We start from the raw sequence: 72,089 nt of genomic DNA, 5'->3' as shown, positions 1-72,089 counted from the left end.
ACTATCCCCTAACCGGCCGACGCCTTGTGTATTTCTACACACTGTTCCGCGATCTCCATCAACTAGTACAGCCGCTTCGTATGCATAAGCGTGAGCGTCTATTGGCAAGTAATGCGGCTCATGAAGTAGTAAGTCGTTCAATATACTCCACAGATAGCATTTCACACGCTTAATTAAACTATCATCGACACAATTTTTTCTAGCGGTTACACAGAGCTTTTCGAAAGGCGCACAGTCAAATACTGCTTCAATGTCTATGAACACGAACACGAATCATCTTTCTCAGGCCTAGGTATGAAGACTACCTTGACCTTCCGCCAAAAGGAAGGCACGCAGCCCAAAGCAGTACTCTATATCCTCCATTAGATCCCATCCATTTCAGGTACTTTGAAATGTTTAAATAATAGTATAACAGCTCTTGCCTTTTCATTCGTAACAACCATTCTCACAGTATCCCGATTCCCCTTGCAACACAGGGCTCTACACTACTTTGAGGTCTCACTTTCTACTTCCAATTCTTCATAGTAGCATCTAAAGGAGCCTCACTTCGAACGTATTACGAGTCTCTTGTATCCATGCCGTGAGCTCCAGAAATTTAACCAGTCTTCGCTCTTATCCTTTTGCAAGCACGATTCAATAGCCGTCTGGTTGATATCCTGAGTTTTTGGAGTTCTCAATTCCACGTACTTTGACCATCCTCATTAAAACAAAAATAAAATCTTGAGATCAGAGAAAGAGATAAAAAAGCATAGTTAAAGTTACTTACTATGTTAGATTCTACTAGACCTCCCTTGGTGGTAGGCATCTTGACAGGCCGACCATGAAAACGCATTGGATTTCGTCAAAAACCGAAAATTATAGCGGAAAGGCCTCTCATGAATGCTACCCTTCACCTCAATGGACTCGACAGGGCGGGTACCGGTCCTGTCGAGAAATAAGCAAGGATTCTTGAGGCATGGACGGCGTCAGAACGTAAGTAAATTTATCTGAGCAAAGCAAGGTCGTTTCTGCAAGCTAAAGATTACCACCTTCGCTGGAACTACGAAGGAACTCGCAAAATGGCTTCGGAAAAGACGGACTGATATTTGCGCTCTACAAAAAAGTCGATGGTGTGGTGTCAAAAGCTGCTGTATAGAACATGAACGCGGTAAAAATTGCTGAAAACTTCTCTACTTTTGTAGACTCTATGCTCAATACGGAGTTGACATTGCCATTTTTGAGCGTTTCCGTGATGCTATTAAGAAAGTCGAACGATTTGATGACCGTCTGATGAAGCTAACTATTATATCACCTGATTATATAATACGATCAATTTCTACACCGAATACGCACCACTTTATGCGATGAAAGATGACTTCTGCCCTATCTTCTACACTTTATAGTGGGAACAGTAAAACGCAAATGAAAAGAAACGCCTCTACTATAACGATGATAACAGTAGCTAATTGGTAAATTGACCAGGATGCCAATCGGGAAGTAAAGAAAGTGGTCGGTCTGAACCGAGTGGTCCGTGATAAAGATTTTTATTAAACACTATACACTCGAGATGATGGCAGAGATCTGTAGCGACTTCTCAAAAGCCGACCGACCAACGGATGCAGGTTATCGAACACTTCTGCTGCGTTAATGACAAAAATGACAAAATGAAACGAAATGACAGGAACAAAAACTGCTTATCGAGGGACGAGCTGTGACGGATGGATAGAGAGTATATTATATTAGAATATTTCGAGCAGATTTCAACTGAAGATATGTTCATCGTCCACCTCACACTGAGGTCTAGGAACCTATGAAACAAATGAAATCGGGGAAAGCAGCAGGGCCTGATGACATTACATCTCAGCCTTGGAGAGCGAAAAGTGAGTTATTGGGAAAAGTAGAGCACCATCTGACTGTTATGAAAGTACCAAAGTTCTGATATGGAGAAAGGAAGATCCTAAATCCGTGATCCGTGAGTCAAGCGGGATTTGTCAAAAAGTGCAGAACTAGTGGCAATTTCATAATGGAATTCTTCATCAGCTGATACCATTAACCCGAGACATTTAAATCGCTCAGTTCTGGGCGGGTAATTATGACTGACAGTGATTGTACCAGTTTTATATGGATCGGCCATCAAAAATCCAGTTTTATTCTGACTCAATCTGAGACCATATTGCATGAGGAGACCATGGAATTTAGACGCAAGGGAAACATCATTTATGCAAATGTATTGGACGGTGGATATTCCGTGCGACAGTGCCAATAACAAGAATAACAAGAGGAGTGTTGAAAGGGCGCTTCCTTGATAAACACCGACAGAAAAGTGTTTTTGATATACCAGCGACCCTTTGAACTTCACTTTTCGGATTGTGGTGAAGTAATTTAAACCAGCGAACCATTTCTTTTGTTGCTAGGTGTTGTCGCAGAGCATACCAGATGAGTTCATATGGAGCACGGTCCAATGTTTGCTCCAGATCGAGAAACGCAATGTAAAGAGGGTGATGTTTCTTCACAAGTAACCGTGCATGGTGTATTGCGTCGGTAGTTCATTCTGCTGGCCAAACTTTCTTTTTCCATATTGGAACTGTCGTATTTTCTTGCCAGTCAGATGGTGTTCTACCTTCCAGAATAACCCGATTGAAGAATTCAATGAGCCACAGTGTTGAGTCCTAGCTCTTTGCTTCTCGGAGCTCAGATGCGTTGTCGTCAGGTACTGTTGCTTTCCCCGATTTCATTCAGTGACACTGACAGTTACGTTTCTATAGACTTTACATCAACACCTGTCCAGTGGAATTAATACAACGGTCTTCTAAGACAGGGATTGATTTTGTGACCCAGTCTATACGGGGTGCGGAGCTCATTTTCATCATACTCGTTGATGCAAGGCCTACTTAAATCTCTACCGAACTTTGAAGTACGGCAAAGTATGGTTTTTGTCAAACGCAGCAAAAGTATTCGATATACGATGTGCGTCCGTTTCGGCTTTCAACAAGTCGACACAGACCTTTCTCGCCATCCGGAGTGTCTAGTTTATCGTAATGATGTTTGCAATGGACCGCTTGGTTAACAGCTTGCCTTTCCTAACACCCGGTTGGCATTCTTGTAAATTTGCCAATTACTAAGGAGCTCGGAACACCAGCGATGGTGATTTTTCGGAGTAAGTAAGTGCGCTCTCCGCCGATATCGCTCGAACGCAATGCGTCGGTGGTAGATAACTTGGCCACCGTGGCATCTAATGCATCAAGTGATTTAGATTTGGAGAAAGCTGAAAGGGAGATTTCTATAATTAGATAGTGACAGCGATGGGAGTACTCAAACCAAATTCGTTTAGCACACAGTTTGACCCCTAACATCATGGAGTGGTTGGAGAGAAAAAAGGATGAGAACAATTATAATCTAACCCTGTTTCTCACCGGCAATGAAGGATATCGTTAATTCCTGCATAGTTTTAAATTCGAAACCTCGCGTGATTGTCCAAATTGCTATGGGGTCCCGGAGGAACCAACGCATGTATTCTTCCCATGACCAAGGTTCGTGGAGAAAAGGGACAACTTAAAGGAAACTCTAAGTGAAATGCTATCACCGAAAAATATTGTCCCGAGAATGGTAGCTTGCAAGGAGGATTGGGATGGGATCAACTCAATGATCGCAGCGATTCAAAGTGGATTGTGAAAAGCGGAGGAGATGAGTAAGTCGCGGTTTTGATCACAGCGGCTAGAAAGAAGGAAAGAAAAATCTCCGTGATTTAGTGTTTAGTGGGTAAGAATCGCACACGCTAGCGAACCCAAACCAGTGCCTTTTAAAGATTTTTACCTCCCTAAGAGCAAAACAAGTAGGGAAACTGGACGCTTCAGGTATGAAAAGTTTCGTGTGTTTCTTTTATAAAGACATTTGAGTGTGCGTTTGTCCCATTAGTACGTAGCATGTAATATATGCATATATGTATTACGTGAGGATTCAGTGTTGAATTATCAAGGAACCGTCAACTTTGACCTATTACAACTTTGCAAGTAATCGTGCTATTTCCCTTCTTTCTTGCAAAATTCCCGGTACTAGAATGAACTTAAGGGGGTTTTGCAGCCTATTACTGAATTCATAGTAATATACTATTATTAACTTTATTTGAAGGGATATCGGTATGGAAGGTATTTTCGAGCCTAGCCACCATACAGAGGCAGCCTCTTGATTTTGTTCAGATTTTTCGGTTGGTCTGTTTCTGAGCATGGCCCCGTTAAATAAATGATCACTTTCTACCCTCTGAACTCATCGTCTTTCCAAGAAATGTCAAAACTAAGACCAGCTTCGAAAAGTACCAACTGATATCCCACATTACTATATTTGGTGAAAAAAACATTTTACACCTCCTTTTTGCTTGTATGTATAGGGACCTCTCCTTAAATTCGACGTTACCTTTCCACCAAATTTGGTGCCAATCGCTATTACAGTCTCCGAGAAAAATGCGTGCGACGGACAGACAGACAGACAGTAAACCGATTTTAATAAGGTTTTATTTTACACAAAACCTTAAAAAGAGAGAGACAGACATTGAATCGCATCTAGTAAGGTTTGGTTTGACACAAAATCTTAAGAACCTAAAAAATCTAAGATCTTATATTTATCTATCGCAAATGATCACGGCTAAGTGTAACAATTTTCCTACACACAGGGACGGATTCTAATTTTCTTCTAATTTAACGATTCCATTGAAGAGTGGTGAAGATATGAAAATTACGAGTGCCATGAATTTATGTGCTTTACTAGGCCTTCTAGAACAAATTTTCACTATATGTCCTTGAAATGGAATGCCAATACGTATAGTCTCTCTAACAATAATTAGTTTTTACAAATAGAAAAAAATTATTTTGATATCTATGCGTGCGGAATTTCATTTGCGCATTTCGAACAATGCAAATTCTTTATTCAATGTATCGTTCAGGGTAGTCTGATGCATTTCAATGGGATTCAGCGAACGTAGACTGGCTGAGCATATGTACACACAAATGGCATACCATGTGTGTTAATTGAAAACAAGGCATTTGCATTAAATAGTATGATTAGACAATATTAACGGCGCGATAGCCTATAATTGTAACTTAGATTAGAATGTTAACTAATATTACTCACAGACTAATATTGTGTTCTTTCATTTGGTTCATAATGCATCGCGTTGGATACACACGATTGTTAAAATAGATATCGGAATATTTACTGAGATAACTGCCCCAGGTGTAGGTTACTGTTACGTCTAGATGGCTAACCGGCTCATGACTAGCAATTTGGATATCATCCCATTATTCTTCTGTTTCTGGCCCATTCCCATTATTCTTCTGTTTCTGGGGGTAGCATGATAGGTTCTCCACTGCTGGGCGTGAATATACTCATGTTGGGACATGAAAAGGCTCAGAAGCTTTTCCGACTCCATCCTTCTGGTTTTAACGAGGTACACTGTCACCATGTGTGCTCTCGGTACATTATCCACAATACATGTCGAAAGTTCAGCTTGCTGCCAGCCTGGCAATTTAGGGCCAGAATCCGTAACGCATTCCGCCGTCCTGGTCTAAAGTGAATGGTGTTGGACCCTGGCAAGTTTCGTGGCATACCATCTTTTACTAACGATAAGACCCTCGATCATTTCCAGCTCCTTATGAGTGAGTATTGAGTACTTTTACTTTTGTCGTCTGAGATATAAGCCACATACGTACTTTTGCTGGACAATGCCTTCTGATCATGGATCTTAGTTCGTTGTGCTCTTCGCAGGAAGCCAATGTTGGGTGCTGAAGCTGGGAAAAGAGTTGAAATTGTATCGATAGCAGAATACGATACTTCCAAAACAAACAATTAAACATGCAAAGGAGAGGAGCACGATGATCCATCAGACAGGGGAACCTTGGCTTCGTTGATGTTTATCTTCAATACGATTCGATTTGCCGTCTTTTCCAAATCGAGAGTCATTTGGTCGAGATCCATGACCCGGTTAAAGCGTAAGAAGATCTCATCAATGTAGACGAGTTGTTAAAAAAAAAGACAACGTGATCCATTGAATCCCTCCAGGAGCTCCAGCCAAGTTAACAAGAAAGGCTTCACCAACAGCGAGAACAAAAATTACCAGTCGCAAGATGCAATCCTGTTGGACTACAGTTACGACTTCACCCATTCCAGCTAAGAGTTTTTAAAAAACATCAGCGATAATCAGATGAAAAAGTACGGGAGCTACGTTGCAAGCCTCAAATCTTTCTGAACTGAAAAGCCAATGCAGCATGTTACAATTGTGACCATCATATGGCGCTATAAGTTTCTCCAAAATGCTCCTCGGATGTAAAATAAAAGACAGTGTACCCGGTCTCTCTTTTTTTTCTCTCTCTCTGTTCACGCTATTGAAAGTCTTTTCGAAATCTAAATTCCAAATACCGCTGCGTAATGATTCGAATAGTGTTAATGTGGTAGGTGAAGGAGAAACCAGTCTATTCTGAAGACCAAACGTTCATGGTACTTTTTGATGCACTCCAGGAGTATTTAAGCTTTAGCTTCGTTACAGGGGGAAATACAGAAACATCCTTCCCCTAGTCAAGGCGAGTGCTTTTTTCATAATTTCAATGAAGATCCCTTTTTCCCCATTCTTTTGGTTCTCTGAGGCTTCCTTTCTCCACTTTAAAGTCGCTTCTCTACTCGACGAAGTTCCTGATAAGTTTGTGCGCGAGTTTCGTAGCTATGCTCGAGCGGGAGCAAAAGTAAACTTTCCTTTATTTAATTAAACTCGAAGACGTATATTTCCAACAAAACTAATACTTTTATTCAGAAACTAAATCTTTAGAAAAACGTTCCACGACTCCACGACTTGTCTGAGACCGCTTCCTGTTGCAGGTATTTGGTTACTTTTGTCATAGACGAGTTATATTTTTGCGTTACTGAAGCCGTTGTTTGAGAATGCAACATTACTCGGTATGCAGCATTCTTCCTTTCCATTGCTAACTTACATTCATCGTCAAACAAGCCATACCGACTTTCTTGCGATTTCGTGCGCCATTGCTAATTGAATAATCCGCAGTTCATTATCGTTGGTATCCTCCTCACGAACGCAACGCGGGCCACATTGGCTCCTACAGTGTACTGTAGTGTACCATTACGGTCTTGAATGAAGTGCTCTAACACACTTCAAGGCCCTGATCCAATATGGATTGTTGAGCCAACGATTATTATTATTATTATCCTCTCCCTATCTAGGATCGGACAAAATCTATGAGCGATATCGTGAACGTCTGGTTGTGGATAAAATCCGGCTGAACAGATTGCGGTGGGCGGGTCACATAATGCGTATGGATGAGAATGGTCCAGCCCGAAAAGTTTATAAGGGCAATATCTATGGTAGAAAAAGAAAACGAGGCAGACCCTGCCCGAAATTGGGCGAGCTTTTAGGGACATCGAATTGGTTGACCTCGGCACAAAACCTGGGTGCCTAGAGTTCCTTATTAAGGCAGACTTAGACCGGATACCAGTTGTTGCCCCGTTGGTGAAGATGATGATTCTGATGTAACTCATGGAGTCAACATATTGCCTGAATCGAGGCTCCTTAGCTGTCAACATGTCCAAGCATGATTTTGATAGCATATCTGTACATTCCTTGAAGGTTTGTTCTATTGGTTCATAGAAGTTACCCTTCTGCGGTTCTGCAGTACCTGCGCTATTATTAACGAAGTTATAACAGATCAAAGTTATCACTTTGATGTAAATTAATTGCATTCTAAGACTATGAGGGCCAGTATTATACTTAAGTGAAATGGTCTTAAAAATTAAAACATAAACATTACGGTATAAATGGGAGAAATCCTCATTCACATATGCGTATAAAAGCAATACACAAAATCGTTTACGCCTGAAGCGTTCAGCTTCCAGTTTCCCAATTTGTTTTGTATTAAGTGCATTCAGAAGGCAATGTCTAACTCTACTGTCGTTTTGGTTGGATATTCGCTCCCCGTCATACAAAACTCAGCTAACAGATATACACACCCTAGACTAATTTTCGAAATGATCGCCAGAAAATGGTCAGATACATCCAGGTATACCAAAGCGAGTAAGTTCGTCAGTTCGACGGCATCTAACCAAGGTTTAACAGATTAACTGACATGGTATAGTTCAGCATTTTCAAAATATTTGGCAACGACAACAAGTGCCGGAACCTCAATATTAAATACATCATTATACAGGATCTTCGGTAGTAGTGGGTACTGGCTTTGTGGGACACCCACAAAGATAATGTACTCCTTGGAACCATTATCAGTTTCATACTAGAGCCTTAGTTCTTGCAAGAGATCAGGAAGCACACGAATCATGGCCAGTGACTTTCGCTTAAGGCTTCAACTGGCCGACGTCCAGAGTCACCACCACACATATTTACTGGTACTAACCTATCCGTGTATTGCATTCTCGCGGAATCTCGCAATTAAATTCATGACAACTAATGCGATTTTCGGTGTTTCTAATGAAGAAGGTTTATCCCGGGGACACATTATTCTTAGGAAGGAACAAGTTGTTCCCGAAACACTAACATATATATTAATAAGAACATCTTCACTAGTGGAGGAACCGACGGATGGAATAGAATTTCTTCGATTTATTAGCAACAATGGTCGATCTGGCTTTACGAAATCTATTTCATAAATGTGAAAAGTCGCCTTGTATCTCAAATTAAATTATTTGAGGTTTACAACCTCAGGCAGAAGAGCTAAATTTTGCCACTTCCGTAATCCGAAAAAAGTCGTCTGGGCCATGCCAACCATAAACCAATCACCTGCACGGGGAATAATAATAATCGTTGGTGCAACAATTCATATTGGATCAGAGCCTTGAAGTGTGTTAGGTGTTCATTGAAGACAGATGTGCGTGTATATAGTTAGACATTCAATTACCCTCTAGTTTTCAAACAGCCATTTACACAAATAATTAGATCTGGAAGGCACTGTATTGATAATATAATAGTTAACTTAATCGAGAATCGAGAGTTGAGACTCGAAAATCGAGAATCGAGAATCAAGGACCGAAAATCCAAAATCGGGAATCAAGAGTCGAGAATCTAGAATGGAGAATGGAGAATCGAGAGTCGGGAATTGAGAACAGAGAATCGAAAATTGAAACTCCGCGTTGCTAATAACATAGTATGCCGATCCCAAGCCCAGGGAAAGGATGGTTTGAAGCAAAGTACTCTATACTACCCTCTGTAAAACAAAAATAAAATGCTGAGTTCAGGGAAAAAGGTAAATAGAGTATAGTTTAAGTTACTCCCTATGTTAAATCCTACCTGACCTCTCTTGGTGACAGGTCCTGCAACAGGCCGATCAAGAAAATGCATACGATGTCGTTACAAATATGATGATCGGATTGAGTCACAAGCCTCGGAGAAATGCTACGGCGTCCACTTCAGTCGACGCGGCAGGATGGGCCCCGGTCCTGTCGAGAAATGAGCAAGGGTTCTCGACGCACGGACGGCGTCAGGACGTAGCAAGTTAGTCCGAACAAAACGAACAAAACAAATGTGTCTGCATGCTAAATATTGGTACCATAACTCGTAAGAGCCGTTCGGAAAATGCACATTGATATCTGCGTTCTGCAAGAAACCCGATGGTCTAGTGCCACGACATTGAATGCGAACGTGGTAAAAATGGCTATAAATTTCTCTATTTTGTAGCCCAGACACTCAATATGGTGTTGGCATTGCCATCTCAGGGGGTTACCGTGAATTAAAGAAGTCGAACGATTTGACGATCGGCTGATGAAGCTCACCATAATATCAGCTGATCGCTCTATTCACTTTTTCCCGGCATACGCACCACAGACAGGTCGACCTGATGTCTTTCGACCTGATGTGTTCTCGATGAAAAGACTTATAATATGCCTGCTGACGACTATATTATCATTGCCGGCGACCTTAATGGTCATGTGGGTTAAAAAGCAGGCGGTAATCGGTAAACGGTAAGCACAAGGTCATGTACTTATTAATACATGGTTCATCAAACGATTGTCTCATCTTCCTACATTTTATAGCGGGACCAGTAAAACGCAGACCATCGCACCTCAACATCTTCCATTGATTGCCGTCCTGCGAATTAACCCACCGATAAAACAGCGTGAGGAACGCCCTGACCTGGGGCGCATTAAATGATGGCGATTTGGTGAGAAGAAAGAAGAAATTATCTCACTGACACGATTACCGACCATACCGAATGTGGAAGAATCGTCGAACCAAATGAAAGCCAGGATCTACAAAGCGGCCTCCGCCACCCTTGGGGTCACCAAGCTAGGTAAGCGATACATCAGCCGAGACACTTAGCTTTGGAATGAAGATCCGTCAAAATAAACGCATCTACTACAAATTTCTTGAGAATAAAACACCGACCAATTGGAAATTTATAAGAATGCCAACCGGGAAGCAAGGAAAGCAGTCGCTGTCAGCCAAGCGAACCATTACAAAAATCTTTACGATAAAGTGGGCACTCGGGATGGCGAGAGAGATCCGTACCGACTTGCTAAAAGCTGCAACGAACGTACACAGGATATCGAACACTTCTGTTGTGTTAACAACAAGAATGGTACTTTGCTTACCAACCGTCGAAGCGCAACGGATAAATGGCGAGAATACTTCGATCAGAATTTGCTCATTCTCCACTTCCACAAGCATTGCCGACATTTGGACCAGAACCACCACTTCCAAGACGGGGCGGCAACCCTGTCGGCCAAACCAAAACCAAGTGGCCGAGGAGAACCTCCATAGTGGTGGCACCGAGAGACGCTGTAATCACTTTGGTTTGCCGGCCGTGATGCAATAGGCGCATGCTCCAAAGGCCTAATCAGGGCGATCAGACCCGAGTCTGCACGGGGACTCATCTGAAGTGGCAAATTGGTCACGAAACCTTACCAGGGGTATAATGGTACCATAGGAGCCGGGATAGCTCCTGGACTCTCATACTTCGGGTGAACTCCCGTTGTATGTGAGTACAGCTCGGTTGTTTGCGGTAGACCCCCTAGTGGGAGTTTCATGGTGGTTCTGGTTATGCTCAAGCGAGAAGAGACCTTCGGGACTCGGCGTGGTGTCCCGTTTCAACACGGGTGCCGTACTCCTTAGTTCGGTAGAGATTTAGGTAATTCTTGCATCCACCAGAATGAATGCCAAGCCATGCACTTGGTATAGACTGTTACCGTTGTTGCTTGTCACAGCAGGGCTCTGATTGTGGTCACAAAATCAATCTGTGTCTTAAGAAGACAGTAGGACTAAGTCGTCCAGACAAGTGCTCACGATAAACCCTCAAGGACTTAACCCCCAAAGATGGATTACCGACTTGGTCAAATTTTGTGGCCTCCTATGTCTCCAGACTTAAACCCTCTAATTTTTTTTTTCATGTCCCAGTTCTCAAAGGACAACAAAAATGCCGCTCTGGCGACCCCAGGTTCTTTTACAAGGATTTTTGTCTGCCGGCGAGAGTTCAAATTTCTCCACGTGGCTGCGTGAATCCTTTCAATGTCATCCTTGAGAGTAGACTTGCCACTCCACCATTGTGAATCCAGACCCCGACGAGCCAGTCTGTCAGCCTCCTCATTACCAGCGATGTTTGAGTTGCCCGACACACACATCAGGAATCTTTCGTTCAGACGCAACAGATTCGAATGGTGCGACCCCTCTATTTTTGCCACACACATACTTCTGCTGCCAATGAAATAGCATATATCTCTGCCTGGAATATGGTCGTCATTTTTTCGAGGGGTCGGGCCAGTTCCATAAACGAATTCTCCGAGGACAGCCTGCGCCCAATTCGCCCTCTATGACTGACTCGTCGGTGAAGATTATTGGGTCTATAATCCGAAAACACTCATGGCCACTCATCGACCATTCTTCTCTTTTGATGATTACAACAGTGTATGTCTTTTCGACGAATCTAGAAACCATATGATCGGCCGGCATCAGAGCTACCGGATGGTTGTCAAGGAAATTTCTAGATAGACACATGAACGTATGATTGGCCGCCCTTGCACGCCCCAATGGTATCGAGTCATTGGCTGCTTTCCGTTTCATCTCCAAGTAAATGGTGGGTAAATTTAGGATAACTTCAAGTGCTACAATCGGCGTAATATTCATTGCCCCCGTAAAACTTAGGTAACCAAGCTTCTGAATGTGCGTTAGCAGTTTCCTAATGTTAGCAAAGTTCAGTCTTGGCCACCAGGCGATGCATGCATACATCAAAATCATCCAGTGTATCCGTTTTGGTGAAAGACCTCAGGTCTAACCTATCGCATTCCTTCAGCACCAGAGCAATCTGCAGGATTTGTGATATTGCTGGTGGTGCTTCCATGTTAACTGGAAATCGAAATGTACTCCTAAATACTTGACTGTTTGCGCCAGCTGAATTTCCGCCCCTGCCGAAAAGTTTTATCGGGGAAAGTCGATTTCGGCAGAGCCCCTTTTTGCCGAGACAAGGCAAGTTGAAACTGGGGGTCACCTGGTTTCCTGAGTTCACCGTTTATGGCCACATGTTAACCCCTGTGACCATCCAGCCCTCGGCACGGTAGTTGCACCTTGGCTTCGAGTTTCGATTACCGCTTGGCCTCAGGAGTCACCTCTCGTTTCCTGGAGGATCTTCCTTACTGAGCTCCCTCACTACGCCATGCTAGGTAATCGTCGTGAATGAATGCCTAGCAGGTGTTACATAGTTTCAAAAGCTACATCAAATAAGCAAACTTTTCAAATCACCGAACAAGTTAGCTCAGTAGTTTGTATGAGGGTCCACTTTTTGTGGATGAAAAATAGAAAAATGTCCTACTGCAGTTTAAAACATATGGTTTTTCTTGGGAGTGCCACTCAAAAATCTAATCAAAGAGAATGATTTTAACGAATTCCATCGAATTGCCAATATCTCGAAAATCATCAACTTTTATGATTCAATGTTTTTCTGGATCCTTGTGAGTTGCTCTATCAGCCTTTTAAGTATTATCATTGACTTTTTGGATTGGCATCCTGTATATGCAAAAATTCAGCTGTTGAAGAGTCAGTTTTGTTTCTGACTAAGATTCGGCAGGTTTGACAACCCATCCTTTATCTTTCGGTAGGCCTTTTGGCTGACTGCCCGGCTGTTGCTTTACCGACAATATTCCAAGCATTTACCAAATAAATTAATTGAATCACTGTTTCACATCTTTTGATAAGTACATATTGACCTTATGCAGCAGATGGTTCTGAACTACTATGAAAATATAAACTCATTGGTTGTGCAATAGTTTAGTAAGCGGTATCTATCTTTAACTATCAACTTGCACTTCAGCTTATCAAATCAAGCATGCAATGACTAAGGGAAAATCAACTAGATGCTCAAGTGAAGCATTAAGCAAATAGATGTTAGTTTAAAACTGAGGACGAGTGCCGGTTCTCGTTAGTATGGAAGATACTTTGGTTCTACCTGCGTCGCTAGTCAAACCATAGATCCGTATAAAATGGATTCATCAGTTTTATTTTGGTTGGTGATTGGTGTTATCTCGGCAACTTTTCTTTTCTTCAAAAAGAAATATTCGTATTGGAAGGAACGAGGAGTGGAATACGTGGAGCCTTCGTTTCCCTTGGGAAACTTATCATTCGGTCGGAAACACCTTCTTGATTTCTTCCAAAATATTTACAAACACAAAGGAAAAAGTTCACTCATTGGTGCCTACATTATCTGGAAACCAGTAGCAGTACCCACGGATCTGGATCTTGTTCAAAAAATTTTAGTGAAGGACTTCAACAGTTTTCATGAGCGTGGAATGTATTTAATGAAGAAGACGACCCGCTATCCGCCCATATGTTTTCTTTGGATGGTGAAAAGTGGAAATCCGTACGATCGAAATTATCACCAACTTTCACATCCGGGAAAATGAAATTCATGTTTCCAACCGTTGTGGAAGTAGCAGACCGATTCAATGAAACTTTGGGAGATATTGTGAGGACAGAATCCGTATTGGAAATGAAAGACCTTTTGGCCAGATTCACCACCGATGTTATTGGATCATGTGCTTTTGGTGTCGAATGCAACAGTTTAAAGGATCCCAATGCTAGTTTCCGCTATTATGGCAGGAAAGTGATGGATGAGCCTCATTTAAGTCCAATTATGCAGATCTTAACAATTCAATATCCAGATTTAGCACGCAAACTTCACGTTCGGATTATAGCGAAAGATGTTGAACAATTCTTTATCGAAAGCGTACGGAAAACAATTGATTATCGCGAAAAAAATAATGTTCGAAGAAATGACTTCATGGATTTACTTATTCAGATGAATAAGGAAGAAACTAAAAAGGATGATCATTCGAAGCAGCTAGGGAAGCTTAGGCTAAACGACCTGGCGGCCCAAGCCTTTTTATTCTTCCTCGCTGGCTTTGAAACATCATCCACCACCATGATGTACTGTTTATATGAATTAGCCCTGAATTCTGATATCCAGGAGAAGGCAAGGATGGAGATAAATGCCGTTTTAACCAATCACGACGACAAGTTATCGTACGAGGCAATGCAAGAAATGATATATTTGGAACAAATAATAAATGGTACGCATTTGTTTTAAATTTATATTTTTTTTTCAATATTGAAGATGCATATCTTATAATTCCTAACCAAATATTTCAGAGTCACTTCGAAAATATCCACCCGTTATATTTCTGATAAGGAAAGCTGCCCGCGATTATCCTCTACCCAATTCGAAAGCAGTGATCGAAAAAGGAACGGAAATATTCATTCCTGCATATGGCATACAGCATGATCCTGACGTATATCCGAATCCTGAAGTGTTTGATCCCGAGCGATTCTCAGCAGCTGAAGTGAAACGTCGTCATCCAATGTCGTTTCTGGCTTTCGGCGATGGACCCAGGAACTGTGTTGGATTACGTTTTGGCAAAATGCAAGCAAAAGTTGGTTTAATAGCTTTGATAAAAAATTACCAGTTTGCCCCATGTTCCAAGACAGCGATTCCACTAACTTTTGATCCCATAAAGGGAGTATTAACTCCGCTAGGAGGAATGTATTTAGATGTTCAAAAAGTCTGAAAGCAGTGAGCTGGGTATTTAGGAATGTAGTGTTGTGAACGGTATTGTGTGTAAGTGTCAATACAAATAATAAAGAGCCGTTGAATATAATATCTTTTTTAAACAGATTTGTCAATTACTTTGCATTAGTTTAACTTTTATTTTGAAATTGAAGGATTCCTGCATTCGGTAGCCGCTTGATCGCGGGTCGGATCATAGACCGTGTTAATGCTTTTTAATTTAGTCACTTTTCAACAAGAGTAAATTATGGGAGCCAGTGATATACGGGGGTCTATTGTCAGAACCCAGTACCAACAAGCTCTGCTTAGAATAACCATCAAATGACACACATTTTCATGGTTCTATGTAAAGCAAAATCTCTTTAAAATAGAAATGTCAAGTGATGACGGCTTTCCGGTTTTTTACCAGGGCAGAGGCAAATCGTCAGACGCTGCCTCACCTCTGCCCTGGGAGAGATGTTAAATGCGCAGATGTTAAATACTCGTTTATGCGTAGAACACGACATGACTACAAATTATATTGAGCGCAAATCCGCCTTATTGACCAGAGCTGGCCAGAGCTGAAAATATTTTGAGAATGATGGGGTCCAAAGTCGACATCAACTTAATGCTGGACCGGACCAAATGGGGAGCAACTTGCTCCTTCTTTCCTGGTCCACGGACTCCTCGCTTAGGGCTTGCACCCAAACTTCACAGAAATGTCACGCTGCTCCCAGGGCAGAGGTGAGGCAGCGTCTGACGATTTGCCTCTGTCCTGGTAAGAAGCCGTAAAGCCGTCATCGCTTGACATTTCTGTGAAGTTTGGGTACAAGCCCTAAGCGAGGAGTCCTTGGACCAGGAAAGAGGGAGTACGTTGATCCCCATTTGGCCCGGTCCATCATTAAGTTGATGCGGACTTAGGACCCCATCATTCTCCAAATACTCTTTAAAATGTTATTTATTATCTTCCTTGGAAACTCCTCCTTCCTCATAAAGCTAATATGTGCTTCGCTATATTCTCGGGTGACAACAACGACCCGGAGATAGTATCTACCACCGCAATTTACACGTTACATGCTATAATGTTCTCGCCACCATCCGCAATCATCTCGCATTTCGGCCCATATGGGCACCCGGTTCCTCGTAGGAATTGTATTACGTAGTAAATAGCGATTGCATGTTGTTCACAAACTATTAACATCATAATAATGTATTTAATTTAATTAATTCCTAAAACGAATGTATTTAATGAAATTCAGATTCTAGACGAAATACAAAATTATTCTCAGTAAAAAACATAAGACCAGAACAGGAGTTCCTCAAGGGAGCATATTCGGTCCCATACTGCATCTTGCCTACAACTCCGCAATACTATTTACGTAGCATGCTGATCCCAAGCCCAAGTAAAGGAGAAGGGCTTCAGAAAACATACTTTGTACTATCCTCATTAAAACAAAAATAAAATGATGAAATCGGGGAAAGAGATAAATAAAGCATGATCACTATCATAACCGGCGCATTAACCGGTACCCGGTCTAGGCCTACCTTAATAAGCAACTCCAGACACCCTGGTTTTGCGCCGAAATTCACCAATTCGATATCCCTAAAAGCAGTCTGGCGTCCTGGCCTATGCCATCGTTCCATCTCAGGAAGGGTTTGCTTCGTCTTCTTTTTCTACTATAGACTTTCCGGACGGGATCATCCTCATCCACACGAATTAAGTGACCCGCCCACCGTAACCCATTGAGCCGAATTTTATCCACAACCTGACGGTCATGGTATCGGTCGTAGATTTCGTCGTCATGTAGGCTAAGAAATCGTCCATCCTTAAGTAGTGGGCGAAAAATTCTTCGGAGGATTCTTCTCTCGAACGCAAGACTGGCACTGTACTGTAAGAGGTTTGACCCTATCGTGACACGTTTTTAGCGGATCAGTTTTTATAAGCTGAAATAGGCTCTTTTGGCTGCCATCAACTGTGCGCGGATTTCATCGTCGTAGTTGTTGTCGGTTGTAATTTCCGACCCTAGATAGGTGAAATTATCAAAGGTATCTGAAGTCTCCTATCTTAATTGTTTTCGTTTGACCAGTATGATTCGATTTTGGATCGTATGGATGAGGATGATCTCACCCGGAAAATCTATGAGGGCAATATCTATGGTAGAAAAGGAAAAGAAGGCAGATCATGCCTAAGATGGAGCGATGATGTAGGCCAGGACGCCAGACATCTTTTAGGGATATCGAATTGGTGGACCTCGGCGCAAAACCGGGTTATCTAGAGTTGCTTATTCAGATAGGCCTAGACCGGATACCGTTGAAGATGATGATGATGATTCGATGTTGTTCGTTGTTGCCATTATGTATTTCGCCTTGCCTTCATTAATGTGCAGCTCGAGATCTCGCGCCGTCTGCTCGATCTGGATGAAGGTAAATTGTACATCTCGGGTTGTTTTCCCATAATGTCAATATTGTCAGCGTTGGCCAGTAGTTGGGTGGGCTAGAAGAGGATGGTCCCTCTCGCATTCACATTGGCATCGCGAATCACTTTTTCCGGGGTCAGGTTAAAGAGGACGCATGACAGGGCATCTAATTGTCTTAGACCGTTTTTGATGTTGAATGGTCTCGAGAGTGATCCTGCAGCTTTTATGTGGCCTCACATTTTGGCCAGGGTCGGCCTAGTCAATCTTATTCATTTCGCCGGGATAGCGAATTCTCTCGTGGCCGTGTAAAGTTTAACCTTGGCTATGCTGTCATACGCGGCTTCAAAGTCGATGAAAAGATGGTGCAACCAACTATGCTGCGGCAAGCGATGGAAAAACTGTTGAAATATGGAGTTATTTCGCCGCGATAAACCCAACCTGATCTCTTTTGGTGATAGGTCTGCGACAAATGCGTCTAAAGTCGTCAAAAACAAAATGATCGGGTTGAAAGGCACTGAGCCTCGGAGAAATGCTACGGCGTCCGCCTTAGTCGAAGTGACAGGACGGGCCCAAGTTCTGTTGTGAAATGGGGAAGGATTCTCGTGGACGGCATCAAAACGTAATTAAGTTAATCTGAGCGAAACAAACACGTGTTTGCACGCTAACTATTGACACTCTCACTTGAGACACTCGGACGAGCTTTTTGGAAAAGGCGTATTGATATTTGCGATCTATCTGAAACCCGATGGTGTGGTGTCAAAAGCTACGACATAGAACGCGAACTTCTTCATTTTGGTAGCCCACACACTCAATACGGTGTCTGCATTGCTATCTCAGGCGACTTCCGTAACGCTATTAATTCAAACCATTTGCCGGTCAGCTGATGAAGCTCACCATTATATTATCAGATGGCACTATCCACTTCTTCACCGCGTATGCACCACAGACAGGTCGACCTTATGCTGAGAAAGATGCCTTCTGGCAATTTTTCGATGGAACGACCTGCAGCGTGCCTGCTGATGACTGCAACATCATTGCAGGTGACCCTAATGGTCATGTGGACGAAAAGGCAGACGGTAACAGCTGCCATGGCGTCAAGAAGTTTGAAGCGGGCAATGAGGGTGACGAGCGTATAGACGATTTTGCGACACCCATGCCCTTGTACTTATGAATACATGGTTCATCAATGAATTGTCTGGGAAACAAAGAAAGCGATCTCTGTCACCCGAGCGATCCGTTACGAAGATCTTTACGATAAACTAGACACTCAGGATGTCGAGAAAGATTTGTATTGACTTGCTAAAAGCCGGCACGAATGCACACAGGATAGCGAACAGTTCCGTTGCATTAATGACAAAAACGGTACTTTGCTTACCAACCATCGAGCCGCGACGGATAAATGGCAAAAATATTTCGAGCTGATTTTAGCTGAAGAATTTGTTCGTCCTCTATTTCCACAAGCATTGCCGACATTTGGAGCAATTCCACCTGTCCACTGAAGTCGGTGCTCCGAGGTGGCGGGGAGGAAAGCGGGCAAACGCCGTATTGCATTGGCTTGCCGGCCGTGATGCAGTAGGCGAATGCTCCAAGGCTTAATTAGGGCGATCAGACCCGAATCTGCACGGGGACTCATCTGAAGTGGCTTCGGCGACGAAACCTTACCAGGGGTATACTGGTACAATGGGAACCGGGGTAGCCCCTGGATTCATATACTTCGGGAAAATTCCTGTCGTATATGAGTACAGCTCGGTTGTTTGCAGTTGGCCCGCTAGTGCGAGCTTCATGGGGGTTGTTTGTGATGCTCAAGCGAGAAGAGACCTTCGCGCCTCGGCGTGGTGTTGCCTTTCAACACGGGTGCCGTACTAATTAGTTCGGTAGAGATTTAGGTTGGTCTTGCATCCACCAGTATGAATGCTAAGCCATGCACTTCCATAGACTGGTACCGTTGTTGCTTGTCACAGCGGGGCTCTGATTGTAGTCCCAAAATCAATCCGTGTCTTAAGAAGACCGTAGGATTAAGTCTCCACGACAGGTACCTACGTTAAAACCCCAAGGACTCAACTGTGCACTGAAGTCATCCGTTGGGGAGTGCCGTCATCACGTGCTCGAGGAGGGCAATCAGACCCAAGTCTGCAAGGGACTCATCTAAAGTGACTCTCGCCACCAAGCCTCACCGGAGGTTATCTGGCACCATTGGAATCGGAATGGCCCTCTGAGAGCACATGCTCCAGGAGAATTCCTAGAGCTATGGCTATGGAAAACGAAGAGCTGGGACTCAACACTGTGTAACAGTGAATTCTTTAAAATAGTTATCGTTCCGAGCTACCTAGTTTTATTTTTATTTAGTGAATTCTTTGATCCGGTTATTCAGGACGGTAGAACACCATTTGACTGGCAAGAAAGTACACAGCTCCAATATGGGAAAAAAAAGGTAGTTCAGCAGAATGTTCAAATCAGCGTCCGATGCGGTAACTTTCCCATACCATAAAGGTAATACCCGGATCACGAGCTTCAATTTAAAGTGTCGGCGTATTAGATGTTAGTATATTTTCTTACTCATGCTCCTGATTTATCCCAGTTGTTTCTACATATGAAGTTACCTCTTTGTCTTCTACTAAATATATATAGGGAAATCCGAGACCTTTAGAGATTACAAAAACTGAATTCACTTCTACCAATGTCACCTTCAATCCCTCGCGCCCCTCAATCTTCTGTTTCTCCATGGACTTAAATGAATTCGTTTATAAGCTCCTCTTCCAACAATACACTGAATATGTGAAGAGCTGCACACTAGGTAATGCATCGGGAGCTTTACCGGATGTCATGCTGCCATCGTCGTAAATATGCAGACATACTGTTCTCTGTAATGAGGCAACTTGCAGTGAAAAGTCCTTTATGTCACCATTAGCGAATATCGGCTTAATGGTGGTAACATACACATATTACTACAAAGCCGCGATGGCTCATTTCATTTTTACCTCTAGACGTTTAGTCAGGCAGGCAAAAACCATCTCGTTTCTTCCTTTTCGAAAAAAACTACTGTTTTATCTTAGTGTAATTCCGCAGTATTTGAAATAATAAAAACTTGTTTTTCCTATTCCCTAGTGTTGATTTAATACCGATATTTCGGGAACCACTAATTCCCTTCATCAGTGCTAATAAGTCTGCTCCTCAGTGGGTTTATTAGCTATTTTTATACTAATCTAAATCTATAATCCTATTCTAATTAGTTATATGGCTAAATTAGTTTTTAAAGGCATATCTAAATCCAGTAAAGAAGAAATATTTAATTACATTACATAGACTACCTGTGTAGCATCCGAGAAAAGAGCACTTTGATGGCGGCCCAATGGTCATCGATATGCCCAGGCCCGTTACTCAATAGACCTGCCGCTCGATTAGCAAGATAGTACTTCCAATGTCGAGGGACAGCGGGGTTATACAAGCGATTGATGGTGAACTTAGGAAGTCGCAGCTCTCCAAACTTGCGAGAAGTGACGAATGCAACACGCAAGCAAACGTAAGCGAGCATCAGATTGTGACCTCTTTCGAGGCCGATGTTGTTACGCACATCCAAAAAACAAATTCCAAATGTACTGCTAGTCACGAGGTCGTCGAACTCAGTGTTCATACGGCCTCGGTCAGTTGAAACCCAACAGACCATATGATAAGCTCTGTGGTTTAACAACGTGCGTGGAAGTTGCAGACATCCACGAACCTCCCACCATTACCGAGCAAGGTGTCATCATCCCACTTTGGCATTCAAATGATCCCTCACGATCATAATGTCACCTTTATGAAGCCTCCTCTGAACTGCGTTAAATTGCTCCTAGAAAGCATCCTTCTTCACTATATCGGAAGTCTCCGTTGGTCCTTAGCATTTTAAAATTGTGATGCTCTTTAACTTGAACCGGAATCTTGTAATTAGAGGTCTGTCAAAAACCGGCTCTTAGGTCAAGAGAGCGCTTTATGATGGTCGTCAAAAGCGACCCGACACCGGATTCGCGCTTGCTACCACTTAGGTTTGCAAAGTGCAGTTTAATCATTTCTACGGTTATTACAAGAAAAATTCCATCCCGGAGAGGGATGCTGCTCCCCCAGGAATGAAATGCAAATTGGTACTATATAACTTTCGTTTCCTATGCCACCCTCTACTCCCACTCCAAATTTCATGTCAATCGCTCTTGACTGAAAGAATTTGGAGGTCGCACCCGATTTACAGTTTTAATGACTGGACTAAAAGGCTTGTGAAAAATGCCCATTTAAATTCTTCACGTAAGGAGATCCAGATTCCAGTATATTTGGCCTCGTCGAAGGAATGCGCATTTTTTAAGGTTCCGCTAAAATAAAATATATTAAAATCGATTCACTCTCGGTCTGTCTGTCTGTCTGTCACACGCACTTTTCTCCGTAACGGCTAAACCGATCCAAACGAAATTTGGTGGACAGATGGGAACTATGAAATCCCAGGGGCAGATAGTAAGCCTATTTGAATAAGCTTTTCGTTTTCGATAAACCTCGGAAACTGAGTAATAATAATTCCATTTTAGTAAAATGGATGAATTACACTAAACACTTGCATCTACAATTCGCTTGCATTATCTATAAGACCTATTATATTTGTACATTTTGTTCACCTCACAAGGAATTGAATTACCTCATTTTCTTCTTCTATCGAACTTTTTAAACTGATGAGCGACTATGGGCTAGAAGAACTACCATTTAACGAATGCTTTGGTTCTATTGTACAAAATAATCAAACTAAGTACTTGCCCTGAATATTTAATATGCGATATAGCAATTTTTAGATTTTCTCGACTCCAAGGTACATTCCACCTTTCGGAGTAAGGATACCTATATCTACATCAAAAGTCAATGGGACTGCAGTTTTAGGCGATGGTTTGAAACGGTAGTTGCTTAGCAAAGTAACTAACCCTATTCGGGCCTGCATCCTTCCAAAACGCAATCCGACGCAATTCCTAGGACCATCACCAAAACCTAAGAATGACACTGGGTGCCGACTTTTTATTTCTTCTGGTGTGAAGCGGTTTGGATCGAAAACTTCGGGATTTGAATATATTTCAGGATCGTGATGGATACAATAAGCCGGAATTATTATGTCCTGCCCTTTCTCAATAATTATTTTTGTGTTGGGAATCCGATAATCTCGAGTTGCTCTTCTCGTGAGAAATACCACTGGCGGATACTTGCGAAGAGCCTCTGCAAAGCGAAAAGTTAGGAAGTCCAAATAAATAAAATTCAATGAATAAATTCTACATACCACTTATTATTTGGTCAATGTATGTCATTTCTTGGACGGCCTCATAGGTCAATTGGCCTTCATGTTTAGTCAAAACATCTTTAATTTCCTGTCGGGCTTTATCTTGAATGTCAGGATTCAATGCCAACTCATATAAGGAATATGTCATTGTAGTAGAAGAAGTCTCAAATCCAGCAGCAAAAAATAGGAAGGCTTGTGCTGCAACTTCTTCCAAAGTTAATTTGCTAGTCTGGCTTGCGCTCTCATCATCTATACTCTCGCCATTTTTCAATTGGATGAGGAAATTCATGAAATCATTCCGTTTAACATTATTTTTTTCCCGATAATCAATTGTCTCACGAACTGTATTTAGAAAGAAGTCACTCACTTCCTTTCGCATCTGCCTAACATGCAACTTCCTCGCTAAGTCCGGATACTGAATAGCTAATAATAGTAATGCTGGTCCGAGTGGGGGATCTTCGAATATCTTCTTTCCGTAGTAGCGAAACGCTGAGTTCGGATCTTTCAAACTATTACATTCTATTCCAAATGCACAAGAACCAATCACATCTGTGGTGAATCTCGCAAGAAAATCTCGGATCTCCAATTCCGTCCCCGGTTTAACAATATCGGCAAGGGTAGCATTGAATCGATGCGCAACTTCTATAACTGCCGGGAACATGAACTTCATTTTGCCAGAAGTGAAAGTTGGTGACAGTTTCGTTCGTAGTGATTTCCATTTCTCTCCTTCGACGGAAAACATATGAGCGGACAAGGGATCATCTTCTTCATTCCAGTAGGTCCCGCGTTCATGGAAAATGCTGAAGTCTTTCACGAGAATACTTTGGATAAAATCGAGGCTTGTTGGAAGCACAACTGGTTTCGCTAACACGTAAGCACCCACAAAAGGATCTTCATTTTTATGCTTGTAGATGTTGATAAGGAAATCTCTAAAATGTTCTTTTCGAAGTGATATATTCCCCAGGGGAAATGTCGGTTCAACATAATTCACCCCGCGATCTTTCCAATAAGAGTATTTCTGCTTAAAATAGAGGAAAATTATCGACACAATACTAATAAAAGACCACAAAGCAATAGATAACCAATCCATCTTGGCTGAAGCTGGATTAGAACTGACTATCACAAACTCTACATAGTAATACTTCCCCTGGCCAAGGCTAGTTTTTGTGGATCTAATTTAAAAATGATTAGATAAGAATTTTTGCAAGGTGCGCATACATAAGGCGTTGTTTTACTAAATTGTTAGGTGAGACAACATCATGTATGATTTATGGATTGAGCTTATCTATGCGTAATGCAATCTTGACTTTTCGCATTCAGTTTGGAGTTTTCAATATCGCATTGACCTTGAAAGGTTGATTATTAAAAAATCCAATAGGCCAACGACCTGATCACTTATATATGTATTATATACATAAGTATGAATTAAATGGGCGTTCCCCATTTATAGTTCATATAATAAGGGAATAAATGATTTCCTAAAAATTCAGATAGCGATCGTTACGAAACTTTTTCAGTTTTTTTTAGCACGATTTACTGAACCTGGTAACCTTCATCACGAAATTGGACGCATGGGCGGAAATGATTTTTGAAAAAGGAAGTTTCTTACATAATTACCGAAAATATATATGCTACATACATATATTTTTAATCATCATTCACGACACAACAATAAGTGTCAGGTCCAAACCTGCAGTACTAAGAAACTCGAGATATCCTGGTTTTGCCTCCAGGGTCCACCAGTGCAGTACTCCTAACAGTCGGGGTCAAGGTTTTTATTTAGTTTTTCGCTGCTCCATCTCAAGGAGGTTAACGAAAAACCCCAGCCAGAAAGGAATCAAAGCGAGTTTCCAGCGCCGAAAAACGGGGCAGATTGTATGATGTGTGTGTTCTTCCAGACTGTGGGTTATGTAGGGCTGATGATTCTCTATGGAACGCAACGCATGACGAAGCCACAAAAGGAGCCTGGAAGCCTCTCGGTATAGAAGAAGAGCTGCCAAGCAGCTAGTCACTAATACGTCCTAGTTTAAGGCTGATGAACCAACGTTACAAGAAATACGCAGGACAGAGACAGTTTTCCTGGTGAAGAGGCTATTATATACATATTATTATAGTGGCTATCTTATAAACCATGGGCTCGGAGTAGGTATCGGAAGGCTACGCACTCTGCACCTATGAGCAAATATGGAAATATAAACCTCATTAACAGTGGAGACTGCAGAGTCGGAAGAATATGTTCTACGGAGCCGCAGAATGGACCCTCCGAAGCCTGCCCCAAGAGATTTTAATAAGCAATTAGGAACCGAACATGGATTCAGGCGATAAGCTGGTTCTCATAACTTACACAAAAACACCGAAAACAATGGACTGCGGGATTATTTGATTAGCTTGACAGCACGAGATGGTTGGTGAAAATATCTAACTTGCGCGGAAACCGCTGCACAAACAAACGTCCGACTCTTAGATGGGACCAATTTCAACGAAATTGACCGCTTGTTTATTTAACGCCGCCAGCTCACACCATTGACGAATATTAGAATATATGTGGGACCAATATATAGACGGATTGCTGTCTTGAATTACATGGACACCGCGAATACCCGCTGACAATCAGGTGAGAGTGTCTACAGAAGGTATCAAAAACAAAGCTAATTGTAACACTTATCGAGCGGAAAAGCGACTACACAGACAGAAACACGAAGCGTGGGAGAACCAACCAGTCCATAAACTCTAGAATTGCCATACACGGAGTAATGACAGCAAATCAGCGGGATGACACCTTGCAAACTTCGATGCTCACATTGCCGGGACAAAAAGGGAAATCTGATTTTCGACCATAATATATAGGCTTATTGGAGTGATGGGTTGAAAGTCCTGGGGTGTACCTGCCATGTAGGCATAATCCCACGGTCCTCTTTGGACACGGATTGATCGACTAGCACAGCGGTACTGGTTTATACTGAGTGCAGGCTCAGCATTCATACCAGTGGATGCGAGGCTTATCTAACATCTCTGCCGCAACTAAGGGATACGGCACCCGAATTGTACAGTGCAACTCCACGCTTGAGCTCCGAGGAGCTCTGCTCGCGATGTAGGCATAACCACAACCACCATGAAACTCCCACTAGGGGGGCAACCGCTAATAATCGGGCCGACAACACATCCTCCAGGAATTATCCTGGAGCATATGCTCTCAGAGGGCCATCCCGGCCAGATAACCTCCGGTGAGGCTTCGTGGCAGAGCCACTTCAGATGAGTCCCTTGCGGACTTAGGTCCTATCGCCCCCATTGAGTACATGAAGTGATGGGTTGAGTGATTCACTCCAACGAGAATTCATTTATCAAGATTGGTCTGAACATCGAAGTCGATGGGAAACAGGCAAAAGGGTTTGATACGTTGGATTGTGATTTGAAAGCCTCACGACTGCATGCTGAAGAAGAACAAAGGTAAGTACTTTGATGAACGGCTCAACAAGCAGAATATCGGTGGATTGAAGGTGCAACCAACTGAAGGCCATGTACAAATATAATCAACGCAAAACATAAAACAAGTCGGGAAACCGGAAGCTAGACACTCCAGGTATAAAAGGTTTTGTGTTTCCTTATGTGAGGTGCTATGAGTGCACGAAAAAATTCCATTGTCCTCTATTTTTTAGAAATAATGAACTTAAAGGAGTTTTTCATTTAATTTCTAAAAGTTGGAAATGTACTTTTATTAAGTTTATTTGAGAAGATATAGAGATTAGACATATTTTGGGTCCTAGATACCACCTAATGACACCACCGCGACTTTTCCTAGATTTTTTAGTTGGGTAGTTTCGGAAAATGAACCCTGTCTCACTTTAAGTGTGCACAGTTTGACCCTTAACTCGCGCTCTTTACAATCAACCTTATATCAGATCCGCAAAGTACTAATCATTTGATACCCCACATGACTACATCGGGTGGAAAAAATGTTTTCATCCTCCCTTTGTATATATAGAGAGCCTTCCTTAAACTCCACATAAATTTATGTCACTGTATGCGTGAGACTTCATAGTTCCCATCTCTCCGCCAAACTTTGTTTGGATCGGTTTAGCCGATTTGGAGAAAAGGGCGTGTGGCAGATAGATGGACAGACATACAGTGAACCGATTTTAATAAGGTTTTGTTTTGCACAAAATTATGGATGGAGCCGAATTGAATATGGGAGCGACCAAGCGGTTTATCAACTGATGTTTAAGGTGTGAGGTTGACAATGAATGCCTGAAGACTGACAAGAAGGCATTACCTGTCCTACACATAAAAAGGGGGATATCAGGCTGCGCAGTAAGTACTGATGTATCACGTTGCTGGGTATCATTAATCAGATATTCTATGCTATCTTGCTAGGTTGAATAGCCCTATATGCCAAGAACAGCATTGGCCCATATCAAAGAGGCTTCAGGCAAATCAGCAACAGATCAGATTTTCTTTCTGCGCCAAGTGACGATAAAAACTATTAGAATATGGGCATCAGTTGCACCACTTTTTCATCAACTTCAAAGCCGCCTATGTAAGCATAGCCCGACTAAAACTGTACACGCCTGCCTATAAGAGAATTCGGTGTCTCGACCAAATTGATAACACTGACGAGGCTGACCCTGATCAACGTGCGAGACCAGACAAAGGTAGCAGGATCCATAACGATTCATAACGCTCTTAGAAACTTGGCTCTGGGAAAAGTGATCTATGATGTTGAGGTAAATGGAAAAGGCTCCATATCCTTGAAGTCTACCTAATTAGCGACTTCATCGACATTTTGGGAAGAACAACCATAGATGATCCAATTGCCTTCACTCGATCGAGCAAGCAGTTCATGAAATAAGATCTTGGCATGCACATTAATGATGGCAAGACGTAACAAAAACGTAAATACGTAATAAAAACCAAAAAACGAACAACATCGAATCGCACTGGTCAAGCCAAAGCAATAAAGATAGGAGACTATAACTTTGAGACCGTTGAAAATTTCTCTTACCTAGGGTCGAAAATCAGAACCGATAACAGCTATAATGTTGAAATCCACGCACGGTTGATGGCCGCCAACAGAGCCTAGTTCAGCTTACAAAAATTGTTTCGATCGGAACGTTCCACCATAGGGTCAAAACTCTTACTGTACAAGACTATGATCTTGCCAGTCCTTATGTATTCCTCGGAAACCTTTGTCCTTAGCAAAAAAAATACGAATTTTTCACCACGTTCGAAAGAAAAATCCTGCGAAGAATTTTCGGCCCCCCACATGGGAATGTACAATTCCGTATTGTACATAACGAAGAAATCTATGAGCGATACCACGACCGTCAGATTGTGGATAAAATCCGGCTCAATAGGTTACGGTGGGCGGGTCGCTTAATCCCTATGGCTGAGATTGGTCCAGCCCGCAAAGTCTATAAGGGCAAGAGCCTGCCTGAGATGGAGCGATGGCGTAAGCTTTTACGGATATTGAATTGGTGGCCCTCGGCGCAAATTCGGGGTGTTTGGAGTTCCTTATTAATTATTTATGGTACTCATGATGAAAACGTAATAAATGGTGTAAACCGAGAACGATCAGAGTGTGAGAGAACAACGGTTGATAATTTCACCAACCTAGGGTTGAAAATCATAACCAATAATAGCTACCACGATGAAATCTGTCAGAATATTTCAGCTTTCAAGAACTATTTCGCCCGAAATGTTTCACCATAGGGTCAAACATTTTATTGTCCGAGACTATGATCTTGCCAATCCTCAAGTACTCTTTGGACTTGGGTTCTTTTCAAGAAAAAATGTGAACGCGGTTAGGAGTTCAAAACAAGAATTCTGGGAAGAATTTTTGGTCCCCTACAAGAATCTCTCTCTGATGAGACTGTAAGAAACTCACAGCAGTGAGACAACCACAGTATCGATGGAGACCGGGATTCGAAGGCAGAACATAGAAATTAAGAGGTGGACGCTCTACTTTAATCACGTTGTCAGTTCTCTTAAACTGTTTAATTATCACTCAACATTTCGCCTGCAAAATGTTAGCGTTAATAATGTATCACTAACAAACATTACTTCTATTGCGAAAACCATATCTCGGCTCCGAAAAGTATATTCGGACGTGGAAATGTCTCGAATACTATGCAGGCTCATGTGTTTGTTTCTCGGCGTCCCCAGCTTTCACACCAAGCGCTTATTTCACCAGCTCAGTAATAACAGCAGGTTTCAGAATCCATCTAGCGTGCGGCCTGGCGTACTATAGCAACTATAAATATATATGCCGCCTACCTTAGTTCGCTTGAATCCATCTTCAGGGCTTGTGTCCTTGATGGCTGGGTTTCAGCAACCCCATATTAATGTTTCAGCGCTTCTTTTTCTAGCCAAACATCACTCTGTACTGCTGACATGAGATGACAACGCTAGTTTTATTTTTGAAAATACTTCGAGAAGTAGGTCCTAAGTAGCACCGCAATGATTAGAGTTCAGCTGCAGGAAATTAATTTACAGGTAGCTGAAATCGTCCTTTTTAACGTTGGACATTTACTGGTGCCTATGCTATAGTCAATGTCACTCGTTTGTCTTTCTCTGCATGACAGAAATTTGCGATCACCATTGCACCCTTTGTCAATATGATCTCATCATTGCATTTGCGGCACAATTTAGACTTTTAATTTTTTCCAATTCCACCCATTTGAAACATATTTTTGTGGATTTTTCCGCCACTCCGAGTAAGGGAGTTGTTTTGGCAGTCTTGAAACCTTGTTTCCTCGAGTTGAGCGATTCCAATACAGCATGTATAAAACATATGAAAATTTGTACACGATTTGAGAGGGACTCAATCGTTTGAAAGGAATCTGGCCCCACTTCCCAACCCCAATGCCTCCATAGATTATGTACCTATCTCTTTGCTGAATTACATGTTTTTCCAGGTTATGTGCCTTCATTCCAAAATCTGTTTTACCATGATGGATGGCAACTGCTTGCGTGTTTGCTAATTTTTATCTTACAAACATTAAATATATTTTCATGTCACAAGACGATAATATTCAGTACTCAATGATAACAATGATGTGACGCTCTCGAAAAACGGTTGTTATCAATACAGCGAGTAAGCATGACTTTCAATTTTTCAACATTTTGTATTTGATAATGAGAATGCGAATTTAGACTAAATTTATATTTGAGGTGTCAGGTCTGTCTCTGGTCTAAGTTACAGATAAGAAGTTTGATATCAAGTATTGGGACCAGACCCCCTGCTCTGCTACGAAAATAGCAAGCTCATTTTGTAAATAAACAAACGCATCTCAGTAGAATGTCTGGCTTCTTAATTCTCTTATCAATCAATCAATCAACAATCAAGTAAATTTTGTATAGTCACCCTCTTATCTAAGGTGGTGGAGTCAACGGTGGTATCGAATGAATAGTAACATTGTACGCAGTATTTCAATCATATTAACGAACCTCATAAAGTAACTTAAGGAGCGACTTATGGCATCTTTCAAGAAGAATTCTTTCAATGTCGCCCCAAAGAGAACCGAACGCGTCCACAGCAGAGGAGGCCTACACATCCTGAATGGTAATGATGTTCACTACTATACGGGAAGTGTTTGGCAGCGTAATTATAACCGGTGACTTCTGAGGGCACACAATTAGGTAGTGACCGCTGCATCAGAAAAGGGGATAACTATTAACATGGAAATGGAAGCTACGAATTTTGACGCTCCAAGTGATAAGGAGCCACAGACTTTGAATCCATTCTGCGCAATCAAGTCGTAACCGAGGTACAATTTTGAAGGCACGTTCTCCCATGGAGAGACCTATGTAAGAGATTCCCTCCACTTCAGGGGAGAGCCCGCCAGAAACAAACTTCAGCTTAAAATTGATAGACTAGTAGCTTCCCCTAACCTACAAAGCTACCATTGGCAGGCTACCTACCAGAGGTAGCTCTGTACTGATGAAGGAGGTAAGTTGCTCCCGAAATATATACCTACACTGAAAAATAAAAATTGTAGTTTGGAGGAAGCTACTGATCTATCACTTTTAGGCTAGACTAGAAACTTCAGTCGCAAAGGAGGGAGGGCAACAGTCTAAATCTTGCCTTCAGTCAGGTCTTGTGGCTTGTCGATGGTGACGCAGTGCTTGACAATATCTGAGGCAGGCTGTTCAGAGCCTGTAGCGATTACTCAGTAAAGAAGCTTTCCCACTGCTCGCTGGCGACCGAATTGTAAAAACGTTTTGTATTTGGGAACGCAAAGCCTCATTCGCCAGCAAGCATACGCATTGACAACACACACACGAACGTTAGTGACCATGAGATAATCGAAGCGACCTTCGAGGCCGATATACACCTTCAATACCGTCTCAAATTTCAAGGGCCGGCTTCGATAGCCATACGCAGCAGCCGTTGAGTAAGTACCTATTGGAGGCATTGTTGATGTTTTGGTTCCAGGAAATTTTCAAAATTTGCAAGTTATCAGTCGACGAATTTCTCACCCGTTTGATTATTTTTGCAACACCGCGTAGAGAAAGGTGAGTCCCAGTTCAATGAAACTGCAAACTGAAGGTAATATTGGTCCCGTCATCTGGGGCCTAGTGAGGCCACCAACTGGAGAAATTTACAAAGAACATTAATTTGGGGAATCACAAAATGAAAGCTAAAGCCACCTGATTCAAGTAGTTAGGGTATTTGGTAACTAACAGTTACCTAACATGTTAGATATCGCCTTCTGTTTGTAGTTAAGTCCAAAATTAATAGACCATTAGCTTAATCCCAACTACAAATTTATTTTATTGTGTATATATATATTTCGGGAGCAACTTACTCCCTTCATCAGTACAAAGCTAATTACCTTTATAATAAAGAATTGTGTATAACTATAAAGCGTCAGACTTCGACTCGATTCTAATAAGGTTTTGTTTCGCACACACCGTAGGTAGAGTCGATTAGGGGCAACAAGAATTTGTCGATAAGGTAACCCGCAAAACCCTCAAGCTCGCTATCCAGCGAAGCAAGAGGAAATGCTTTAAGGGCTCTTCTCAGAAGAGGACGTGAACCCGTGGATCAGTACTTATTGGATCGTGATGGGACGATTCAAAGGCTGTTCATTTTCGCAGACCACTTGTCCTACCATCTTGCTAAAAATTATCCAGGGATTATTCCTTAACACTACCCTGACTACCACTAGCAGAGCTTTATTTGGAATGCTATCCAAGCCTGGGATTTTATTTTAGGCAATCTTTTTCGCAAACTGCAGAACTTCTTCAATTGTAATCTCAGGAATTTCGTCAAGATCTATCTGAACTGTGCATACGTTAGAATCATTTGGAACTTGCAGAAGAAGATTATTAATGATATCCCGACTGCTATACCTGCACTTCTTTAATAGCCTTTATATATCGGCTGTGCAACTCTCCAAACTCAATTAGCTGCTGCTGACTGTGTCTCTTGGCCTTATAGCCTACCTTGCAACATTATTCAATATTTTAATTCTACTTGAAGTTTGGCATTCGTTTCTGGTGGTCAAAGGATAACAAAGGTCCCAGGGCGAAACGTGAATTGGTACCCACGATGGGGCATAAAACCTGGGCAACGCCTGCTGAACCAACATCAATAGCGCTACTCCTAAAACTTACATCCACCTCTAAGTGGTAACGTCAGGAAGCTCGTTCTCAATGAAAAGCTGTAGACGAATTGTACCAACTGTTCCTCCAGGGTGGGGGTTGCGTGGGACTGACCTACACGTTTTTATGAAGCCACAAAAGGAGTCTCGGACTACACTGATAGTACAACGACGAACCCGGCAACGTAAATGAAATAGCGATTTGCACATTTTCTCATGAAACGTGCGCTCTGTATGCAGAGTCAAGTAACTACCAGATACCCTGCCCCACTATAGGACTAATGTAACAGCATTGCCGGAGATACATTGGATAGGGACCGGTTTACTAGAGAAGACCCACTACACAGTATATATAGATAGTGGCCATAGTGGCATATCAGTAAATCATATGCTCGGAGTAGATTTCTTAATAATAATAATAATCGTTGGCACAACAATCCATATTGGATCAGGGCCTTGAAGTGTGTTAGAGCACTTCATTCAAGATCGTAACGGTACACCACAGTAGACTGTAGGAGGCAATGTGGTCAGCATTGCGCTCGCCCGAGATTATTAGCCTGATTTGACTCAGGTACTCATTCACAGCTGAGTCGACTGGTATCCGACGTCCAATCACGATACAAACCCCACTGCCGCCAGCGAGATTTGAACCGCGACCTTCCGTACGACAGCCTTGTGCTCTAACCACTCAGCTATCCGGACAGATTTCTTAGTCAGCCAAAAAATGAAACTTACTGTTACCGGCTTTAAAAACATAAGCGAAGGGCTATGTACTCTGCACGTCCTAGGCAAATTTAGAAATACAAGTCTCATTAACGTTCACAATCCTAGAGAGGAGACTGCAGAGTCGCAGAAGGATATCTTCCACGAGGCAGTAGAACGAATCCACGAAACCTGTCCCAGGTATGATATCAAAATCATACTTGTGAATTTTAACAGCCAAGTAGGGACGGAGCCAGTATTCAGGCGATACGAGAGCTACCATAGCTTACATCAAAATGAAAATGATAATGGACTGCGGATTATTCAATTAGCAGAAATGGATGTTGGTTGTTAGTTTCCGTGAAAAGCGGTCCAAAAACAAACGTGGGCCTCTCTAAACGGAATCACTTTCAACCACATTGACCAGGTGTGGATCGAAAGCCGCCACCCCACAGCCTTGATGAATGTCAGAACATATAGGGGGGCCAATATAGACTCGGATCACTATCTCGCTGGCATGGTGCTCCAGTGTTTACAACACCACTTACAATCACCTCTGATCAGGTGAGGGTTAACACTAAAGTCATCCCATCCTACATGAGAATGGACGATCCGTAGCCTACATAACGACGAAATCTATGAGCGATGCCATGACCGTCAGGTTGTGAATAAACTCCGGCTCAATAAGTTAGGGTAGGTGGGTCACTCAATCCGTATGGATAAGGATAATCCAGTGCGAAAAGTCTATAAGGTCAATGTCTATGGTAGAAAAAGAAGACGAGGCAAATCCTGCCTGAGATATAACGATGGCGTAGGCTTTTATGGATATCGAATTTCTGGATCTCAGCGCGAAACAGGCCTGCCTGGAGTTCCTTATTAAGGGAGGCCTAGACCGATTGTTGCGCCGTTGATGATGATTATGATATTCACGGAACAGCTATTATTGTTGGGTCCATTAGTATAGCAGCAGCTGTATATGTGGATACCGCCTATTGTGTTTGGCTTGGTTCCCGAAGGCCCATATTGTATTATTGTCTGAGCTGCATTGACATCGCGTTAATTCAAATTCCGTTGTTAGAAATTCTTTTACGGACATTTACTGGTGCCTGTGATATGGTCGACGTCACCATATTGTGTTTCCCTGCGTAGCAAATATTTAGAATTCCTTTTGCGTTGGTGACTGGGTTCTTATGCTACAAAGGTACCTGGAATGCTCCTACCACATGTCAAACATGACAATGAACCTAATTCCGGTCACCGATTATTCAGTAAACGAACTGGAACTGGATTTCGTTAGGTACAGGTTGTTGAATGGGTGCTTCACCGATTGTCGGAATGTTTCTCCTAATGTCCAGTATTATCACAATAGTGTTCTGCAGTTGATCAAAACTCGGGGTGTTGTTGGCCCCTTATAAGTAGGTTTAAGTCGATCGGTGGACACTGTACTGTGAGATTCGTCAACTTACGCTTTAAAAGACAGGTTCTTTTAGTTGATCATCGAAAACGAGCCTTAGTACAGTTCTAAGGGTGTTTCCTTGGGCTGGCATTACATATGAAAGCACGACTTGTTGCTGCAAATACTGACCACAAATTATTTATTATATTTGCACAAGAGTAACTGACGGTTTTGAACAGGGCAGAGTCAACTCGCCAGATTTAGGATTCCTTCAATTGGGTTGTTCAATTGGGAGTTTCTTTAAATACATTGATATCAATACTTACCCCTACATATTTAAAATTGAGCTTCAAACATTTACCGCTTTTCAATAGCCTACATGCTCCATACATCTTTCTGAGGCAATTTTCTTTGTGTAATACAATATTGGTTAAAAGCATTTTTATCGATCAGCTTCATTAATTTCTTCAGGAAAGTTTGGACGATTTTCTCACACCGTTTTATCAACGGGAACCAACATTTTAGAAGGCCACTTCGTTTTGCAGTTTTGCTGAAAACAAGACCTTATTTAAATTGATTTATTTTCTGTTTGCCACACTCGTTTCTTCAGAAATGTGGGAACTCTAAATCCCCCTCTCATGCTGCGAATAACATCTGCATTGAGTTTCAGGAAAAAGAAGGGTTTAAAATTTGTTTCGCCGAATGTAGTCAAATGCGGTATTAAATGAAAAATCTCGATTATCACTGTCCGAAGCTGATATTGGTTTCGACGTTGACTGGAAAGGACTGCGAGGGTTCGAATGAGATAAATTATTACAAGGACCCGTTTTGAGAAACTACCTCTCCGAAAAACCTGAAAAGAAATTGTTGTGATCCGTGCACTTGGTATCTGAGCCACAAAATACTCCTCCCTACATTATCTGTTCAAAAACAATTAATAATAGTATAATATTAAATTCTGCAAATTTACTACGAACCTGCCTTAAATTCATCCTAGATCTCTGAAATTCTGCAATGCGGTAGATTTTAACAGACAAACGGACGGTCTGTCTAAATGTGACACACAGAAACGGTTGTACAAATTGACACTAATTCGGTGAGAAAGAATTGTGAACGCCCACGCATACACTGAGTTACATCGTTCTACGCAGAATTTAAAGGGCGATCTCCATACATGCTAAAGGGGCAAAGGTATCAATGAGTACATTTCAAACCTGCTTTCAGTGCACAAGGGGGGAGGGCGGGGTGGAAAGTGAAATTTCTTTCTCGGGCCCATTTTCAGAACCTACCTAACCGAAAAATCGAGAAAAGATGGTGAAAATGCCACTATATGGTGCCTAGGCTCGAAATTCCTGTCAGTCTAAGTAAAGTTAATAATATTTACTACTATAACTTTTAGCTTTTGATTATAAAACCTCCCCTTAAGTTTATCCTAGAATTTTGAAATTTTTCAGTAGTATAGGCTGATAGAGCATGATCCTAACAAGTTTGACGGAGATGACACTACGCCTAGGTCGAAATAGTTGCTTCAATGCAAATTTGAATACTTTTAATTTCAGTAGTACGCGATAGTGAATATTCTGACATAATACATATACATAACGTAGGTAGGTAGTAATGAGACAAATATCCATTCAAATGACCTTTCATACCTGAAGCATCCAGCTTTCAGTTTCCCGACTTGTTTGAAATTCGAGAGACTTTGGCTTGCATGGACGATACACTTCCCAATGGAGTCATCTTGGAGTCAAAATCTCTTATTGAGCTCCATGGAACAACAAAACCCTAGCAGAAATAAACTGCTGGTTAATTTGTTAATAGGTCTAATTTCTAACAGAAATAAAAAAAAGCTCTGAAAAGCTTAACTACAGCTTGAACCGCACCGCTTTGAGTGTTCCAATTACATCAACTAAGCTCAGAAAAGAAAACTTAGTTTTGTTCGAATCCTGAGTGAATGTGGAAACTACTCGAAAGTATCTGCGGTTAGTAGTAATTAGCCCAAAGGCATTAATTTATATTTATTACAATAAGAAATTTTCGTGTTGGGGAACCGTGAAGTACTGGATTTCAAACATTCATTTCCGTTGAGCTATCCATCCAGAATTTACGTTAGAAATCTATAAACATAAAGAGGAGATCTGCAGTGACAAAACCGACCGTAATGTCTACTGAGCTTTCAGAATAGGTTATTCAAAGATATGTCCGTGATCGGAAAATGTATGTGAATTAAGTGAATAATCTTTTAACTACGTGGATGTTTAGTTTAGATGGTGTAAAATGCAAATTCATTAAACTTACCTACTATATCTTTTCCTCGAGCCCAAATAAATATATCATATCTTTTTGTCCACTGTGGCAGATCCGAAGAGCTTGTACTGATATGAAAGGATCTGTGTATTCATTGAACTGAATGATAATACAAATGGAGTGAAAGACATCGAACCTCTCGATTGGCATGACCAATCGATCTCAAGAAGAAAGAAACCAATATATAACATTAAATAAGTTGGATACTTCAATCCTTAGATATTGGTGAGAAGGGTCTCAAAAATATCTTAAAAAAAGTATAAAGTAGCTTGACAAAAAGAAGTAATTAAAAGTAGTGGAGGCTCAGCTAAGTACTAATGTAAAACTAAAGACAATATTATGTTATCATCACAAAATCGTCACCCTCGCTCTATCACCAATGCTAATGGAATCATTGCACAAGGTCAATAATTAACAAGTCGGAATACCGGAAGCTCGCGCTTCGGGTATAAAGGTTTTGTGTTCATCTTATGTAAGAAATTTCAACGCACATTTTTCTATCCGTATATAGCTACAAACCCAACATATTGCTTCATATTTTTCCAAACTATGAGACATACGTACATATTACAGCCATAGATATTACGCTCACCCTAAACAAACAAACTGCCTATTTCCGAATACCGTACACATATATGCACGTATATAAATTGATCGTACCCATATTTCCGATTTACTTCTTATATCTATCTGTATAGTCACGACCCGCAAAGTTCATTAGCAGGCATATACTATATACCTACATACACAATTGATATTCATATACAAATGACTAAAAAACTAAAACAAAATAATTCTTTGGGACCCCATTCTTAAGAACTCATTTGGTTGTGGTATTGACGAATTGATATCTGATGATGACGTCATGCAGTCATGCATGAAGAGTGCCCGAAATTCACAAAAAAATGGTAAAGTTTTACCCCCTATAACTTTGTCAATAATAGTTGGATTTTCTTCAAACTTGACTAGCTTGTGCACTATGTTCTTTATTATATGCATGCCAAATTTTGTACTTCTGGGATGAATATAAGGGGGGTTGCCGGGTAAATTTCTAAAATGTAGAAATATACTATTATTAACTTTATTTGTGCAGATATCGGAACCGGATATATTTTGAGGCCTAGATTTCGTAGAGATGCACTATTGAGATTTTTTTCAGATTTTTCGGTTGGATAGGTTCTGAGAACGAGACCTGTTACACTTTTTGGGGGTCATATTTTGAGCCCTCACTCCCCTATGTTTCAACCAATATCAAATATTGAACCAGTTTCGAAAAGTACTAATTGGGACCTTTCATTTGATACCCCACATGGCCACATTTTATGAAAAAAATTTTTGCACCCTCCTTTCACATGTATGGGGAGCCCCCCCTTAAACTTAACACAAAATGGCGTCAGTTGCAGCATGTAAAGGGAACGGCAGGTTACATACTCCTACCAATTTTCGTGACAATCGGTTCAGCCGTTTCCGAATAAATCGGGTGTGACAGACAGACAGACAGACAGACAGACAGACAGACAGACAGACAGACAGACGGACAGACAGACATCGAATCGATTCTAATAAGGTTTTGTTTCACACAAAACCTTAAAAATGATATCAAGCCCCTATTAGCTGGGAACCTTCCTTAAGTTAATATTAGAATCATCAAAAATAATGAAATTTATATTATAGAACATAATACTATCAAGTTTGGTAGAAATGGAACTATTACAAACAGAGCTATAATAGATCAAAGTTGTCACTTTTATGCAAATTCATTGCATTCTGAGACTTTAAATGTTAGTATCATACTAAACTGAATCGGGTGACAAAATAACTGCATAACAATTACGAGCTAGTTAGCTAGGGGGAGCACGGGCCGTCGATTCGGGCTTAGCATCCAAACACTCAGAAAGAGGGGAGGATTCCTCATATCCCAAATAAAAAATGTTGTGTTGGCCCAGCTTAGGCATAAGCTATTTGCGGTTTTAGGTTGAATATAATTCGCATCCAAGTCGTGTTAAATAACGTGACAATATAAATATCATGCAAACGTTTTCCAGATTAGCCGGAAAGTTGAGGACTCTTCTGGAAACTTTAAACCCCCCCCCCCTTATCAATATTGTGACTTTTGAGAAAAAGAGCGCTTAATTCGTTATAACTAGTTTAAAGGACAATTGGACTAAATATAGGTTGGAGGGTCTAGCTGCTGCCAAATTGACCGGAAATTGGAGGAATCTTTTGAAAAACTTTAAACGCTTTCGATAGAGGTAACTTAATTCATGATCAAGGGGGGGTTACACCTTTGAAATGATGCATAGGTGAAACGGCTTAGGTACTGGGAAAATGGCCAGAAAGTGAAGGAATCTTTTAAAGAACTTTAAACGCTTGCAACTTGGACAATCGAAGAACATGCCCCGGATTCTCTGAAACAATCAGGCAAAATCCTTAATTTAAAAGTCTATAAATGCTGACGGATTGCTCCAATAAGGTATAGGAAACTAGCTCTGTTTAGAATTGATATAAATATGAGTTCTCACCAATTACTCTCTGAAGCAAGAATCAGCCTAGCCCTCAACAATCGGGAGCAGTCTATTCTAGATTACGCATTCAAGACCGTAACGGTACACTGCAGAACACTGCAGGAGGCAATGTGGTCAGCATTACGCTCGCCCGAGATTATTACCCTGATTTGACTCGGGTACTCATTCACAGCTGAGTCGACTGGTATCCGACATCAAATCACGATACAAATCCCACTGCCGCCAGCGAGATTTGAACCGCGACCTTCAGTACGACAGCCTTGTGCTCTAACCACTCAGCTATCCGGACACACATATACTATTATTAACTTTATTTGTGCAGATATTGCAACGGGATGTATTTTGAGGCTTAGATTTGGTAGAGATGCACTACTGTGATTTTTTTCAGATTTTTCGGTTGGATAGGTTCTTAGAACGAGACCAGTTACACTTTTTATAGGTCATATTTTGAGCTCTCACTCCCCTATTTTTCACCCAATATCAAATATTGAACCAGTTTCGAAAAGTACTAATGATACCCCACATGGCTAGATTCTGTGAAAAAAAAATTGCACCTTCTATTCACATGTATGGAACACCCCCATTAAACTTAACACAAAATGGCGCCACTTACTGCATGTGAAGGGAACACCAGATTACATACTCTCACCAATTTTCATGACAATCTGTCTAGCTTTTTCCGAATAAATCGGGTGTGACAGACAGACGGACAGACGGACAAACGGACAGATGGACAGACGGACAGACGGGCTGGTTCGAGAGCTCTGGTTTGACGCTTGCAGAGAAAAAGATAGAAGCGGTCCACATCACGAAGCGCCGGAAGAGAAATTACGCCTCTGTTAGAATCGGGAATCATATCATCACTTCCAAGCCGACCATCAAATACTTGGGGGTGGTGATAGACAGGAAGCTCAGTTATAAGCAACACGTACAGTATGTTTGTGATAAATCATCCACTGCTAGTATGGCCCTGGCGAGAATGATGCCGAATGTGGGAGGGCCACGGCATACCTCTAGGTTGCTTATAGCCAGGGTGGTGACCTCAATCATGCTCTATGCGATCCCAGTTTGGAGCGAGGCATTGCGCATGTCAGTTAACACTAGCAAACTGAATGCAGTCTACAGGAGGACAGCTCTGAGGGTATGCTCTGCCTTCAGGACTGTCTCAGATGATGCAGCATTCGTCATCTCTGGAATGATGCCGATTGACATCTTGGCAGATGAGATGGCGAATATATACCATGCGAAGCCAATCTCTCCCTTATTGCAGACGAAGAAGGCTGAGAGGGAGAGATCCATAAATAGATGGCAAGAGCGGTGGGAACGCTCGGGAAAGGGTCGGTGGACTCACAGGCTCATTCCTGCCATCAAGGAGTGGTTGGAGAGACGACACGGTGAGATTAATTATAATCTCACCCAGTTTCTCACGGGACATGGAGGATATCTCCAATACCTTCACAGGTTTAAATTGGAGACCTCACCCGACTGTCCAAATTATGATGGAGTCCCAGAGGACCCTGAGCATGTATTCTTCCACTGGCCGAGATTTGTGGAGGAAAGGAGGAATCTAGAGGAGACTCTAGGAGAGGTGCTGGTACCAGAAAATCTGGTGCCGAAAATGCTAGCACATCAAGAGAATTGGGATGCGGTCAACTCCATGATCGCATCTATTCAAGATAAATTGCGAAAGGCAGAGGAAAGGAGAAAAGCGCGGTCACGTGCGCCGTATAGAAGAAAGGTGACAAAGCTAGAGTGAGCTGACTCCGCCCCGTGATGTAATACCTTATGGTGGTTCCGCGGGGCAAGGAGGGAGTCGGGGGTGGTTTTAGTGGGTAAAAATCCCACACACTGGTGTGTCCAGACCGGTGTCTTTTGAAGATTTCCACCTCCTCAAAAAAAAAAGACGGACAGACCACCACAGATCACCACAAAAGCGGAGATCTGCGAGGCCTTAAAGACTCAACTCGGGCTAGATTCGATCCTCGAGTCCAATGTGATAAGGCTCCGAAAAGCATATGGTGGTACTCAGACGGCCACAATAGCCCTACCATTCGAAGCAGCAAAAGAGGCTGTTACAGTTGGCAAAATACGCGTCGGCTGGGTCAGCTGTCGACTGCGAGAACAGATATCGCCAAAGAGGTGTTTCAAATGCCTGGAATTTGGACACATCTCGAGAAACTGTTCAAGCAAGTGCGATAGATCTAAGTTGTGTCGAAGATGTGGAGAAGAAGGGCATATTGCCAAAGAGTGCAATCCGAATTCTAAATGCCAGCTATGCAGAGAAACACAGGAGGGTAACGTCGATCACGTCACAGGCAGTTACCGATGTCCGGCGTTTAAAAAGGCGATTTCAGCTTTTCGCAAATGAAATTCCTACAGCTGAATTTAAACCATTGTCAGGCAGCTCAGGAGCTGCTTTCTCAAGGCGTGCTGGAACATGAAATTGACGTTGGCCTTATATGCGAATATTACAAAGACTTCCACAGTGGTGTCTTTATATCAGACAGAAGCGGCAAAGCGGCAATCTGGACTTGCGGAAACCGAGCGATCGAAAATACGAGCAATAGGATAGAAGACGGATTAACACAAGCTAAGGTCGCCTACCTGCATTCACGTATTCAGCTGCTACGCTGCGCCGAGCTTCACGCTAGATGAATTCGCATTGATGTTGAATCCAATAAAAATAGCTGGCGGAAGTTGCGAAACAAATGCTAGAGGCCGCATATTGCTCGAAGTATTTTCACGTTTGAACGTTGTTCTGGCAAATACTGGCGACGTCAATACTTTTCGGAGACGGGATATGGGATCGGTAATAGACCTCACCTTTGTTTAGCGATTCATTATCTAAGGATCTCCAATGGCATGTGAGCGAGGAATATACGCACACTGACCATCAGGCTATCATCTTCCAGATGGAGCATACGACAGGAGCAAAGCGAATCAAGAACACTGCAATATCGGTTTGGACCTCCAAAAAACTTGATGAAGAAATGTTCGAGGAAACACTTCTGCAGGAGGCGATGCCGGGGGGAAATGCATGAGAAAAGGTGGCGCAGGTCCTTGAAAAGTTACAAAAAGCTTGTGACGCTTCCATGCCTCGCCGCACGGTCCTCAAAAAACGAATGCCTAACTTCTGGTGGAATGCCGAAATCGAAGAACTTCGTAAAGTTTGCTTTAAAGCCAGAAGACACAGCCAACGTAGCAGAAACCGGTCTGAGTCTGAAGAGTTGCACAACCAATATAAGAAGGCGAAGAAAGCATTGCAAGCAGCCATCTCTAGAAGTAAACCTGAACACTTCAAGCGATTATGCAAGGAAGTGGACTTCGACCCACGAGGAGGTGCATACAAGGCAGTTATGGCAACAATCAAGGGAAAGCGCTCACCGCCGATCACCAACTCTGATTTGCTGCGGGAAATCATTAGCATTCTCTTCCCATACGTTTCAAGTGAGTCGAACCTACCCGCTGTCCAAGTAGATTCTGGTGAAATTCCCGAGGTAACCACGAAAGAAGTCCTGGAAGCCGCGAAGAAGATTGCCGAAAATAAAGCCCCAGGTTTAGACGGCATTCCGAATAAAGCACTGACAGTTGCCGTCAAGACAGTTCCAAGGTGGTTCTCTGAAACATTTACCACGTGCCTTAAAGATTGGATTTTCCCGGAAGAGTGGCGGAGACAGAAGCTTGTGCTAATCCCGAAGCCAAATAAACCTTTGGGTGATGCTTCGTCTTATAGACCTATATGCCTGCTAAACGGCATCGACAAACTTTTCGAACGGGTCATCTTCAATAGGCTTGTACCAATCACAGAAAAGGAGGGTGGTCTCTCAGACAGGCAGTTCGGATTTCGAAAGGCAAGATCTACTGTCAATGCCATCAGCACGGTGACGGAAATTGCGAAAAAAGCAATGGAGGCCAATAAATCTTGCGCGGTAGTTACTCTCGATGTGAAGAATGTCTTTAATACGGCAAAATGGAACAAAATAATTGCGGCTTTAACCAAATTGGGCGCTCCTAAATATCTGGTGCACATAGTCATGGAATTTCTCCGGGAGAGGATATTGTGTTACGATTCGGACGATGAACCTAAAACGTATACAACAACCTGCGGAGTTCCACAAGGATCAGTCCTCGGTCCTCTCCTGTGGATAATAATGTATGACGGAATTCTAAAGTTGCAACTACCCAAAGGAGTGACAATCATTGGCTTCGCAGACGATATCGGAGTAACTATCGTCGCACAAGACATTGATGAGATCGAGGTACTCACAAATGAGGCAATTTTTGAAATCAGGCCTTGACTAGAGGAAGCTGGTCTGACACTCGCGGAGCATAAAACCGAGGTAGTTTTGATTACAAAGCGAAGGAAGCAGACGTCGCTAAAGATCGGGATTGGAGAACACATAATACAGTCGCAGCCAACGCTTAAATACCTAGGAGTTATGGTTGACCAAAGACTGAAATTTAAGTCTCATCTTGAAAATTTAGCAACCAAGGCTTCCGGAGTGGCTACATTGTTGGCAAGAATGTTGCCAAATATAGGTGGTCCTAGGCAAAGCCGTCGGCTCCTGATCTCGAGAGTTGTTAGCTCCATCTTGCTTTATGCAGCTCCAGTCTGGGCATCGTCTTTGAAGGTGGAAGCAAACAGAAGAAAAATCGCAGCCCCATACCGATTGAGCGCATTACGTACGTCATGCGCTTACCGTACAACTTCAGAAGAAGCAGCTTGTGTGATTGCCGGCATGATCCCCATCGACATCTTGGCGAATGAGGGTCGACGCCTGTATGACCCCTCATATGCAATCGGTGCGTCTTATACCAATCGTCGGCAATTGGCACGAAGTGATTCTATTTTGGAATGGCAGAAAAGGTAGGATGATTCACCTAAAGGACGCTGGACACACAGGATTATTCCAGATGTCTCTAAATGGATCAAGTGAAGACATGGTGAGGTTAGTTACCACCTAACTCAATTCCTAAGCGGGCACGGAGGGTACCGTGCATATCTTTATCGCTTCGGGCGTGACGACTCCCCGTATTGCCCAACATGCGTGATGATTCCGGAAGATACGGAGCATGTTGCTTTTAACTGCCCGCGGTTCGCTGCACACAGAGCGGAGGCGGAAATTGACGCCGAGGCACGGTTGACGCCCGAAAATATCGTGGACTACATGCTAGTCTCTGAAACATCTTGGAGGGCGGTGGAAAAATTAATGAAGGCGATCCACAATCTGCTGAGGAGGGAGGAGCTTCGGAGGAAAGTGATAAATAACGACAGAAGCCGCAGTTCATAACTGATCCTGCCCCGCGATGGAATACCGAAATGGCTGTCCCGCGGGGTAAGCGAAGGCGAAGGAGGTGGTTTTAGTGAGTAAAAGTCTCAGATAACCGTATGGCAGGAGCCAGCGGTAGGTTTTGAACCGTTCCACCTTCCAACGTATATAAAAAAGAAAAAAAAGACGGGCAGACGGACAGAGGGACAGACATCGACTCGATTCTAATAAGGTTTCGTTTCACACAAAACCTTAAAAAGAAAGGCAGTGCAACAGAATGCTTAAATTACCGTCCGATGCGGTTACTGCCCCATGCCACGAATTGTGCACTAGGTTCAATTATTCTATCGCGATCCAAAGAGTACTGCGGCAAAAGCGCTTGATGTCTCTGCCGGTGTTCCTCAAAAAATCACCTCATCGCCAGTCCTCTTTACTATTCTTATGGCCACTGCCCCACAGGGCATCCACATTCAACGCCCTACATACTGCTTTATGCAGATGATGTTTTCTTCGCGTCACATAGCATCTGATCCAAGCAACGTGTCCGAACATGGAATGAACGCATCATGCAACACGGTCTGAGACGGAATCTAAACAAAATGAAATTTTTGACGAATGACCCTTACGAAACAGACACTATCACTATCAATTGCAGCGGCCTCCCGCGAACTGAACAAATTGCATATCTCGGATCAATGATATCAGCCAGTAGTGAACTGTGTTATGAAATTGCAACACACATCAGCGCAGCTTGAAGGAAATTAACGCTCGCAGGTTTTAGCGATTCTTTGAACATCTCGCAAAGTAGCCGAAAACTCAGACTCCTTTCTAAAAAAAATATTAGTTTTAGGAGCTGTGCTTCGCCTGCCAGGGTATTCATGTTCTTCCTCTTTTAGGGTCGATTTATCCGAAAAAAGTTAGCATTATATCGCCATGAAATAAGTTGTTAATCCAATTGAAGGCATTTGCAGGTACGGTCTAACACTTGTATTGACATACCTAAATTAAGCCTCGCGTGAAATGTATGCTGTAGCAATTGATTCCACAACTTCTGCAACACTGCAAATTTAGCATATGTATATATAGTTAAAAAAGCCCATGAATCCTCTTCCCGCCCAGCAGAACTGAGGGGCGATCAACCAAAGGATGGAGTGAAGGCAGCATCCAAAGGCCGCCATCACAGTGATGATGAGTTTCAACGCGAACGGTGCGCGGTGGTTATAAATTAGAGAGACCTATTGGCATTAATCCAAAACAGCACGAATCAAGATTGGAGCCCAGTAGGCCAGACCGTTAACGAATAAGACTCTTAGGGCTATAGCACAAGTTGCAAGGATAACCGCCTTTTACATCTTCATGTATAGTCCAGCCCTGAGATCGGGCGTTTTCAGCACTTTATACAAATTTTGCTAGACTAATCCCGCCACTGAAATCACGATTGAGTCTACTTCGATCTGTTGTAGCCTCTAGGTTTGCTTCATATGATCCGCCGACGGCCCGTAGTTCCTTGCTGCTTTTCAACGGTGTCCCGATCCAACGGTGGGGCTACGTCGATTATGAAGCACGCTCGTTCTTCCTTGAGAAGCAAAACTAGATCGGATCTATTGTGATTAACACTGTGGTCGGTGGTAAGAGTCCGATCCCACAATGGTTTGGCTTTTCCAAGATTTTCTGCGGGGTATACTTATAGTAAGGAGCTTGCCACTAAGTTATACTTCAATGGAAGGTTTTGATGGAGAATCTTGCAGACAGAGTTACAACGATTGGTGTACTCGCAGATGTTATGTGCTGGAAGATCTACTCTTCACAGTAACCTACAACTGGAGTTAACGATTGAGGAGTCATGAAGGATGTACCGTTTGTATAATAGTTTTTTTTTATTGGAAGTGGAACATCCTGAATTGAAATTAGGAATGCTTCGGTCTCATACAATAGTACGTCGTTAGTCAACCATTTGTTGGAGGTTTCGATGTCAATGCCTAGCAACAACAATTTGAGCTTCGTGTCGATGTTCTATTGGGTTGAAGTAACATTCGACATGGGATCCCATTCTCTGCTTTTCAAGTTCATAGAAGATAATTTATTATTTGCCAGGACGGTAGCCTAGTGTAATTGCCTAGAGGATTGTTTCTCGAAGAAAAACTCAGGAAGAGAATGCACTTGATTGTAGTGCAACGTTTTTAAATCGAGTACCCTCCTTCCGCCCTGGTCTCGTGGGATAGTGATCCTCGATTTTTCTGCGATTCTATCGCGGATGTTGTTGTTTGCATGAACTACCCTTACCCGTCTATTGACAGATTTCAAAATTTGTATCACACCGAAAGTATATAGAAGGACGGGAATGGCGAAAGTCTTGATTTTCCTGATTTTATTTTCCCTGAACAGGTCAGTTTTAAGGACAAGATTCAGGTGCCGTTCAAATTCCCCCAGCAACTTGGATTTTATTATTGCCATAGCATATGTTTTTGCTTGCAATATGTCGAGTCCATATCCTCAATTATGATATTATTTTGCTTGTATCCTTCGTTGTCGGTGTGTTTTCCCCGAACAATTGTTTTATACGACATTTCTCCAAAGCTAGTTGCATGCCGAAGGAGCGAAGTTGGTTCTCGTCTTTGGTATACAATTTGATGTCATCAATATACATTAAATGACTTAATGTACATTTCGACAACATTCCATGTTGTTGTTGACTTGGAATCCGAATTTGCTTTCAAAGCCACCAAAATCACAGTGGGCTTAGAGAGTAGCCTTGGAGGATGCCAGGCCTGATTAGTATCTCACTTGATGTTTGTGAGGATACCAATAGCTTTTTCATCACTGTTCTCAAGAGAAGAACTACATTTGAGTTGATTTTGCACAAGCGTAACACTTGTAGTAACTACGAATGTGATATGGAGTCAAAGGCTGATTTATAATTTATGTAGGCTGTCGAGATGTTTCGTTTTTGGTAGAAAGCCTTCTTTACAGCGGGCGCATCTATTATAACCTATTCCTTGCAGCTTCGGGAGGCACCTCAACTATCAATTTATGAACATCAAGATGTTTTGAGATGTTCGCACACAGAACTGAAGTGAAGACCTTGTAGATGGTAGGAAGACAAGTAGCTGGTCGACATTTCGAAGGGGAAGAAGCACCCTGTTCGTTGGGGATGAGGAAAGTTATCCTCTTGGTGAAAAAAGCTGAAACTAATTTTGGATCGGCAGTCATTTGTTTAAAATGATTTGCCAATACCTTGTGAGTACTGCTGAATCACTTCAGCTAGAAGTTGAGAATCTTATCAACTCGTGGGGCCTTCCAATTACCTTCCTTTTCAAGGGCTGTTTCTACGTCGATTTCAGTTACATCAGGAGTGGTCATTTTGGGGAGGATCTTGTACGAACGCATATGGTGTGGGAGCTAGGTTGCTTTTAAATTGAAATGGCTAGGTTGGCTCTAAACACTTCTCCAGAAGCGTTCTGCCTGATCTAGATTGAGGGTGGAGTCCCCGTTGGTTTTGGGAAAACAAGTCTGTTTTTCACTGAAAGCTCTTTTGATGCCTGCGGATGCGATTGGAGCATACCATAAGCATCTGCTTCAACACCTCGAAGATTTCATAGATTGGGATAGCATTGGACAGATGGTAGTTTCCAGTGATTTTGTCAAGCATCTGTTCACCTGGTGATGGATTTCCGAGAAGTGCTTACGTGACACGGCCAGTCTCCTTTCTCAAATTTTCGACTCTTTTGTTGAGTCGCAACATCCTAAACAGTAAAGTCCTCCTGGGCATACCTCCCTGTTGATTATGAGACAAATAATTCCGGCAACTGGAACGTAAACCAGTAGCAGCAATGATGTTGTTAGTTGCCGAAGTAAACTTTTTGGTACCTTTGACCTAGCGACTGGGAGAACCTCAACATATTTTGTGAATGTGACCTAGAATGCGGTCAAAGTCTCATTATAAATTCTGTCGACATCCCCAGTTACTAAGCTTCTCCCTACTACTGGGTTGATGGAATGCCTTACAGGTGGAGTACTTGTGTTGCTCCTTTGACTAGTATGGTAAGCTGATGACTCCACACCGAGTTCAAGTGGAACTTCTTCTTTCTTCTCTTTCTTCTCTCTGCAGCCTAGTTGGAAGGGCAACTCGGTTGTTATTCACTATCACCCGGTACTGGTTGACGACGTTCTATTGCGGAACATAACTTCCGGAAGTCAGGTTATGAACGCGTCATGGGGTCGACGTCTGTACCCTGATGGATTCCGTTCCAAATGTGTGACACGGGAATAGGCGTGAACGATAAATTCATTCAGTTGCTTCGTCTAAACCATACGACGCCGAGGATCCTATTCAAATTATTGAAATCGTCCCCCGTGTTTTACCCACATATACTGGGGAAGCAGTCAACCTTGCAACAGAGCCCAATTGTTACAATGCCCCATGCTTACCTCCAAAAGTCGGTAAGGCATTTGCAGAAGAGCCGCTTAAATACAGTGTAATGTCACTGAAATCCGTCGATTCCTTCACCCCGAATTACGGATTTTTCAAGGAGGTTTAAGCTTTACTCCCCCAGAAAAGGAAGAATACATCCGGTCAGGCGAATACAAATGAAAACGTTCTGCTTGTCCGCGGCTACTTATTTATAAGATCATCTTGCGATATTCGACGTGGTGGGTCATGTCTTTATCCGAAAGATAATTATTCTTTCTTAACTTACTTTATTGGTATCTAATATTTGCTCGAGTAACTTATCCAAAAATGGAATGATCGCCTCATGCAACACGGTCTCAGATTGAATCTAAGCAAAACTGAATTTTTGACGACCGATCCCCATGAAACAGGCACAATTGCTGTCAGCGGCAGTGATCTGCCCAGAACTGACCAATTTAAATACCTCGGATTAACGCTATCAGCCAATGGAGAACTGCGTTATGAAATTGCTTCACGCATTACCGCAACTTGGATGAAGGGGCGTTCCACAACTGGTGTTATTTGTGATCGACGTATCAACAAACGTCTCAAATCTAAAATTTCCCGCAATGTCGTCCGTCCTGTCGGCATCTATGGTTCTGAGTGTTAGCTAACTATAAAAGACAATGAACGATATCTTGCGGTAATGGAGAGGAAGATGTTGCGTTGGACTAGTGGCGTGACATGTTTTGATCTTATCCAAAATGAGGATATCTGCGATCGTTATGAGGTTGCATCGATCTTGGAAAAATTGCGAGAGTGGTGTCTTCGATGGTATGGTCACGTAATTCGTGCTAACGAGAATTCACTTGCCAAGATTGGTCTGAACATCGAAGTCGATGGTAAACGACCAAAAGGCAGATCGAAACAACGGTGGCTTGATACGCTGAATGGGGATTTAAAAGCCTCGAGATTGCACCCAGATCAAGCATCCGATAGAGCCAAATGGCGAAACCGATCATGACGAGCCGAGTACTGACCGAGACCTCTCATTTGATACCAACCACATGACTGCATTTGGTGAAAAAAAAATTACACAACCCTTTCGCAGGTATGGGGAAGCTCTTTGGCAAAGAAGGTGAAAGGGACGTCTCAGCAAAGCACAGTAAGCGCCGAGAAGATCCCAACAAAAAGGTACAATCACCCCAATGGATAGTAAAACGCAAAACCAATGCCGGCGCAACCTAGGATGAAAGGAGACGGAAGCTTATTGGCCCACCTGTAAAAAGCCACTAACCGCACCGAAGACTCTACTTGGACTAAAGTAGAAAGTAAGAAACGGTTGCAAAGGAGAGACAGGGCAGACGCGCTGATCATAACAAAAACCAGCCAGCTTACGTAAGCGGAGATTTTGCATAAAGTAAAAGCAGATACCTCCCTGACTGAAGTGAGTGGTATCAGATGAAGACGTACGAAGCAAGGTGATTTGTTGCTGGAGCTTAAAGCGGGTGAAGATGTAGGCGAAGACCTACGAAAAAAAATCGAAATGTCACTAGGCGGCCATCAAAATAAGCAAAGATTCGGCAATGATAGAATGCAAGAATTTGGATGAAATCGCCAAAAAATCCGAGATCTGTGAAGCCTTGCAATCTTAATTAGGACTACAAAACAAAACAAATGCAAGGGGACAAATACTGCTAGAGACATTCTCGCGCTTAAATGTCGTACTTGCGAACTCTGGGAGAGCCGACACATACCGGATGGGAGAATTACAATCGATAGTAGACCTCACTTTCATCAGTGAAGAGTACACACAGCGAAGAGTGCACACACAGCGATCATCAGGCTATCATCTTCCAGACCTCGCATAGGAATTGTATGAAGCCACCGAAAAGAACAACGATGAGCTGGGTAACTAGGAAATTCGATGCAGAACTGTTCAAGGAGGCATTTCTTTATGGCACATTATTATTGGGAAGCGCGGAAGAAAAAGTTTTACATGTCGCGGAAAAATTGCAGCGGGCCTGCGATACCTCTGTGCCTCGGCGTAGCGCTTTCCGAAGAAGAAATCCCAATTTCTGGTGGAATTCTGGTGGAACACGCAAGTAGCTATCACGAAGCGCAATTCCGACCATTTGAAGCGGATGTGCACTGAAGCTGACTATGATCCACGGGGTGCCGCCTACAGGTCGGTTATGTCATCACTGATAGGCAAAGGTTCCCCAACGATTACGTGTCCTAAATTATTGCGAAACATAGTGGACACTCTCTTCCCAGAGGATATGAACTACACATACCTGCCTAAAGTCCATGTAAACCCCGACGAAATTCCTGCAGTGGTAGAAGAGGAAATTCTAGATGCAGCAAGGAAATTCGCTGAAAATAAAACCGCAGCGCCAGATAGAATCCTGAATATCACCTTCAAACTGGCAGCCAGTTGGTATGTTTGCCCAAGTTCTTACGGCATGCCTTAAAGAAGGAGAATTCCTCGAGCAATCGATGAAGCAACTGATACTTATTCCGAAACCAGGTAAAACTTTGGGTGACCCCTTCTCATATCGACCGATATGTTTGGTCAATAACATTGGTAAAGTGTTTGAACGAGTATTATACAACAGGCTGCTTTGTTGCGGAAAAGGAAGGAGGCCTATCCGACAAGCAATTCGGGTTTCATAAGGGAAGATGCAATACAAGATGACAAATGAGGCGCAGTGGTGATATTCGATGTTAAAAATGCATTCAACATACAAAGTGGACGAAAAACGTAGAGACTCTAACCAAAACTGTTGCATTTCTTCGTAGAAGAAGATTATACTGCGACTCGGACAATGGACTGAAATTATTACTAATGACGTGCGGCATACCACAGAAATCTTAGGTCTACGCAAATGACGCGATATAGAAGATCAATTCCTGGTTGAAAAAGTCCGGTCTATCACTTGCAGGACATAAAACGAAACTAGTGCTAATCAGCAAAAGAAGGAAGGACACAACCGTGAAAATTAAAGTTAATGAACAAACAATTTACTCCCAAGAGTCGCTTAAACACTTGGGAGTAATGATTGACAAAAGGATCAACTGTAAAAAACACATTAAGGGCTCCGCAACTAAAGCGTCTTCCATCGCTGTAACTATCTCGAGGATACTACCGAACATTGATGGACCGAGACCGTGCTACTCTACGCAGCTCCAGTTTGGGCAACTGTTCTGAAAAACAATTGCGGAAAACTAGGAATGTCGTATCGACTAAGTGTACTCCGGGGATGCAGTGCTTATTGAACAACATCACGAGAAGCAGCATATGTACTGGCAGGGACAATCCCCATAGACATTTTGGCGAATGAAGGTCGGCGTCTCTACAATAAAATGCATGCAATCGGGGAGTCTAGCGTACTTCGTCGGCACCTAGCACAATGTGGTAGCGTGGCTGAGAATGCAGAACATGTTATATTTAAGTGCCCAAGGTTTACAGCACACCGAACTAGGGTGGAGGCGATCGCAGACAGGCGCTTAACACCTGAAAATATAATGGCGTTTATGTTGGAGTCAACGAAGGATTGGAATCAACTTGGAATTGAGCTGAAAATGATTCATCAACAGCTAATGCATGAAGAACTGCGAAGAAAACAAGAAAGAGAGAGAACAATAATGAGCCGCAGTTACGAACTGAACCAGCCCCGCGATGCAATGCTTATAGCAGTTCCGCGGGGAGAGTGGAAGAAGAAGGAGATAGTTTAAGTGAGTAGGAGTCCCACATAACTGCACCCAGTAGCTAACAATATTGTTAGTTAGACTTTAGTGTCTTCGAATACTTCTGGTCCATAGTAACGGAGTCCTGAATTAGGATCTTTCAAACTGTCAGATTCTATTCTAAAAACGCAAGAATCAATCGCGTCTGTTGTGAATCTGGCAAGTAGTTCTCGGAGTTCCAATTCAATGAAAGATCACAGAACAATAGACGAAGTATCCATCTTTGCTGAAGCTAGAAGACAACTAATGCAGCATAGAACTTTTTCCCTGCTAAAGTTCGACTTTTCCGAGAACAATGTAAACATCAACATCAAACTTTCAAAGCACGTATGAGACGTTGTTTTTAATTCTAATGTTGTGAGACACCTGCGCTAGCTAAGCTTGTTTGGCTTCTATTTTCGCTATCTGTGCACGGTGTGTAGATTTTCAGGCTTGGAATGACCTTGTAGCAGGTGATCGAAGTTGCTTTAATGAATTTATGCGCTTTTATTTAGATATTAAACTTAACACGAGGTTGGAAATAAAAAAGTGAAATATGTAAATAAATACAAGATGCTTACATTTTTGGGGTAAGATTTCAAATTTCGTAGACAAATTATTTCGGGACCGAATTTACCCGTTTTTCTTTGCAAATTTTCTGAATATTCCCACTTTATTGATTCAAGATGAATTATCATATGAAATAATAAGGGAAGTAAGGGAATGTGAATGGTTTAAATTATCTTCAATCCTTTTTTCCGCAATTGTTTTATAAGTACATGGTACACTTCTTAGGTGCTCATTTCTCATTTCTCTTGATTCTCAATTTCCCCAACAAGTTTCACCCCGCTGGTCTTAGGGACTTATATATGTGTGTCCATGTAAATCTCCTCCACCCACCTTCCCTCACGCAATTGGAACTATTGGTCGTACATGCCATCGAACCATGGCATAACACGGCTCGATCAACGTTCAGGTGTATTCGCTGAATGATATTATGATATTGAAGAGTCATTGACAAAAACGGCGAATCGATCGTCAGCATGACTTTGCGGTATTGGTAATTTTCCTTCTGATAACAATAATCATAATGATATCAGCCTAAATTACTGAGGAAATGTTTTGTGTCACGCATTGAAAAGTGACCCTCTAATCAGTAATGAATGGCTCTGAGTCCATGCTTTAACTCCTTATTTCTTATTTAGGATTCCAACCGGATTTACTTTAATTTACTCAACAAAGGACTAAACTATACCAATTAAGATCCCACTTTCGCTAAAGAAGAAATTATAATGGGCACTGAAGTTTGAGTCAAAGACTTATCCCAGGAAGACAAAAGAAGCATCCGAGAAAAAATTCTACTAAAAGAAAAGTGTCTTTATTGGTTTTGATTACCAGAATTAGGTTGGCGACCAACCTGGGTTGTCCAAAGCATGTGTTGGGGATTTACGTTTTATGTTTCAGCGTCCTGGCATCTGCAATTGTTGGTTTTACTGGTTAGGCCGTTGTTTCCGGTGAGGTAGAGTATTCTTTTTCAAGCTTAGCGAGGGTTTGTACTAACGGCATACTTCTTTTTGAGGCTTCGTCGGTAATCTTTATAAATCTGATGCGCGAGTGAAGCTCCAACGGGTGAAGTTAGTACCAGCAAAGTAATTTCGATTTGGTATGATAATATAATATAATACAGGGTGCGGCAGCATAACTTCCTTTTTTAAAATGCGCGCCACTCAGTTAGTTGATGTCATAGCGGAGCGCTAGTGGTCTCGTTCAAGAGGGGATACTGTAAAGTTTCGTCCCGACATGGTTCAGTCGCCATCATGCGTTGGAATAGTGAGGAACGTGCCTTTGCCGTTGAGGTTTACTTTTCAAGCGGATGTTCGGTTATTGCAACACAGCGTGCATTTCGGAATCGCTTTAATTTAGCCCCATTGGCTCCCGTCCCATAAAGCAAATCAATTGTTACATGGGTCACTACATTCAGACAAACTGCAAGTGCGACAAAAGGAAGACCTGGAGTCCCTTGGCCCGTTAGATCACCTGAGAACATTGAAGCAGTGAGAGCGTCAATATTGTGATCGCCACGGCGTTCTGCGCGCAAACACGCATCTGCCCTTGGACTATCCGATCGTTCTGTGAGAAGAATTCTTCGTGATGATCTTCATTTTCATCCCTATAAGATGGTGATAGTGCAGGAACTTTCAGAACGTGACTTCAATTCTCGGATGAACGCGTGTGAGCTTTTTTTTGATGTCGTTCCCGAGGGTGCTATTGTTTTTTTAGCGATGAAGCCCATTTTCATTTGTGTGGGCCAGTTACCAAACAAAACATGCGCTACTGGGCTAACACCAACCCTCGAGAATTGCATCAAAAGCCTTTGCATTCACCCAAAGTCACAGTGTGGTGTGCAATTTCCTCAGCTGGAATTATTGGTCCCTGGTTTTTTGAGGAAAATGAGGTTACAGTGACAGTGAATTCGGACCGGTATGTAAACATGCTACAGAATTTTGTTTTCCCACGGCTAGAAAATTTAGATTTGGGGGACACTTGGTTCCAACAAGACGGTGCAACAGCACACACTTCAAGAGCATCGATGGCTGTTTTGAGGGAACACTTTCCAGAGCGCCTTATCTCAATTAGAGGCGATTTGCAATGGCCGGCACGCTCTCCCGATCTGTCCCCTTGTGATTTTTTTCCTAGGGGGGGGGGGGGGTGTTTATGTGAACCGTTCAAGAACCCTACAAGATTTGAAGACCAACATTCAAGAAGAAATTGCCAACATAACACCTGCTATGCAAACAAGAGTCATGACAAACGCCAGAAATCGGTTTATGCAATGTATGGAGAATGGGGGACGTCACCTAACAGATTTGATCTTCCAAACAATGTAAATAAAAACTTTAGACATGTACCTACATTATAAAAAATAAATAAATATTTTCCGATGCATACAATAGTTTTTATTGAGTTTTCAAAAAAGGAAGTTATGCTGCCGCACCCTGTATATACCGGATTAACTTTGGACTTGATGATTTCTCCCGCGATAACTTCCTTCATCTGAAATCCTCCCATTTTCCCAGTGTGTACCACTGAGCGGTGGCTAAAATTAAGTTAAATTAACCAACTGGAGTAGGTCACTCCTTTTTAAGCGACGATATTTATGCGATGTAAGAATGCTTTTGGCCGATTTTTGTATTCCATTGTTAACGTAGCGCGGTACCCGAAGTATTGATCTAATTATCTTTGTTTGGATTCGCTGGATTATTGCAAGATTGGACTTTCTGCCTGATCCCCAAAGCTGTATCCTATAAGACCAAATAGCTAATAAAGTTTGCTGAATGCAAGTTTGACTTGGACCCTTTTCTTTTGGATATGGGTCTTCCAATTAAACTTTTTATCCAGGTGTATTCCTACATACCTCACTACTTTCAGCCACTTTATTGCTTTATTGTTCATACTTTATACTTGAGTTACGTCTTTTATTTTCTTCGTTTCTTTTATTCGAGGCCGTTAAATTCTTTTATTGGGAGTTCTTTCATTAACCTGCCAGTTATCAAGTCATGTCTGAGGACTTTGTTGGTGGTCATTTCTTGAAGCTTCCTGTTCAGAGAGGCAAAGGAGACTTTGAGGTGCCAAACGTTGTTCGGTATACTATCTATAGGTGGTAGTTCTAATTTTATGAGTTCTTTTATGTTTGGAGTGAAAATTTCGGCAAGATGCTGAACTAAAGCCTCTAATTTGTCCTTACTATTCATAACACAGTTACCCTTTGCATCCTTCATAGGTGTGTCAACTAGCGTTGGTTTTTTAAAGGTTTCGTTTGCAAATTCAATGTCTGTTTGTTTGTCACACGTACTTTTCTCAGAAACGGTTACACCGATTATCAACGAAATTTTGTGAAAAGGTGGAAAGTGTGAACACCCAGACATGCACTGAGTTACATCATTCTACATAGAGATTAAGAAGGTCCTCATATATGCAAAACGGGGGTATACAATTTTTTTTCACAGAATATGGTCATGTTTGGTATCAAATGCAAGCTCTCGACTAGTACTTATCGAAGCCAGCCTTAGTTTTGTAGAGGCGGTGAGGGCGGGGACGTTATCGGACCCATTCTCATAAACTACCCAACCGAAGAATCTGGTTAAAAAATCGTGAAGGTGCCTCAAAATAATCTCCATATCGATATCTGCTCAAATTGAGTTAATAATAGTACTTTTCTATATTTTTGGGAAAAATGACTAGAAACCCCCCTTATGTTTATCTTAGGGTTATAAAAATTTGCAGCGATATGGTATCCCCAATTTTGATCAAAATCATCCTATTACTGACAAAGTTTCAGTAGCTCAAAGTTGTCTTCACCGTGTAAATGTACTGCATCCCAAAGTACTAAATATCAATATCACACTAAAGTGAGTAGACTGACATGCCAAATGCATATTCATTGCAGGCTACGTGCAAATGGGATAGTTTTGCACTTAAATATACTCACACAAGAAACAAACAAAACCTTTCCGACTTGTTATTTCATCTAATCACTTTCCAAATTGAATAGTGTGTGTTGGCGCTATGGTCCAAGTTTTCCAAAAAGTCATATACTTTATTGTTTTTGTTTGCATCAAGTTGGTGTTTAAGTGCTTTAGTTGCATTGTGGAGTGTTTTTTTTTGGAGCTAGGGGATCTATATTTCTGCTAATCAGCTTTAGCTTTTTTTCCGCTCAAAGAAGTTGGAGAATGGTGCTATTGTAGCCCTTGTAAGGTCGTTCGCTTGGCGGATCTATGAGGGTGTAAAACCCTATCACGTCGCTCCTATCTGAGCCCACATGGCAATTAGGAATTAGAGTTTGGTTAGAACACTTGATCAGCATTACACCCAAAATAATCAAATTATATTGTAGAACAATAAGTAGCCTACACGGCGAATGCATAGCCTGAACGACGAGCAGTGCTCGACAGTGGAAATACACAAATAAAAGAAAAGGTGGAAATACATAACAAAACAACAAAATACATACAATAAGAGGTTATACGATTTGAAATGAACTTGGCACAAACAGGCAAAGAACACACAAGTTAGCCATATTAAGTTATAGAGGAGGTATAGCCAGTGTAACCTAAGGGCGATGACTCAGACAAACTACGAAACGATGTAGATAGTCTAGGATAGGTGAAACTAGGCATGATTAGTAATCGGCCAACTAGAATGGGTTGACAAAAAGCCAAGTAATAGGTCCCAATAGATATAGAAGTATAGCCTTCCCGGCAGTATGAAAATCGAGACAGTAACCAGAATATTTGGGTGACTAACGATAGTGATCATAGGCCTAGTTGGATACAGCGGTTATCAACCGAGTTAAAGGGTGGAGTGGGAGATCCCGAATAAGATGCAGGTACTCTTGAACGGAGTAATAAGATTACTTTGATCATGAGCTCACATGTGAGGGAAAAAACTCGCCTGAGGTGAAAGCACCGAAGTATGTGACCAAACCAATCAAATCGAATTGGTGGACCACGGCGCAACAGGATATCAGTTCCTTATCAAGTTAAGTCCAGACCGAAGACTAGTTATTGCGCCGTTGATGTCGATGAGTTTCTATCATGAATGGAGATACATCTTGAGAGATACATTAAAGAGCATTCTAATTGGCCAAGGTCAACTAAAAAGGCGGAGCTAATCCGAAATGACAAAATTAGTTTTGAAGATCGGCCCAAAAATGTTGCAATTCTACTGAAGTTTCCCATCGACAAGCAAGTGATTGCCTCTTTGAATGTTCCGGCCTCTTGCATTTGAATTACGAAGTGTGGCGTGTTTTACCTTTCCGCCTCACACCTGAAATGCAAGTTAGGAATATAGCGATAAATTGAAACGCAAGAGACACAAAAAATGGAAAAAATGGAAAAAAAAAATACTGGTTGGCGCCTGAAACTAGAGAACTCAATACCACCCGAGTGCTTCGATCAAAAGGAGACATTCACGATTTTTCACATCTTCAATTGATATTTTCCCTGCATTAAAGCGACCTATCCTAAACTTCCCTGATATCCTCAGGTTATAAACATGGAGAATGACACTCTTAAAGTTGGGGAGAGGTGGGAAGAGGGACTCTTTAAGTTAAGGACTTAGCTCTTCATAATATTTATATCATTTTGAACGCGAATTCATTATTAACAACCATATAGGGAAAATATTGAATAGCAAGCTTAAAAGATAATAATAAAGAAAAACGCAAGTGGAAGCCCGGAATTTTGACACTTTAGTGTGGTATTAATATTTAGTGTTTTGAGTTGCGGTAAATTTGTACAGAGAGACAACTTTGAGTTAGTATAACTTTGCCAGTAATAATACGATTTTGACCGAACTTGAGGATGCTATGTTTATGTTAATATATGACTATTTATGACTTTAGGATACACTTAAAAGGCCTTGCTAGTGAATTAAAAAATATATACCAATCCACTATAATACGTTTGAAATGAACAAATATCGATATATATATCTAGAAAGCAACTTTCCAGAGACTAGTATTCCGGATCATCTATCAAAGGATGAAGACCTTTGGTTTGAAAAATTTCTGTCGGCCCGGGAAATCTTGAAAATGGGAAATAGAGTTAACATATGTACATCGGTTGTGCACTATTTTCTAATTGTGTTTACAGAGCCTCAACTCCAATTCAAGCCTAAGAGCCTTGCCGACTAAAGGGTTGTTTCTCTTTACACTTAGGTTTTTTCGACGAAATTGTTATTCGGTGTAGTCAGTAATGCTTTGGCTTTGCTTGGAAGGAAACGGGTGACGAGTTGACAGGGGTGTTCAACATCCTTACGGTTTGCCAAAATGATGTTCCGATGGCTGAGCTGGTTGAGGTCGAATTCTGAATCGTAATGAATTCTTGTCTTCGGATTTATGTACCACTGCAAGTTTATCACGTTCACAGCATAGTCCAACTATTGACAGTTAATGTTCATCATCATTATCATCAACGGCGCAACAACCGGTATCCGGTCTAGGCCTGCCTTAATAAGGAACTCCAGACATCCCGGTTTTGCGCTGAAGTCCACTAATTCGATATCCCTAAAAGCTGTCTGGCGTCCTGACCTACGCCATCGCTCCATCTTAGCCAGGGTCTGCCTCGTCTTCTTTTTCTACCATAGATATTGCCGGGTGGGATCATCCTCATCCATACGGATTAAGTGACCCGCCCACCGTAACCTATTGAGCCGGCTTTTATCCACAACCGAACGGTCATGGTATCGCTCATAGATTTCGTCATTGTGTAGGCTACGGAATTGTCCATCCTCATGTAGGGGGCCAAAAATTCTTCGGAGGATTCTTTCAAACCCGGCCAAGAGTTCGCAATTTTTCTCGCTAAGAACCCAAGTTTCAGAGGAATACATGAGGACTGGCAAGATCATAGTCTTGCACAGTAAGAGCTTTGGCCCTACGGTGAGACGTTTCGAGCGGAACAGTCTTTGTAAGCTGAAATAGGCTCTGTTGGCTGAAAACAACCGTGCGCGGATTTCATCATCGTAGTTGTTATCGGTTGTGATTTTCGACCCTAGATAGGAGAAATTGTCAACGGTCTCAAAGTTGTATTCTCCTATCCTTATTCTTCTTCGTGTTTGACCAGTGCGGTTTGATGTTGTTGGTTGATTCGTCTTCGGTGCTGACGTTGCAACCATATATTTTGTCTTGCCTTCATTGATGTGCAGCCCAAGATCTCGCGCGAAGAGGATCGTACCTCCTGCATTTACCTCAGCATCACGGATCACTTTCTTGAGGGCCAGGTTAAAGAGGACGCATGATAGGGCATCCCCTTGTCGTAGACCGTTGTTGATGTCGAATGGTCTTGAGAGGGATCCTGCTGCTTTTATCTGGCCTCGCACATTGGTCGGAATTCTCCCATGGCCGTGAACAGTTTTACCCTGGTTATGCTATCATAGGCGGCTTTAAAGTCGATGAACAGATAGTGCAACTGTTGTCCATATTCCAACAGTTTTTCCATTGCTTGCCACACAGAGAAAATCTGATCTGTTGCTGATTTGCCTGGAGTGAAGCCTCTTTGGTATGGGTCAACGATGTTCTGGGCGTATGGGGCTATCCGGTCTAGCAAGATAGTGGAGAATATCTTATAGATGGTACTCAGCAACGTGATACCTCTATAATTGCTGCACTGTGTGATATCTCCGTTTTTATGTATGAGACAGATAATGCCTCGTTGCCAATCGTCAGGCATTGATTCGCTTTCCCATACCTTGAGCACAAGTTGATAAACCACTTGCTCTATGTTGAATGTTGTAACTTGCAATACGACGAGATATTGTATCTATGTGCCATTTCTCGAAACCCAGCTGTTGCCAATATAAATTCTGAACTGGATTGTGGTGTCCAGCATGAAACGAAGTTAGTTTTCGTCTTTCACATACAATGTCCTTAATATATATTAAACGGGTCAACGTATATTTCGACAAATGCCATATTTGATTTGGAGCCCACATTTGCTTTGATGAAAATGGCCGGACAATGAAATTGACTTGGAAAATTCGACGCCTGATTGGTGTATTTATGGGGGAGAATATTGACAGGTTTATGCTCCAATTTTTCATCAGTGTTTTACATGCTCCCTTATATAATTCGCGGAACAAGACATGCCTGCGAATTATATTGAGTGTCACGGCGATCCCAGGGCAGAGGTGAGCTGCCTCTATCTGACGATTTGCCTCTGCCCTGGTAAGAAACCGTAAAACTATCTTCGCCTAATATCCTTGAAGTTTGGGTGCTAAGCCCTAAACGAAGGATTCGTGGACCAAAAAAAGAGGGAGTAAGTTGCTCCCCATTTGGTCCAGTCCGATATTAAGCGGATGCGAACTTAGGACCCCTCAATCTTTAAACAAAACATGTTTTGAGATACTTCGCCCTGAGAATTGGAGTAAGAACCTTATAGATGATGGGAAGGGATAGGTACCCTAGTGTTTGGTGGATGAAGTAGGTTGTCCCCTAGCTGAAGAATGATGGAACCAAAATTGGGTGAGCAATTATTTGACTAGAATGATTTGCAAACACTCGGTGTGTGTTTTTGGCCCATTTTAGCCAAAAGTCATGAACCTTATTAACTCCTGGCGCCTTCCAAGGGCTACTTCAATATCATCTTCAGAAATGTCAAGTGTGGTCATCAAATGTGGAAGCCACGCTGTCTTTAAGTTGCAATGGCTGGTTTGATTCCAAAACTTTTCAAGCAGTCTCCTGCCTGATCAAGATCGGCGTTACTTTTCCATACTGATTTAGTGAGTTTTGTAAAGATATCTTTTATTTTGGGAAAAAAGAAGTGTTGTCTATACCATGCTGAAAACTTCTTTGATACTTGCGGATTCAATGAGAACCTACTGTGGGTTTTTGCTTCAGGACCTCTAAGATTTCGGTGATGAGCACAACATTGAAGAGATTGTAGTCTCCAATCACTTTCGAAACACATCTCTGCACACCGCCAAGATTTCCAAAATGTGATTGTGTGACACAACTAACGGTATTTCTCAACTCTTTGACTTTTTCTTTGAATTGAAACATCTCAAAACGACAAAGTTCACCTACGCGTAACTCTTTTATTCGCGCCAGGATGTTGAGTTTAGCTTGCAATAATTACCGATGCTTACCTCGCAGTTCAGGTACTGGTGGGCTTTTTCCGATGTCTGAGAGCATTTACTTGGCCCGCGCTTAGCAGCACAGAAGAAAGCGGTGAAGCAGACACAGTCTCTTCCTATCCGGCTCACTGAAAGTTTCTTGCAAATATGAACCAACGTGCAATTTATGGATGGATTAGCTTGATAAACCACAGTGTCCTTCCACTTGTTATGACAATGTCACTAACGAACAGCACGCTGAAAATGCCTTGGTCACGAATTGACAATTAGGTTGTTTCCTCTAAATGAAGAGCCTAGGAGAAGCTTTTTCAAGAGGAGGTCTTTGGTCGCGGACACAAATGCTATTTCCAATAATCACCATTAAACTAGAACTCTGTTCTCAATCCTTAACGTTTCATTCAATCATCCATCAGCCTATTTATACTATTCCTTGCATATTGCAGCGTTCTGAGAATTCAACTAGGTTTTTTATTTCACATACCACGGCTGCTACCTACAAAATGTCTATATTTCCTTGTATGCTTTGAATGATTCTTTGTTTCCATTCACTTCATAAGTTGATATCTGGATAGAACCGACTTAAAAACGTGATGGCGGGGCGAAAAGTTATGAACATCTTATGGCCTAGGCACCAATTCGCTGCGAAGAGGTAGCACTTGAAAACAAGCCACATTATAGAATACTATAATTTGAAACTGAGTCAATGGAAATAACAAAAGAGTCGTCTAAAGATCTTCAAATTTTATCTTTTCCAACAAGATATCTAGATCTGATTGAACATTATATCCGTAAAATTAAGTTATATATTCATTCCAGTTAACAGAAAGCGCATTCAAAAAAAAGTAAATGCAGATAACATAATATAATAACCAAAATTTAATATACAGTATAACTTTCAAATTTTTTCAACTCTAAGGTTCATCCCACCTTTCGGAGTAAGTATTCCCACGCTAGGATCAATAATTAACGGAATTGCAGTCCTGGAGGATGGTTTGAACTGATAATTTCTTAATAAAGTAATTAGGCCTATTCTTGTTTGCATCCGTCCAAAGCGCATTCCTACACAATTCCTAGGACCATCGCCAAATCCCAAAAATGACATTGGGTGTCGGCTTCTAACCTGTTCTGGTGCAAAACGGCTTGGGTCAAACATTTCTGGATTCGGATATATTTCAGGGTCATGATGAACACAATACACTGGAATTATTACTTCCTGCCCTTTCTCAAGAATTATCTTAGTGTTGGGTATCTGATAATCTTGAGCTGCTTTCCTCTGTAGAAGTACTATTGGTGGATACTTGCGAAGAGCCTCTGTGGATACAAAAGTCGGTTAAGTTCAAACAAATTAAATTCAAGGGAAAAACTGTATGTACCACTTATTATTTGTTCAACATATGTCATTTCTTGAAGGGCTTCATACGTAAATTTATCTTCATGTTTCTCTAAAACATCGTTGATCTCCTGTCGAGCTCTTTCTTGGATATCAGGATTCAATGCCAACTCATATAAGCAATAGGTCATTGTGGTAGATGAAGTCTCGAAACCGGCACCGAAAAACAGAAACGCTTGCGCTGTAACTTCTTCTATTGTTAATTTTTTCCTCTCTGTTGAGTCTTTACCATCAATGCTCTCGCCATTTTTCAGTTGGATAAGGTAATTCATGAAATCATTCCGTTTAACATTATTTTTTTCCCGATAATCAATTGTTTCACGAACAGTTTTTAGGAAAAAGTCACTCACGTCTTTCCGCGACAGCCTGATATGCAACTTTCTTGCTAATTTAGGATATTGAACAGCTAACAAATGTGTTAGTGGTCCGATTGCACTGTCTTCGAATACCTTACTACCATAGTAGCGGAATACTGCGTTCGGATCTTTCAAACTGTTGCATTCTACTCCGAAAGCACAAGAGCCAATCACATCTGTTGTGAATCTGGCAAGTAGATCTCGAAGTTCCACTTCTGCCTCCGGTTTAACAATATCCGCGAGAGTATCACTGAATCGATTAGCCACTTCCACAACTGTCGAGAACATTAACTTCATTTTGCCCGAGGTGAATGTCGGAGATAGTTTCGTGCGCAGAAATTTCCATCTTTCACCATCTAAGGTTAGCATGTTGGCGCTTAAGGGATCATCCACTTCATTCGAGTACCCTCCACGTTCATGGAAATTACTAAAATCTTTCACCAGAACATTTTGAATAAAATCGAGGCTTGTCGCAATAGCTATTGGTTTCGCTAGGATGTAAGCGCCCACAAAAGGGTCTTCATTTTTTTGTTTGTAGATTTTAGTGGAGAAGTCTTTGAAATGTGTTTTTCCGAATGATAAATTTCCAAGCGGAAATGTCGGTTCCACATAATTCACACCACGATTTTTCCAATGCGAATATTTCTTCTTGAAATAAATGTAAATTAGCGACACGAAACTAATTAAAGACCACAGAACAATAGATAAACAATCCATCTCGACTGAAGCTAGATGGGAACTAACAGTTGCTTATGTCGTATAATAGCTGTTTCCCAAGCCAAGATTCATTCTGCGCGATTGAATTAAAAACCGATTAGATAACAAGCTGGTAATGCATATATAATGCGTACGTTTGAGTTTGTTTGAATTCTATTTTCAATACCTGTACAGAGTATCCAGTGATGAAATTAGAATTCGTTGATTGGTGTGAAAAATATAATCCAAATAGCTAAATAAATGAAAGGACATAGACAGATTAATGTAAGGGAGGATCCCGCAAATCAGATTGTAAGAAAAGTGATTCAACAGAATATATTGGCTATAAGAAATTACGATGTTGCTGATAAAATTATAGTCCTATAAATTGAGCACGTAAGCATGACTTTCAATTGTCAAATATTTTGTATCTGATAACAACAACCGATTTTAACCGGAATTTTCCTTTAGAGCACAATCAAAAGCAAACCTAGCTTTTCATTTGAATTACCGATGGAAGGTTTCATGGCAGGTACTGGAAAGTAAACTTTAGACCTCTCTTAAAAAGAAACACAATTGTAGACATTATTTGAATCTTCATTAAAATGATTTCGAACCACTCTCAGCTATATTTTCAAACCTATGGAGAAACATTTCCACTTAATAATTGAAATGTAATCTTTAAAAACAACGTACAACACATCTGTGTAAAAATATGGATGTTTTCCCATAGGTAAATGGGATTAGATACAGTGAATCATGTTTAAATATGCCTTCGTGAAAAATATAACTCAATCCTTTATCTTCATAAATAAACTCAACACATAATAGAATATTGCAAACTTTTAGAAATTTACCCGACACCTCCCTTAAGTTCATCCTAGTAGTACAAAATTTGTCATCATAGTTATCATCATCACCATCAACTGCGCACCAATCGGTATCCACACACCCCGTTCTCGGGCGAAGGGGGACCTTTGCGCAGAACCGGGGTGTGTAGAGTTGAAGATGGTGCAACTGATATCCATATTCCAACAGTTTTTTCATTGATTGCCGCAGAGAGAAAATCTGATGTGTTGCTGATTTGCGTGGAGTAAAGCCTCTTTGGAATGGGCCAATGACGTTCTGGGCATATAAGGCTATCCGCCTTAGCAGGCTAGCGGACAATACTTTCTAGATAGTACTCAGCAAAGTCATATCTCTATAATTGCTGCACTCCGTGATACCCCGCTTTTTATGTATGGGGCAGATAATCTCTTAATACCAGTCGTCAGGCAGTGGTTCGCTGTCCTACACCTTGAGTATCAGTTGATGAACCGCTTGGTGGTAAATTTGTTGCCATCATATTTAGATTGGCTCCTGGCGAGTTATCATTTTCAAGCAATCAATTGCACAAACTGTTTCTTCTATGCTTGGTGGTGGTTCTATTTGTCCGTCGTTTTCAGTTTTCGAGACCTCCAACTCGCCGATAGTTGGGTTGTTGAGCAGTTCATCAAAATACTCAACCCATCGCTCCAATATGTCCATTCTGTCGGAAATCAGATTTCCTTCTTCGTCTCGGCAGAATGAGCATCGAGGGGTGTAAAGCTTCATCCTGCTGACTTGTTGGTAAAACTTTCGCGCCAAGTGCGGTTGCTCCTTGCACTTTTCAAGTTCACAGACCTGATTCTCCCAGGCTTCCTTTTTCCGTCTGCGAAGTTGCTTTTCCACTCGACAGAGTTCGTGATAAGTTTTCTTTGAGAATGCAACATTACTCGGTATACAGCATTCGTCGTTCCGTAGCTAGCTGACATTCATCGTCCAACCAGCCATTTCGATTTGTTTTGTGATTAGGCTGCATCTATTTCCCTCTTATAGGTGTTGCAGAGAGCTTTGGTATGAATGGTTTTAGTATTCACTCTCACCTGATTCATCATCGTCATCAACGGCGCAACAACCGGTATCCGGTCTAGGCCTGCCTTAATAAGGAACTCCAGACGTCCCGGTTTTGCGCCGAGGTTCACCAATTCGATATCCCTAAAAGCTGTCTGGCGTCCTGGCCCACGCCATCGCTCCATCTTAGGCAGGGTCTGCCTCGTCCTCTTTTCCTACCATAGATATTGCCCTGATAGACTTTCCGGGTGGGATCATCTTCATCCATACGGATTAAGTGACCCGCCCACCGTAACCTATTGAGCCGGATTTTATCCACAATCGGACGGTCATGGTATCGCTCATAGATTTCGTCGTTATGTAGACTACGGAATCGTTCATCCTCATGTAGGGGGCCAAAAATTCTTCGGAGGATTCTTGCCTCGAACGCGGCCAAGAGTTCGCAATTTTTGTTGCTAAGAACCCAAGTTTCCGAGGAATACATGAGAACTGGCAAGATCATAATCTTGTACAGTAACCCTGACCCTATGGTGAGACGTTTCGAGCGAAACAGTGTTTGTAAGCTGAAATAGGCTCTGTTGGCTGACAACAGCCGTGCGCGGATTTCATCATCGTAGTTGTTATCGGTTGTGATTTTCGACCCTAGATAGGAGAAATTGTCAACGATCTCAAAGTTGTATTCTCCTATCCTTATTCTTGTTCGTGTTTGTGTTTGACCAGCGCGGTTTGATGTTGTTGGTTGATTCGTCTTCGGTGCTGACGTTGCCACCATATATTTTGTCTTGCCTTCATTGATGTGCAGCCCAAATCTCGCCTCGATTGCCGCCTGCTCGATCTGGATGAAGGCAGTTTGTACGTCTCGGGTCGTTCTTCCCATGATGTCGATATCGTCAGCATAGGCCAGTAGTTGGGTGGACTTGAAGAGGATCGTACCTCTTGCATTCACCTCGGCATCACTAATCACTTTCTCGAGGGCCAGGTTAAAGAGGACGCATGATAGCGCATCCCCTTGTCGTAGACCGTTGTTGATGTCGAATGGCCTTGAGAGTGATCCTGCTGCTTTTATCTGGCCTCGCACATTGGTCAGGGTCAGCCTAGTCAGTCTTATTAATTTCGTCGGGATACCGAATTCTCTCATGGCCGTGTACAGTTTTACCCTAGCTATGCTATCATAGGCGGCTTTAAAGTCGATGAACAGGTGGTGCAACTGTTGTCCATATTCCAACAGTTTTTCCATCGCCTGCCGCAGAGAGAAAATCTGATCTGTTACTGATTTGCCTGGAGTGAAGCCTCTTTGGTATGGGCCAATGATGTTCTGGGCGTATGGGGCTATCCGGCCTAGCAAGATATTAGAGAATATCTTATAGATGGTACTCAGCAACGTGATACCTCTATAATTGCTGCACTGTGTGATATCTCCCTTTTTATGTATGAGACAGATTATGCCTCGTTGCCAATCGTCAGGCATTGATTCGCTGTCCCATACCTTGAGCACAAGTTGATGAACCACTTGGTGTAACTGGTCGCCTCCATATTTAACCAATTCGGCTGTAATTCCATCGGCTCCTGGCGACTTATGATTTTTTAGCCGATGAATTGCACGGACTATTTCTCCTAAACTTGGTGGTGGCAGTATTTGTCCGTCGTCTTCAGTTGGCGGGACCTCCAACTCGCCGATGTTCTGGTTGTTCAGTAGCTCATCAAAGTACTCAACCCATCGCTCTAATATGCCCATTCTGTCGGAAATCAGATTTCCCTCTTTGTCTCGACAGGATGAGCATCGAGGTGTGTAAGGTTTCATCCTGCTGACTTGTTGGTAAAACTTCCGCGCCTGGTGCGTTTGCTCCCTGTACTTTTCTAGTTCACAGACTTGTTGGTTCTCCCAGGCTTCCTTTTCCCGTCTGTGAAGTAGCTTCTCCGCCCGACGGAGTTCGTGATAAGTCTCTGCGCGTGCCCGCGTTCTTTGAGAATGCAACATTACTCGGTATGCGACATTCTTCCGTTCCGTTGCTAGCTTACATTCATCGTCAAACCGACTCCTTTTGCGGCTGGGGCCAAGTATGTTTGTGGCCGTATCCATGATAACGTTCTTCAGGTGGTTGTGAAGATCATTAGTTGATGCTTCATCTCCAGGTCCGCTATTGACTGCGGTTATTGCGGCATCTATTTCCCTCTTATAGGTGTCGCGGAGGGTTGTGTTGTGGATGGCTTCAGTGTTCACTCTCACCTGATTGTCAGAGGGGATTCTAGGTGGTATTGTTATTCGAGCTCGGAGCACCATGCCAACGAGATAGTGATCCGAGTCTACATTGGCCCCCCTATATGTTCTGACATTCATCAAGGCTGAGAGGTGGCGGCGTTCGATCAACACGTGGTCAATTTGGTTGAAAGTGGTCCCGTCTGGAGAGGCCCACGTATGTTTGTGGACCGCTTTCCGCGCAAACCAGGTACTTCCAACAACCATTTCGTGTGACCCTGCTAATTGAATAGTCTGCAGTCCGTTATCATTTGTTTTTTCGTGTAAGCTATGGGAGCCAACGTATCGCCTGAATACGGGCTCCTTCCCTACTTGGCTGTTAAAATCCCCAAGTATGATTTTGATATCATATCTGGGACAGGCTTCGAGGGTTCTTTCTACTGCCTCGTAGAAGGTATCCTTCTCCGACTCTGCAGTCTCCTCTGTAGGGGCGTGAACGTTTATGAGGCTTATATTTCTAAACTTGCCTCGCAAGCGCAGAGTGCATAGCCGTTCGCTTATGCTTTCAAAGCCGATAACAGCAGGTTTCATTTTTTGGCTGGCTAAGAAACCTACTCCGAGCACATGGTTTACTGGATGACCGCTATAATATATGGTGTAGTGGCTCTTCTCCAGGAAACCGGTCCCTGTCCATCGCATCTCTTGCAACGCTGTTACATCAGCCCTATATTGGGACAGGGTATCGGCTAGCTGCTTATCAGCTTCATCTCTGTACAGGGAGCGCACGTTCCATGAGAAAATGCGCAAATCGTTGTTCCTTTGTCGTTGCCGGGTCCGTCGTTTTAAAATCCGTCCTATCCGAGGTTCCTGTTGTGGCTTCGTAACATGTTGTTTTCCGTGTAGGGTTGTCAGCCCTACCCAACCCCCAACCTGGAGGACCAGTTGGTACAATTTGTCCCGTTTTTAGGCGCGGGAGACTCGCCTTCATCCTTCTCCGTCTGCAGCTTTTCGTCAAGAAAGAGCTCCCAGTGGTCACCACGTGGAGGTGGAGATAGGGTTTGGTAGTAGAGCTGTTGGTGTTGGTTCAGCAGGCGTTTCCCAGGTTTTATGCTCCATCGTGGGTACCAATCCACGTTTCGCCCCGGGACCTATACTACCCTTTGACCACCCTCACCTGATTGTCATAGGGAATTGTAGGCGGTGTTGTAATTCGAGCTGGAGCACTGTTCCAACGAAATAGTGATCCAAGTTTATATTCCAAACTACAATTTTTGGATTTAAATTTATATATATAGTTTGGAAACGACTTACCCCTTTCATCAGTACAAAGGCAGCTTTCATCAAGGTTGGGAAGTAGTAGCCTTCAATTAACACGTGGTCAATTTGGTTGAAAGTGATCCCATCTGGAGAGGCCCACGAATGTTTGTGGACCTTTTTCCGCACAAACCAAGTACTTTCAACAACCGTTTCGTTCGATACTGCTAACTGAAGCCCGTTATCATTGGTATCATTATGTAAGCTATGGGGGCCGACGTATCGCCTGAATACGGGCTTCATCCTTACTTGATTGTTCAAATCTCTAAGTATGATCTTGATATCACTCTTGGGGCAGACTTCGAGGGTCTGCCCAATTGCCCCGCAGAAGGTATCCTTTTCCCAAATTGCAGTCTCCTCTGTAGAGGCTTCAATCTTGGAATCATATTACAAGGCGTAATTTCGGAAAGTTGGAAGCAATGCAGCTACTATTAACAAAGTTGTAAAAGATGAAAGTTGCCTATTCCATGTGAATTTGTTTGGAACGCCTGCTAGGATGACACAGCATTATTAACTTCTTGCATAAGTAAATGTGTCCGGCTGCCTCAGTCGATAGACAGACAAATTTTTATGCTTGTTTCAGACATCAGCCAGACAAATATTTGTGTCAGGCAAATGTTTAATAATAATAATCGTTGGCCCAACAATCCATATTGGATCAGGGCCTTCAAGTGTGTTAGTCATTCAAGACCGTAACGATACACTACGGAACACTGTAGGAGGCAATGTGGTCAGCATTACACTTGCCTGAAATTGTTACCCTGATTTAACGCAGGTACTCATTCGCAGTAGAGTCGACTGGTATCTGACGTCAAATCACGATACAAATCCCACTGTCACCAGCGAGATTTGAACCGCGACCTTCCGTACGACAGCCTTATGTTCTAACCACTCAGCTATCCGGACACAAGGTAAATGTTTGCTTCAGACAAATATCAGTTTCAGACATGCCTCTGTGTCAGATGAATGTCTGTCCCTGCCTCAGGCATCAGACAAAAGGCGGACATATGTCTGTGTTTGAATCAAACAGGTGGTTCCGTCTGAATCGCTGACGTAGATATATATCTATCTGGATGGAACCCTACCCGAAAAAAACTTTTTTGGTTTGTTTCGATCGCAGGGTAGCACCAATCTCATCAAACGTTGCCTCGCGCCTGCACCCTGAGGAGCAACTTGACCGGAACCGTCTACAAGTTTTATTTCGCCTACTTTTCCTTTAATTCGACGTAGGTATGAAATATTGTTCGTAGGCGTCAAGTTTGCAAATAGACTTGTTTTAGCTAGGGATGAGTGGTCCTGAGCCCGCCATCTATTAAAGATCGGAGCGATGCAAGGTGCTACTCAAATTAGTCCTATTCTATTATCATGTTTCAGGTAAATTTCTAAAATAAAGTAATATGCTATTATTAACTTTATTTGAGCAGATATCGGAATGGGATGTATTTTGAGGCCTGGATTTTGTTTAGGTGTATCACTGTGATATTTTTAGAACGGATAGGTTCTGAGGGTGATTCCTGTTTTAGTTGTTTGTTTCCACATTTTGGGTCCTCACTCCCACGAGTTTCACCCAATGTCAGAAAGTGCTAATGAAGGTCATTTACCCCATGTGACTATATTGTGTGAATCAAAATTTACACCCCCCTTCCATATATACGCACAAGCCACATATTCTCAATAAATTCTGTGACAATCAGTTCAACCGTTTCCGAGTAAATCGGGTGTAATAGACAGATGGGCAGGCGCCTCACAGTCTGTAGCAATAGTCAAGCTGCATTGAGGACGTTGAGCAATCCAAAAATCTTTGAAGATCTTTCTAGATTCAATATGATGAAACTGCTCTGGATACCCGATCATTCTGGTGTAGAGGGAAATGAAATCTCGGATATTTGGGCAAAAGAGGGTTCAATTTCCCCAAGCGCGAACCGGAACCAGCAATTGGGTTGTCAGTGGCTAATGCTGCTAAAAAAATGGGAACAAGCTTCTCATAATGCCAGGTGGTTGAGACTT

At 42.2% G+C, this 72,089-nt stretch overlaps 1 protein-coding gene and 1 pseudogene across 1 annotated transcript; one reads left to right on the top strand and one right to left on the bottom strand.

Annotated features, from left to right (window-relative positions):
- Positions 1-13,392: 13,392 nt before the first annotated feature.
- LOC119646758 lies at positions 13,393-15,035 on the top strand (annotated as a pseudogene).
- A 7,158-nt stretch (positions 15,036-22,193) lies between these two features.
- LOC119646713 lies at positions 22,194-64,731 on the bottom strand. Its single transcript, XM_038047295.1, has 5 exons — positions 63,631-64,731; positions 63,155-63,568; positions 56,168-56,417; positions 22,707-23,878; positions 22,194-22,645 (listed from the first exon to the last, which is right to left on the bottom strand). Exons 1-5 carry the CDS (start codon positions 64,718-64,720, stop codon positions 22,230-22,232), a joined length of 3,342 nt encoding a protein of 1,113 aa, XP_037903223.1. The 5' UTR covers positions 64,721-64,731; the 3' UTR covers positions 22,194-22,229.
- Between the last annotated feature and the right edge of the window lie 7,358 nt (positions 64,732-72,089).

This window comes from Hermetia illucens, chromosome 1 (genome assembly GCF_905115235.1).
Source record: "Hermetia illucens chromosome 1, iHerIll2.2.curated.20191125, whole genome shotgun sequence".
NCBI lineage: Eukaryota > Metazoa > Arthropoda > Insecta > Diptera > Stratiomyidae > Hermetia > Hermetia illucens.
The sequence above is the reverse complement of the archived record's forward strand: the minus strand, read 5'-3'. Positions and strand labels throughout refer to the sequence as shown.

Excerpts from the sequence above, each read along its gene's own strand:
- LOC119646713 (XM_038047295.1), bottom strand. The coding sequence starts at position 64,720 with ATGGATTGTTTATCTATTGTTCTGTGGTCTTTAATTAGTTTCGTGTCG. Across the intron at positions 63,569-63,630 it reads TGTTGAACAAATAATAAGTG|AGGCTCTTCGCAAGTATCCA; the intron begins GTACATACAGTT and ends TTGTATCCACAG. Across the intron at positions 23,879-56,167 it reads CATGACTTGATAACTGGCAG|ATCCACAAAAACTAGCCTTG; the intron begins GTTAATGAAAGA and ends TTTTTAAATTAG.